At 37.5% G+C, this 60,948-nt stretch overlaps 5 protein-coding genes and 1 long non-coding RNA gene across 7 annotated transcripts in view; 2 read left to right on the plus strand and 4 right to left on the minus strand.

The window, feature by feature from the left end:
• LOC103148124 (keratin, type I cytoskeletal 18) overlaps positions 1-8,906 on the plus strand; it is a 12,415-nt gene extending 3,509 nt beyond the window's left edge. Inside the window, exons 5-10 of the mRNA XM_007566758.2 lie at positions 554-710; positions 2,145-2,309; positions 2,404-2,529; positions 4,726-4,943; positions 6,435-6,463; positions 8,311-8,906. Of these exons, the coding sequence (XP_007566820.1) occupies positions 554-710; positions 2,145-2,309; positions 2,404-2,529; positions 4,726-4,943; positions 6,435-6,463; positions 8,311-8,426 (811 nt within the window). The 3' untranslated portion in view covers positions 8,427-8,906. The remainder of the gene's footprint in view (positions 1-553; positions 711-2,144; positions 2,310-2,403; positions 2,530-4,725; positions 4,944-6,434; positions 6,464-8,310) is intronic.
• A 3,770-nt stretch (positions 8,907-12,676) lies between these two features.
• Positions 12,677-14,358, minus strand: rbp4l (retinol binding protein 4, like). The gene is made up of 5 exons (XM_007566769.2): positions 14,247-14,358; positions 13,844-13,961; positions 13,612-13,748; positions 13,147-13,259; positions 12,677-13,064 (listed from the first exon to the last, which is right to left on the minus strand). Exons 2-5 carry the CDS (start codon positions 13,958-13,960, stop codon positions 12,841-12,843), a joined length of 591 nt encoding a protein of 196 aa, XP_007566831.1. The 5' UTR covers position 13,961; positions 14,247-14,358; the 3' UTR covers positions 12,677-12,840.
• A 3,877-nt stretch (positions 14,359-18,235) lies between these two features.
• Positions 18,236-29,583, plus strand: LOC103148141 (rod cGMP-specific 3',5'-cyclic phosphodiesterase subunit beta-like). Its single transcript, XM_007566779.2, has 24 exons — positions 18,236-18,719; positions 18,806-19,055; positions 19,163-19,474; positions 20,535-20,687; positions 21,404-21,493; positions 21,577-21,717; positions 21,802-21,876; positions 21,983-22,047; positions 22,202-22,268; positions 22,352-22,399; positions 23,445-23,594; positions 23,722-23,865; positions 24,387-24,452; positions 24,612-24,761; positions 24,848-24,955; positions 25,123-25,232; positions 25,582-25,669; positions 25,759-25,859; positions 25,955-26,062; positions 26,134-26,197; positions 26,281-26,355; positions 26,936-27,019; positions 27,178-27,331; positions 27,742-29,583. Exons 2-24 carry the CDS (start codon positions 18,897-18,899, stop codon positions 27,792-27,794), a joined length of 2,565 nt encoding a protein of 854 aa, XP_007566841.1. The 5' UTR covers positions 18,236-18,719; positions 18,806-18,896; the 3' UTR covers positions 27,795-29,583.
• Positions 29,584-30,084: 501 nt separating this feature from the next.
• LOC103148148 (uncharacterized) lies at positions 30,085-31,714 on the minus strand. The gene is made up of 4 exons (XR_477322.2): positions 31,609-31,714; positions 31,024-31,078; positions 30,312-30,410; positions 30,085-30,164 (listed from the first exon to the last, which is right to left on the minus strand). It is a non-coding gene; the product is annotated as an uncharacterized LOC103148148 (long non-coding RNA).
• A 672-nt stretch (positions 31,715-32,386) lies between these two features.
• On the minus strand, positions 32,387-47,907 carry fyb1b (FYN binding protein 1 b). 2 transcript variants are annotated; one of them, XM_007566796.2, is made up of 19 exons: positions 47,631-47,907; positions 41,308-42,304; positions 39,250-39,364; positions 39,096-39,139; positions 38,786-38,808; positions 37,550-37,602; positions 37,235-37,346; positions 36,972-37,131; positions 36,585-36,705; positions 36,292-36,311; positions 36,102-36,174; positions 35,850-35,936; positions 35,356-35,396; positions 34,969-35,047; positions 34,773-34,872; positions 34,527-34,689; positions 33,651-33,681; positions 33,528-33,562; positions 32,387-33,440 (listed from the first exon to the last, which is right to left on the minus strand). In XM_007566796.2, exons 1-19 carry the CDS (start codon positions 47,631-47,633, stop codon positions 33,418-33,420), a joined length of 2,280 nt encoding a protein of 759 aa, XP_007566858.1. In that variant the 5' UTR covers positions 47,634-47,907; the 3' UTR covers positions 32,387-33,417. The 2 variants fall into 2 exon arrangements, with proteins under 2 accessions (XP_007566858.1, XP_007566864.1); XM_007566802.2 differs by lacking the exon at positions 35,850-35,936.
• Positions 47,908-52,307: 4,400 nt separating this feature from the next.
• ccdc80l2 (coiled-coil domain containing 80 like 2) lies at positions 52,308-60,343 on the minus strand. The gene is made up of 12 exons (XM_007566808.2): positions 59,649-60,343; positions 59,484-59,572; positions 58,059-58,232; positions 57,806-57,957; positions 56,508-56,819; positions 56,172-56,412; positions 55,936-56,092; positions 54,506-54,642; positions 54,014-54,165; positions 53,660-53,763; positions 52,999-53,079; positions 52,308-52,863 (listed from the first exon to the last, which is right to left on the minus strand). The coding sequence occupies exons 1-12, from the start codon at positions 59,926-59,928 to the stop codon at positions 52,526-52,528; spliced, it is 2,217 nt and encodes a 738-aa protein (XP_007566870.1). The 5' UTR covers positions 59,929-60,343; the 3' UTR covers positions 52,308-52,525.
• Positions 60,344-60,948: the final 605 nt, after the last annotated feature.

The raw sequence follows: 60,948 nt of genomic DNA on the forward strand, positions 1-60,948 counted from the left end.
ACACCAAGGTAGATATTTGCAATGATTACTTAGGTCAGGGCATGTCTAAAGGAAATGGGAGACTCACAATCCTTCAACACACAATTTGTTGCAGATATGTTGTAATAATATGTAATTATGTCACCTTGAGCGACCTGATGTTCTCTGACAACAGAGAGAAAATATGTGAGGAACCTGTACTGTTATTAGCAAAGCGCTTCTATGAAAAATACAATTTCATGCACTTTGTTTTTTTCCATTTGAAGATCTTGACCTCACTGTGTAAAGAGCTTTCTGGTAATTCAGGTTTCTGTTGCAACAATAACACACAACATAACCAAGGAAACTACATGCAAGAGCTCTAGCTGCAAGTTATAGATATTAGTTTTGTCAGTTTTGTAATATTAATTTCCAGAATATTAGACACAATCTCTGGTTGTCAGGAGAATCATTTATCCGACTTTGTGCAGCTTTTGCAATAACCTTCTGTTTCAAACAGTTGCGGTTTCTTTTTTGATTATTCAAAATTGATGTTCTGCTGACCATTTTTGTCCACTTTCCCAAATTCTGGAAGATGGGAAACCGAATTGGTGATGTGTCAGTCTGTGGAGAGAGACTGCGTTGCCCTGAAGAAGGCTAAGACCGACCACGAGCAGATCATTGCTTCTCTGAGAGGAGACTTGGACAGCCTCAAAGAGGAGCTTTATTTCCTCAAGAAAAACCACGAGGAGGTAAATAAGACGTCTTCGCCTGTTCTCCAGATTCACGTGAACTGCAGTTATTTCAGCCACCTGTTTGGCAGCATTTACCCCACATTTGTGCCATCCTGTTTTTCCCTTGCTATCTCTTTTATTGTGGCACCTGAACCCACAGGCAGCACATTGTTTGATACAAGCCTGACCCAATTTAGTGGTCTAAGTAGTTTCTGTGGAGCCCAAACTGAGGTGGAACTCTGGTTACTGTGGACAAAAGGCAAGCAGATCTGATTGCTCCAAAAACGCACTTTGGATGAAATCAGCTGATGCAAAGTGGCCTCAAAAGAAGATAAGCTTACCCTGCTCCCACTAAACGATACACTGATCTACAACCCAGACCCTGTTTGTAATCTCTACTTCATTTTACTTTGTTTTTAAAGAGTGTGAAGAACTTTCAATTGAACGTTCTCCACTTCCTTTTCCCTCAAGTTTAAATAGAATATAATAAGCAGTATGATATGGGTAACATACGTGACAAAGCAAGTCTAAATTTTTCACTCCATGCTTGACACAGAAAGGTGTCTGTGCCACTTTTCGGTTTCTCTAACAATGGATTTGTGCGTTTTGGCCAGAACATATTTCCTTTAGTGCCATTTTACCTTAGGAGAATGTTTCAGAACTATTTAAATAAGTTTCCACTTTGCAAAGCTGAGATTAAACGCCATGTTATTTATTTTTTTTTAGAGAGGATTGACTTTTGTCCTGGCAAACCTTCAACACTTACTAGAATTCATTTTAACTGTACAGTCATCAGCTTCAAATTAGCTTCTTAATTTTGCTAAAACCAGATGGGTGTACTTGGATTACAGTCATTGTTTCTACATTTTGACCATTTTTAAATTAATAATGACAAATTATTGCATTTCATGTCGTGTGCAGTTGTTTACCAGTTTAAAGGACAATTTCATCAGCTGTAAAACCTTTTAGTCCACAATATCTTAAAAAATATTTATACCCCTTCAATGCACACATGCACCATTCTATTCTGATTTTTTTTTTCAAACAGGTATCATCAAACTTGCACTTTACAATTATCCTCCATTTATTGTTGTTCTGTCACATAAAATCCTGAGAGAACATCTTTTATGACTGTAACGTCACATAATGTGAAGAGTTGAATACGTTTTCGAGGCATGGTACGCCTACATGTATGTGATGGAGTGGATTCACTGAGCAGGAATAAAAGAGGATCAGAAGAAAAGCCGGTGGTAAGATGAGCTCGGTCCCATCAAGTATTAATGAGGGACATCTAAATAATGAAAATCTACTCTGCAGCTTGGAGATTTTGTTTCACAGGAGCTGCTCTCAGTTTTACTAAACATGTTTGCACAGATGTTAAACATGTTTGAAACACATGCTCACAGTGTGACAGTGCAAACACAAAGTGTGCTAATATTTATGCCCCTGAAGGAACTGGAGCAGGTGAGGTCTCGCATCGCCAGGGACGAAGTGAACGTCGAGGTGGACTCTGCCCGCGGACCGGAGCTTGGTACCATTCTGTCCGAGCTGCGCTCCCAGTATGAGGGTATCGTTAAAAAAAACAAGGAGCAAGCAGAGCAGTGGTACCGCAAGAAGGTGTGGGAAAATTCAAAGCACTCTTCAGTTTATATCCACAATATATAGATTTAAAAAGGGCAAAAGTCACAATCAAAACACGTCACTTGTGCAGCTGGAGACGGTGCAGAATGAGGTGAAGGAGAGCAACGAGGCCTTGAGAGGAGCCCAGGGAGAGCTGACTGAGAGACAGCGCTTCCTGCAGACGCTGGAGGTGGAGCTGGACAGTCTGCACAAACAGGTGAGCTGCTGCTCCTGCTGCTGCTGCTGGAATGAAGAGGTCAGACAGAATGGACAATCCAACATGACGTGGAGTGTTTAGTTAGCAGCCTGCATCTCCTCAGAAGTCTTGAGGAGATGCAGATAAAAGAGAGAGAAAAAAGGAGCAAGTAAGTTGAAAATGATAATCGGAGTCAAATCTCCTCTTCTGGAGCTGTACAAACATCAACTTATGTAAATAAAGCAGTGCAAACACCGCAGCCTGGACTCTAAGACGACGGTTATATGTATTAACCTTGAACATAACCACACTGGGTTATTTAACAGCGTGAAAGAGAGGCTGGTTTCATGAGCGAGAGCAATTACAAAGAAAATCTTTAAAGGAATTAACCTTCAGTCTCAACCAGACAAGTTTTTTCTTTGTTGCGTCTTTCGTACCTTTCCAAGCTGTAGCGCTCTACAGTCGGGGAACTCTACATTTTATTTATTTTTTCCCCTTGTAATCCCATGTTGACAGTGAACATGTTCTCCCACGTTGATAAGACACGCAACAGCATGTGGGATTCAGTTGTTGAATGGTACGGGGTTACGTACAATGCTGAGACGGCTAATTGTTTTTGAGGTGGGCGTGTTTGCTTTGGGTATCAAAGTGTTATCAGTTCACAGGAATCTGCTGATAGTTGTCAGAGAAGCTATTTTAGGTGTAGGAGACATTCTTGTGGCTAAATTACCACAGCAAAACACCTTCTGATGCAACTGAAGCCGACGAGAGATCCTTAGCTTTCATCAGGCCCTCTAAAGTATCCAACTGCAAAACACTGTACCATGGTAATGATACTAAAGCTTTTTTATGTATGCAGTATTTTAAATACACTCCATTACCACAACATTATGTTTCAGTTAATTAATACTTTTGATATTTGGTGAAGTTAAACTGCATTAAATTTTAGATAGGGCAGTTCTTTGAATGAATTATCTTTATTAAACTAAAAAAAAAAACACATTGAGATCTCTGAATATTCCTCAGTATATAAAAACTATTTAATATCAGCATCAGTAAAAATGTAAAACTTAATAATGAGATCCACAAATCGCTAAAATTGCGAGTCAAATTTGTAATCAGCCAGTATAATCCAGTAAAAAAAAACACTCCAACCCCACGCTTTTGACACACTGTAGCATACATAATTTGATCCCCAGCTAAGCCAGAATGCTTGAAAAACATTTAGCCGCATGAAAACGATCTATCTAAGCATGCTGAGATGATCAAAGTTGACTCACCTCAGCATGTCTGAAAGTGAAAGTGATGGCTTGGCCTACTTTCTGATCATTTCAGACGACATTCGCCTGACTACTTGTACTTGGTATCACTCATAGCATTGAAATTTAATTCTCAGGCAGTTAGCTGATTTGTACATTTGAAAATGAGTCAATGAGGACTCAACCTTTTTCTGACGCAGCAGGGTTCTGTTAATTCCACACCTTGATTCCGAGACACATGCACTATTTGCATTGAAAGTGCATCGGTAGATACACTTTCAATTTGTTTAGATACATTTAATAGTATAGATGGTAAGGTAGGAAACCACTAACTCTCAGCAGATAAACTGACACTAAAAGAAACAAAAGAAAAACAAACCTAATCAATGTAGCTCTGAATCACTTTGGAAACAGATGCTAATGCAAAGACTAACACCACTTAAGTCATTCATAGAATTAAACTGAGAACATAGTCTTAAACTTTGCACAAACTGTACGGAAACAGATGAAACTCAATGTGAACCAACAGATTGTTTAACACAGCAGAATTAGAGTCTCAGCAATCAACCAAACTTCTCCTGGATTCGATGTGCAAACTTGCTGGGTCAATGGTTTCTTGGGTCCATTCTTAGAAGATTTCCCTTCCTGGGTGGACTCATGAGACCATTTAGAAGTGGACTTTGGGAAAATGTGGAAAATATGACTGTAGTTTTACCTACATGTGTTCCCTTTGTGCGTCAGAGGAACCCTTCTAAGCTCGAAGAATAACAACATCATATAAATGATTTCTGCATTTTTACATTCTCACAACAACTTATTCAATTTTAATAAATCTCATTCTTGGTGCGTTGTATATGACAAAAGCTTTCACTGGCATAAATAAGAGCTTGCTAAATCTACAATCTGTTTAAACTGACACCCAGGGTGCAATCTGTTATTTTCGCTTTTCTCCCCCCAGATAGCAGCTCTGGAGGGTAACCTGGCTGAGACGGGTCAGAAGTATTCCTCTGAGATGGAGCGGCTGCAGGTCACCCTGAGCCAGATGGAGGACGACCTGTCCCAGCTCAGGCTGGACATGCAGCGCACCAAGACCGACTACGAGCAGCTTCTCCGCATCAAGCAGAACCTGGAAATGGAGATTGCCACTTATAGGCGCCTGTTGGAGGGAGAGGAAACGTGAGTAATGATGCTAACAAAGCTTTTCAGGCTTACGAGAAAAGTTATATTATTGCTTAGATTGTTTTTTTTTTTCTTTTGCTAATTAATCAAGTCACAAACTCAGGCAGGAAAAGATGTTAATTTTGTTGTCTCCTTTTCTGGCTCAGCTGTGACCCACCTTGCAGTTGAGTTGCATGGTTGCACACATTGTTTTCTCATGGATTACGTCTTAGGCTGGGTATTTCTTGTTTTGCTTTGTCTGGTGCCGGTGCTGAAATAATACCTTAAAGTTGTATAGGTTCCTTAATGATGCGTGGACCAGTAAATCACTTTCCGATGTACAGACTCCATGTTTAAGCTGCAGGGATTCCTTTGGAGACATATTCCCATGTTTGCCATTTTATGTAAAGGCACGACACCGCTCCTTACTAACTGTCTGTGCATTCAGCCTTAGAGCAAACACTCATTCATGTAAGAACCCACCCCACCTGCACGTTTGAAAACAGTGTGGCTTTAAATAGAGTTTACATTAATAACATGGGAAGGTCAGCCGTCATCATGACAGATCAAGAAAACAGAATGCTTTGGTGTAATTTAAATGTAAAGTAGCGATGATTCACAGTACATCTATACTTCTTCATTTATTATCACGTCCTTCAGGTAAAAATATTGTTATCAAAATTGACCTGTTGCTCAAATGGCACCAATCTATGTTATTTCAAATAACATATTCTGCCTTTGAGTCAAATTGCTCCTTATCTATTTGTAACCCTGTTTTGTATTCCACATGTATTGCCATTGTTGTTCATGGGGATGAACTGTGTCTTCCAAGAGTTCATGCCCATTACTTTTTTAAATCTCATAGTTAAATATTTTTGATAAATTATGGAGATAAATAACATTTTAAAAGCTAAAAAAATCACAATTAGTTACAAGTAAATTTGATATTATTTTCTAATTAGTCCTAATGTCATTCTGATCCCTGTTTGAAATATGGCTTAACAGATTATAATGCATCTCACCAAAATAGCACTGAGCAGCCTCTTTTTTTGTGGTCATTATTCATTGAAGTCAACAAGCATTTTTATTTAGAAAATAATTTCCAAATTATTGATTGTCAAATTGAGACTGATTTTACACATGGTTGCCATTTTACAATGTACTAAATGAGACGGCACCTTTTCATTTCTAAAAACTCAGGCATGAAATAAGGAAAACTGAAAAACTGCAGTTTGCTGAGTGTGTGGAATGAAAATATTTCGAAAAGAGTTAGTCCTTAAAACCTAAAGAATTATTGTTAAAGTATGAATTTTAGCATGTAAATTTGCTTTCTTCAGTGTAAATCAGTGCTTGTTGATGTTAGATGCATGGAAGCTTTATCTTTAAGATTTAAATAGTTGAACGTTTTTCTCTTCAAATGGAAATAACCAAAAATAACTATAAATACCCACAAATGTCTTCTTTACGTTATTTTGTATGATCCTAACTAGTTTTATTTCTCCCCCTCAGAGTCAAAGAAGTTATTGTTCAACCAAAAAGTGAGTCCTTGGTTTCTTCCTTTTTTTTTTTTTCTTTTTTTTTTGCATGTTTGCTAGATTTATTTTCTTGCAGACCAAATCAGATCAATTTGATGAGAATGAGGTAAGAAATTCGAGATCGGATCAGCATGGACACAAATTACTGGCAAATGTTACCAAAAAGAAAAAGAGTTTGACATAAAGAGTCCAAAAGCTTAGCTAAAGAGAGGATCTTGGCTACAGTGTATATATTTACAGTGATTTTATGTTTGATATGTTGCAAATTTAAACTAGTAAAGGCAGTAGAGTAATCATTGGCTTGTGGACTTAAGACAACGAGTTTCTGGTGATAGCTTATAAAACTGATTCAGCAAATTTATCACAAGTGGAGAATGGAGAGAAGTAAAAAGGAAACTCCCTTGGGAAGATTCAGTAACAAAGACATCCACATGGATGGATGGATAGATAGATATTGTACCTGGGGCAGAACAGATAACACACCCAAGAGGCCCAGGAATAATTACAGTTCTATGAAACTGCGAACAAGTAAACACTGAGAACAGCTCAGCTCCTGAAGCAACAACTGTGGGTGGGACAGGATTTATCCCGTTGTTGTAACCCTGTTTTAATTTGACTTACTCATGCTGATGGGTTAGCAAATAGGAGGCTGCTTCAAAAATCATTTGACTGAGAAGCAAAACAAAAACACAGAGGTGTCTTTGGGGGTTAGCTGAATAGTCAAAATGCTACTGAAATACAGAGGATTAGAAGGGATTACGAATACTTAAGAGAGGTAATATTAAGTAGTCAAAATGTTTGATTTATTGTTCGGCATACTGTTCTCCTTGCGTCATATTGCTTTTTTTTATCGTCAATATTCTCATTTAGGTTGTATCAATAAATATATGCAACACATATGTGTCTAATGAAACAGTTGACATTAAACTCTCTTCATAAGTGGAATGACAAGGGAAATACATTGTAAAAGCATTCAATACGCTTTAGAAAAGCCTTTTGGAAAAGCCTGATACATCTCCTGTATCAGGAAATTTGCCCCATGTGTCACTCAGGTGGGATTTGGATCCAGTCCTCCAAACAAACTGTCTCCAAATCTAGAAGGTTATGGAAAGCTGTGATCTTCAGTTCTTACCATAGATTTTCAATGCAAGTTGGGTGATTGACCCTCATTTCGCCTATCACAGTACATTTCTCCACCTTGAACTATATGCTATTTGCTATAGACAGCTATTGTGATTATTCATATCAGAAAATCTGGTATGAAAAACTGATTGTGGCTACAAATCCTGAATACACGTCCAATTCTCGATTATGTCTGCGATCACTGCAACTTTTAGAAGTTTGATAACGCGTATGCCATCGGTATGTTTCGCCGTAAGGTTTGCAAAGAGTTTGAAGGAACTATTTACTTTTGCTTATCTTATCATGTAAGGGGAATTTTTTAATAAGCCATAAATCAAAACTTAACCAGCTGATAAGCTCTGCACTTTGACAACAGGTAATCATAGATATCAGCTTGTTAAATGGCTTCTTTTGACTTTTTACGTGTTTTTTCTTTATGTTTTACATTTTGTTCTGTGAATTATTACTTTTTCCCAAACATCTGTTGTAAGTTTCATATCAAAAGTCCCACTAGAAATATATCTCAGAAGCTGACATAAGCTCACACCATCATTCCCTCCATCTCATTCATTTCAGCTTGGAAATTCTGTTTCTCTCTGCCAGGAATGTTTTTCTTTTTGTTTAGTTGTCATTTAAATCTTTTTAGTGAATTTCTTTTAAAAAAAACAAAACAACAACAAAAACAAAGCAAAATTCACTGGATCGAATATAATCTCCTTTCTGTGCAGAGGAGCCAGATGTTCGCACCAGAAAGATTGTGAAGGTGGTGACTCAAACGATGATCAATGGCAAAGTGGTGGATGAGTCCAGCGAGGTGGAGCAGATTGAAGAAACAAAGAAATAGGAAAAAGGAAAAAGAGAGTTTATTGAAAGGTTAAGGCATTGCTTGCAAAAAAACACAGAGGAACGATAGAAAACAATATCACCATGTTAGCCTACATTTAATAGTGCACCGATGTTCAGTTTTACAAGAAAAAAAGTATTTTGAATGAGACATTTTTGGAGTATGCCTTATACATGTTCTTTTGTTTTAGAGAAATGTTTCCATACATTGGCTAATCTGAGATTCTTTGATTTTTGTTATCTTAATAACAATAGATAACTGCATCTAAACATGTATTTTCATTTTTAGTCAAATCTTTGAGTGAGAGTTGATTAACAAAAATGTTATGTTATACTTGGAAAAATCTGTGGAATTAGATATTTATTTCCTTGTGTTGTAAAGCTGACTTTAGAAAATGTGATGCATGGATTTACCTTTACATTTACATATCTTTGGTGGTTTTTGACTGTACTCGAAATAAAGAAGTACCTGTGTACCAGTGCAAGTCTGTCTCTGATTAATGTGATGATTTGCAAAGGATACAATTAAGCCTTGCATCATTGTCATCTAATCTAATATAAAAGAATAGTAATATATAAGTAAATGAAACATAGTTAAAAAGAAATTTAAAAATATATATCTAGCATTGCTGAAGAAATGTTAGTAATTCTAACTGACCTGAAACACGAATTATTTTGTCTGATTTAATGTCAGACAGTGAAGTAAAGCTTGTGTTTCGTTTTGGCAAACTTCCGGTTGGAACTGTATGTATACATAATATCAACTGTAAAAGTTTAGTTTTTTTTTTCAATCAAATCATCTTTCTGATTACTAATTAGTTGGCTATGACTGCTCTAAAATTAATTATGTGTTCATTTCAGAATAGATAGCCCACACCATAAGATATAGAAAACTTTTACCAGACACATCAATTCAAGTGACGTCAATGTCTTTTTAGTCTCTTTTCTCCTTTTGCCATAAACAGAAATAGAGACTCGATGAAAGCAGAGATGAGACAGTGATCTTTGGGTAAGGCGATGTTTTGAAAACAAGCAGACTCAAAGCGCAGACTGTGTGTTCAGAAGACATTTGAAAAGATATTGTAAAAATCAAAATACTTAAGTGAAAGGTTAGAAAACTACAACTGATCTCTTTATGGCTTACTGACCTCTTGGTGAATGAATATCATCCCTCCATTACTTTTTTCGTCAGGTTTCCTTTCTTTTCTCTTTTTGTTTGCACAGACTAAATGTTGATCATCACTTGAATGTCTTAAAAAAAGCAAAAGTAGTTTGACGACATTCAGTGGTCTGTCTGAGAATCCTCCTGTTTGCTTTGCTTCAATTATTGACACAGCAGCTGTTTGAACACAACGCAGCGACCAAAGTGCTAAGGCATCCTATTGTTTTTTAATTAACCTTAAAAAAGATACTGAAAATACTCATTGCGTTGTTTAGGATAGTAAAACATTTTTATTATAAAGCACAACCTTATTGTTACAGAGACGATTGTTTCACTTGTACTGAGAGAAATAGGGATAAAGTGCTTTTGGATATAACTGCGCTGCCCTCTGGTGGACTGAACTTAGTGTGACAAATCTCTTTTTAGAAACATTAATTAATATAAACTTTATTTTACCAATCCTATGTAGCCATACAGATTTTATAATGAAATTAATAAAAATAAAAATACTTGTATATGCTTGATCTTTAAGCCTGAAGAGCCCTCCATGACCCAAGTGCTGAGTTTGTACAGTTTGACCAAATACTCCTAAACCTCTGAACACCATTAAGCCCATTACTGCCCGAGGCATGTTGTGTTGGGTTTGGCTTCATTTCCTAGGACTAATAAGGGATTAAACACTTGAATGACCAAAGTGCAGCTTCTTATCGTGCTTTCAAACTTTAATTGCTGCTGTTGTTTGTGTTTGTGGTCCTGTGTGATTGTGATGAAGCACTTAAAACAAAACTGTAAACATGAATTTTATATTTTAAAATTTAGCACATTTCTTAGCATGCCTAATTTGGGTAATTTTTTTTTAAATAGCATAAATCTGACACCAAAAGGCCCACAGATTGATTTAACAAACATCTGTGAAAGACTGGGTCACTAGGGTGTCAGTGAATTTCAGCATTATATGTTTAATCTTTTTTAACACTTACACTAAAGCTTTCCTTTGCCTTCCCAGGCAGTTTTACAGCAATTCATACCTTTGAACATGTGACAAAATACTCATTTGGCATTATCCATGTTATATTTGGATTGTCAATCACAATGATTGAGATGTTGAACTGAATGGAGACCTGGGCCATGTGTCCTTAATTTTCCAAGTGGCCCATTTGGGTTCTTCTTCCAATTTTCAGCAGGGTTTCAAAGCTGGAGAAGTCTTTGGATGAAAGGTGAAGGCTTTTAAAGAAACAAGAAAATAAGTCGATTTGATTTCTAACCAAGCACTTTTGCTTTTCATGCCATGGACAGCTGATGATCTTCACCAGCTTGTCTTGACTATCTTCAGAACCAGCATTAATCTGTAAATTGGGGAGTTAGTGCTTCAAAAAATTTGTCTTTTTTTGTTCAGTACATCCTAGCCATCCTTCTGTGCAGCAACACTTTCCAGCTCACTTTTGTGAAATCCAGTGTGTTACCCGTCTATAGGAAATATAAGGTCTACTTGGGGTTGATTGGGGCCCAAGCAACACTTACAGGGATAAAACTCATATGGGGTAATTGTCAGATATTTGAATCACCACATTTTTACTCTTTGACGCAGAGTAACAGTAACTCTACTCCCAGCCAAATCCCTACCCTCCACCCCCACACTATTCCCAGCCTGATGGTTAAGCTTTGGCTTCACACAGAGCCAGGACAGAAAAAAAAAATCTCTAAACATGAACAAAAAAGCCTCTTACAAGTGGACCCAACACGTACAGAGTGGATAAACGAAGTTCGCTGCAACGTGAGCAAGGTGGAAAGTAAATTCAGGAACCACGCCGATTATCTGCGCCATAATCTGGCTGTGTGTGAAATGTGGAATGGCAGGTTGTGAATGAAAGAAAACCTAAACCAAAGCAACCGCTGCTGGTATAAAACACTACAGCTTCTTTTATTGTAGTCTACTTCCTCATCAAATTTTGGATTATAATGTCTCAGAAATCAAAAGCTGTAGAAGAAAAGCATATTTTAAAGAATGTATTGTGAGAGAATCTTGTTTAAAATAAAAGTTTTTGGGTGTCGTTGTGTAAACAAAGATGAGCTTCAGTGTCCAGGTGAACAGAAAAAGGAATAAAAATGTAAGCACATTATTTGATGCAAGACTAAATCTCACTAAGAACTTTTAACCCGAACATTGTTCATATTCTTATCCGATGTCAGATTAAAGTAATATTTTACTTACTTCTTACTGAAGGCAATGCCAATTTTTTGCAGGGACCAAAACAGTTTTGATACATCGATATGTGGAAGGAGCAAAAAATTAGGGGGATTGCAAAGAGTTCTTTCATCTTAATGGACTTGGAGTTCATCACAGAAGGTGAATATTCATAACGTTAATGAAAATATGCAAAAAAAACAAAAAAAACTAAACAAAAAAAAAAAAAAGCTAGTCAGCATTTATCAAACCCAAAGTGCTGTACTGCCAACATTTTTCCTCTGATGATTGAGAAGGGAATCAATATTGTTTTTATTCTTTTTTTCAGTGAAATGAAAATACATTTTCTTTTATTTTTATCAATAATAACCCTTCTTTTACATTCTTTTATTATCTTTTTGGAGATGCCCATCTCATTTCTTGTCAAAAATAAACATCTACATCTGACAGCAAAATGTATGTGGTTAATTATGAATAACAACCAAAACCAAAGGTCAAGTTCTATGAAACAGATTTGCACATATCCAAAAGTTGTTCTAAAACTATTTTTTATTTATTCATTTACATTTCTAATTAATAAATAAAATCTTGAAGCATTTTTGTGTAAAAAAGAATCTTTATTTTTTTTGTCACATTCACTCACAAACATTACTGCAAAGTAACATTTTTCTTTTGCATGTATGCATGTATGTATGTATGTGTGTATGTGTGTATGTAGCCTTTATTTAACCAGGAATGTCTCGTTGAGATTAAATCTCTGTTTCAAGAGAAATCTGGCCAAAATACTAATCATCATACAAATAATACATGGATATGTGAGGAGGAGGAGGATGAGATCGAAGAAAATTTCATAAAAGGCAGAAGAAGAGAAATATTCTTCTTCTGTCAATCTCTTTGCATTTTCCAACTCCACCACTGTCATAGATTAACCACACACACACAAACACACACACATACACACACACACACGCACACATGCTCTCAGGATTTTCCCTCTGCTTGCTCTCTATCCACAAAGTCAGCATCTGACTGGCACTTGCTTCTCCTTCCCCGTTTCTTTGATTCTGCTCAGCAGGCCCCAGACTGCAGGACGGGCTGGAACTGTCCGGCCATGCAGATTTCCTCCTGTTTCTGACGGACGACGCGCTGAATCGCTGGAGGCAGGCCCCGGGGGTTCCTGGAGAACACCAGGGCGTAGCCGTCCTCGCAGCTGCCGTCGTCTTTCAGGGAGCGGCAGGCGTAGGTGATGGCGTAGTTGTCATAGTCGGTGTCGATCACCCAGTAGTTGTCGCCTAGTTTGACAGAAAAGTACGATGTTTGTAGGAATGAAGTGTAAAAACACAAATGCGTGATGGGAAGTGGCGTTGAACGTACCTCCGCTTGAGAGGTAGCTGGCCAGGCCCTGGTAGTTCATGAACATCTTGCCGGGGGTGGTAGGGTCAGGTACAGAGTACTGAGCAGCCATGTCGGCGCAGACAACCCAGAAGCTGCAAGACCAAAAATCAGATCAATGACGCAAGAAAAGTTCTTTAGCTTCTCTTTTCTGAATGCTTACAACTATTTACTACAAATCTTCAAAACATGCAAAAAAAAAAAAACCTCTCATCACATCTCTTCCTAATCCTTTATTATTGAGTGAAAACTCTGCTTATAACTAACGCTTAGCACGTTTTTGCTCCTAAATCTTTCTGTCCTGAACACGTTTTTTTAAAACCTGGCTAAGAAAAAGAACATCTTTTCCTGCACTGGTCAGGTCATCATCGGTTCTTAAAGAAGGGGAAAAACATGTTAAAAAGCAGTATCTGATGCAGAACCTCTTATGAATACTCGGTTCCTTACCCAAACAGGGTGACCCGTCCCCTGGAAGAGGCAGTCATGGAGCCATCATCGTCAATGGTGTACTCGGCGGAGATGTTGTCCTGCAGGAACAGCCCCTCTGGGTCTTTCTTCTGCAGTGCATACCACTTCCCAGCATACTGTCATAAAAGGGAAGTCAGAAATATTTAGTCTTTTTTTTTTTCTTTTCTCCTGACATTCACGTCTCAATGCAGGTTTTGTTTTTTGTACTCACTCTCTTTGGATCAAAGTCTTCTTTGACTGAGAAACTATCTACAATGCAGGAGGCAGACAAACTGCGTTCAACGCAGGACACAAAGACCAGCAGCAGGGCCAGCTTAAAGGATCCCATTCTGTAATGAAACGTGTGTTTATGAAAAAAATTACTTTTTTTTTTTTTTTTACCATTTGGAGTAATTTTAAACAAAATACACAAAACCTCTAATGCAACATTTAAATCCAGTCTGAACTCTCTGTTCTAATATCAAATAAGGTTCAACATTCAGTGAGGACTGTCTTTGGTCTGCAACTTTCCCACAGTTTCTCGCTAGAGTGCAGAAGGCACAGATGCAACTCAAAAGCAACAATTTAACTAGTAAAGAGGCAACTAATGTTAAAATCCAAATCCAGCGTCTTACCTGTTTGGGTTAAGAGTAGCAGTCGAGATTAAAAATCAAAGTTCTGGGTGTGGATGTGTTCACTCTGCAGCAGATCGGGTCTCGGGCTGGTGGCTGCCTTTATATACGTGCCCAACAGACAAGCTTATGGCTGATTTTCATTGCTTGGAACTAAATAAGGTGCTTAAATCTAGAGGTAATCTCTTTGGGTTGAAATCCTTGTCGTAATCTTGCTTCTATGTCCAAGACTTACGATAAAAACAATTAGGCCATTATGTAACTGACTGGAAACACAGTAGAACAGGCACATGCGTAACACAGGCTGGCAAATTAGTTGTATTTAAACACAAGCTTTTAATTAATTGCTTCCGTGGGTTAGAATAAAAACACAGGATTCTTGTTTGGTCTTTTACAAACAGCTGAATTATGTTTGCCAATGCCGTACAACAGAATACGGTACCCAATATATGCTCTAAAATACAGATAAAATGATATTAATTCAATATTTATCGACGGTGTATTATGGTATTTAGGCAATAGAAATAATTTTGGTTATTCCACTGGAACAAACAGGAACATGTTTGAAGGTTTTTAGGAAAAAATATATTATCAGTTATCAATTTTAGTTCAGTTTGATTTCTGAGTGGTACCTGAAAACTTGGCACACGTTGTTCCACAACCCACATCAGAGTTTTCATATTAAGTGGTAAATAAGCTGAAGAAAATAATATTTGAATGGTTCTAGAAAAGCTGCAGCGAGTTTAATAAAAGTACATCTAAAAACAATAAAACAAAAAAAAACAACTAAACAACAGATCACATCTAAAAATTCCCATGTGAATGTCTCAAACTTAACCGTTTTAAAATTAGTCATGCCAATCGCTCTTAAACATCAGCCACTATCTGATCCTGATAAAGGAAAACAACTTATTACTTTTAATGAGAGGTATTCTGAGACACTTTGGGTGAAGAAGCCATGAAAAGGTCAGGGTAGATCCAGAAATACACACAAGTATATTTGGCACTTTGGACAGATGGCAGAGTTTAGTTAAAGGCACAACTTCACCTCACTCTCAGTAGACAGAATAAATAGAATAGGTCTGTCTGCCAACACTGTCATTGTGTTGAGCAACCAAGGTTTAATCTGTCAAGAGGTAGTCTGTAAACAAGCCCAAATAACACAGTCAGATAATTAGAAGAATAAAAGTTACTTAACTGCGGATGCTGCTATCAACCAAACTCGCTTTGTCAATTAAATAATTTCTCAATCTCTAATTATTGAAAGTATGAAACGTTGCTAACTCAATCCACATAGAGGGAGAAAGTAGACATTTGTTTATCTCTTTAAACAGACACTGGCTCTCATTCCCTGGTTTATCCCTAATCACCATCAGTCCAGTATATTGTGTAATTGCTGGCATTTAATAAGTTGTTATGCCGCTGTCTGTGTGCGGACAGAAAAGGTCAGTCATGTAGACTGACTATGACAGTAAAGGCTCTCCTCAGAGAGGAAGAGAACAGAGAAGTCAGCCAAGACTGCTGATCTACTTTTTTCCATCGACTCTATCAGGGACGTAATCCTACTTTTGCTGCTCAAAATAGATAGTTGACAAAACACTGATTTAACTGCTGAACAGAAACGTCAAGGGCACAATGAAAAATCAGTTAAATAAGTTATAGAAATTTCAATTTCTGTTTTGCAGCTAGCTAATAAGATCCAAAACGTAATGTTTTGTTGTGGACTGAACGCACAGCCTGGTGGAAACCCATTGCTAAGTTTTATTTAATTATTATTATTTTTTTCCAAAGAGAACAAATTCTACTTGCTTCACTAGAAAGTTTAGAATAAAAGATCAAAAACTGTTCGGGTCAAGATGGTGGATGCTGCATCCTGCTGCTGGGCTGCTGGGAAAACTGGTCTGGATCTAGTGATGCATTGAGGATCTAGTGATGCATATGTGGGTTAACAGGCTGTTTAAAATTGTGTTTTATCTTCTAAACAAAAGTGTGACAAGCTGACTGTCATTCACGGAGGATACGGCATATTTGTTTTGCTACTAATGTGATTGTGGCTTCAGGTTCACTGAAGGATTTGCTGAAGATGTAATCTGGAAAATTGTACTTCATCATCAAAAGGACTGAGGACACGTGGAGAAGAAGCAGGGTTTTTCCTTGTTGCTGAAGCCATTTATTGTATTCTGTAAGGTTAAGACTGGGGCTCAGGAGAAAAAGCTCCAGGAAAAAAAGCTCCCAAAAGTACAATATATCCCTAAGGATGATGTATGTCATCCCTTCAGCTCCGGGTTCTGGATCTACCCTGGTTCTACCCACTTTGCTTGGATAACGTCGATAGAGAATCATCCGGGGATCATCCTTATCAGAAGACTTCTGGCAAGAGAAATGTTGCAAGAACTTTATCATGAATATTTGGAGGATTCACTTTAACTCTCAAGTTGAAATATTACATTCATTTTCCCCCGAATGTCCCCAGTTATTTGAAGCTCAAAGTTGAAACTTAGAATTGTGTTTGCTGCCATCTACTGGGACTTGTCAGCAGTGCAACCAGTGCAGTGGATACGATTTTATTTATTTATTTTTTATAAAAAATAAATAAAAAAATCCAATTATGCCTATCTTTCTACTTACCACAAAAATAAAATACATTTCACAATATCAAATAAAGTTAAAGAAAGCACAATAACTGTAGAACATTGCATTAACATCTATTAATTTCAAGACCTGGTATCATTTGCTACAGAGGTTTTTCCAACTGTGCCACTGCAGGCTGCACAGTGGTGCTTTCAGTGAGAAGGTTCTGGGTTTTTCACACAAGTATCAGCTAATGAATTGATTTCAAGGGGACCCATCCTTATACAAGTTCAATTATGTGGCTTAATTTGTTTCTCTTACTGCTCACAACTTCATCCCAACAGCCAACTACTCTGTTTCAAGCAGAATTACGCTCCAGATATGATATTGTTACATCTTTACATTTTGTGGTGGCATTTACATTTATGTTAATTTCTCTATACTTATTCAGTAGGGGAAGAAATCCCACATTACTGTAACAAAGTCAACACTTCCACAATTATCACAAACCTGCTCTTTAACATTAGGCTCTTGATGTGCTGAATATCCTCTCTCCTCTGCAGTTCCCTCCATGGGTTCTTAAAAAAAACTCAGGTTAGAAGAATGATTCTGTCTGTCTGATAAACCATCTATAAAAGCTCTTGTAGAAATCTCTTGAATCATTACCTAGCAAAAAGATGCAATAATGACTCACGTTCAAGTTTACTATAAGAGGCACTTGGAACTGAACTTGAAATATCCTGGTAACAGTTCATGAGATTATTTTTTGGCAGAGAAATGGGCCCACAGCATTAAATGTCCTCCACCTTACTTTACAAAGGGCATGAAATGCTTTTCAACACATTCATCTTTCCTTACAAGTTTTTCACAGCCTGTTTTCCAAAATACCTTGAAACAATAAAAATGATGTTCCACATAACATACATTAGAGTGTTATGTATAACCATATCCATCTAATTTTATTCATAGGTCACACAAGAAAGTATTCTGTTATAAGCCCAAAATCACATTCACTGTCAGTTTGAGAACTAGCAGGGCAACAAACTTACATTCACACACATGCATGCATACACACCTGTCGTTATGCATTATAGTGGCAGCAGATTATCTATTTGACCTTTTGCTTAAGGTCTTTATGCAGCCTTATAATAGACGGGTCCTCCTAGCTCTGAATGAACGGATTAGTTTTCCTTTGGAGGCGCTTTACATCCCTTTTTATTCATGTCAATCTGCAGTAAAGATTGTTTGCAGAAAAAAAAAGAGTTTGGATGGTGAGACCATCAGTGTCCAAAGAAAACAGAGGATCAGACAAAGGAGGCCTTGTTGAAAAGAGTTAAGCAGCTTGTACAGGTCCAGAGAGGAATCATATTGAACATATCGATATAAAAGACGTTTGCTTAAAATGAATGTGATTTCTACGGATTTCTATGTCATTTCTGTTTTTTTTTTCAGTTGCAACTAATAGACTTGCTTCAACAATATTCAATTTTGATTTCATTAGAAGAATTAAAAGAGTGTCTCAGAAGATAAGCTTATCAAATCCTGCTGCTCGCCTGAATAAAAACATGTCACAGTCCATGTCTACACTCTTACTAAGACCGCAGTTATCAGGAGTGGAGTCATCCTGGTGTGAATGTACTGATGCAGAGTGAAGGCTGGGTCCTTTGGCCCACATATCTGTTACTACATGATCAGCTGATGAGTTTAGCATAGGTAGATCCCTGCTAACCTTCAGCACTATCTGCTGATGACAGAGGGATTGCTGGGATTCAGCCCTCTGCCTTCTCCTCAGGGCTCTCCCTCTTGCAGTCCACTCATCCAACTAAACAAGGGGATTATTAACTTTTTTTTTTTTTTTGCCTGCATTTGAATGTATAGATTTCCCCCAATCTGTACATCACCTGGGTAAGATTTGTTTCTTTTCCTGAGTCGATAAAATGGTATTTGGAGTGTGAGTCATTTCGCTTATTTGTGGTTTCTTGTTGGAGAAGCGGTTGCTCCATTGGAGCAGCACTGGAGCTTCATTGAGAGCAAAGGGAAGAGGACAAGGAATATCTGACAGAAGAAGAGGAAGGAGGAACAATGGGTGTGCAAAAAGAAGACGTGGAGAAGTTTCTTCGCGACAACCCTGCGTTTGCTGCAAAGTACTTTTGCAAAACATTGAGCCCTTCTTCCATATCGAAGATATCAGGACTCCCAGAAAAAGAGATCGACTTTGGAAAGCTGGAGGAACTTAGCCGGGTAAGTTACATATTTGATGATTTCTCAGTATAGAAACAAAATAATCTTTGTGAATTAAAAAACAACACAAAAACAAAAACAAGCTTATATTTCTCTAATTTCCAAAGGTTGAGGAAAGCCGAATAATGTTTGATTTGATCAAAGACATGCAAGAGAACATCAACATGGAAAAGGTGGTCTTCAAGATCCTGAAGCGGCTCGGAGCTCTCATTCACGCCGACCGCTGCAGCCTGTTCATGTACCGGCAGCGAAACGGCATCGGAGAGCTGGCGACGAGGCTCTTCAACGTCTCGACCAACTCAGTCCTGGAGGACTGTGTGGTTCCACCAGACTCTGAGATCGTCTACCCTCTGGACTTGGGGATAGTTGGCAATGTGGCCCTCACCAAGAAGAATGTCAACGTGAAAGATGTCAAAGAGGTAAAGTGGGGGCAGGGAGGCTGGACATCAGTTTGTGAGTCAGAGCAAAAAGATGAACCAGAGAGAATTACTCTTGATGATGATGCACACAGCCTGAGACAGAAGGGAACGCAGCCGGCTCAAACTTTTTCAGTCTCAAAACTTCATATTTGTTGTCAAGCATTTCCAAAACAAGCCTTCTTTCAGATTCACTCATAACATCTTCTGCAGAGTAAATATATAAGGAAGGTAATAATGTCAAAAAATGTCACAGTTCTTCAAATAATATGTGAACTGTGCTACTCTCTTGACAATTTAACTGATTGCTAACTAACCTAAACATATTGTCTTAAATGATCATTTCACAAAGCTGGAGCTTTAGTTAGCATTAGTGGTGGTGTTAATTATACTAAACTAAACTCCATCCAACCTCAAAGCAGCTCTGATCAAGAGTCTTGTGCTTCAGTATTTGGCTATTCTATCCAATATAACCCCCAATTTTAAACCTTAAACTTAAATTTAAAGATAATCTAAAACGCAAAGAATACAGATATTTGAAGTCCTGTGAATTATGTACAACATCATTTTAAATGTAACATTGAAATTAAATAGAAACAAATTATGTGCCTAATTTGTATTCACATGTGCATGTACAGGCTCCCTGCTGCAGACCTGAACAAAGTGTGGTTGTAAATCTCATTGTCAGACATAATCCATTTATTCTCAGATCGCATCATCCTCTGCTGTAGCCATGGATTAGACGCTGCTGACATTTAGTTGGCTGTCAGCAGGAATGTAAAACAGATCAAAACTAGTTCGAGTTATTTCCATTCAACCTATGTATTCAAATAAATTAATTGACTGCTTGTTTGTTGGGCAGCAATAATCACATTGGCCTATTTACTGAGATCTATTTAGTATTTTGAGATGTTTTTTAAATATTCAAAGTGCGAAGATCCAGAGTGCTTAAATCGGATTGACCACTTTTAAGAAGATACAATTTTTCCTCCTAAACTCTTAATGTAGCATAAAGAAAAATAAGACTTTCACACGTGTTTGTGAATATGTTGTACCTTTTCAGAGCCAGTATTTCAGTTCATTCGTTGATGAACTCACAGAATACGAGACCAGGAACGTGCTGGCAGCGCCCATCCTCAACGGCAAAGACCTGGTGGCCGTGATCATGGCCCTGAACAAAACCACAGGACCACATTTCACCAGCCAGGATGAAGATGTGAGTCCACAAGCTAATGGTGGCGATGCGCCCAGCACAGCTGATGACTGAGCAGCAGAACAGTTTGGATAAAATCTAATTCTTAAGAGAATTAGTGAAGTAAAGTAATCTAGTGCAGGTTCATGATGCACGGTTGAAACTATTAAAGCTAAACAGTTTAATATGTTATTTCAAGGTTAATTGCAAGATTTTTATCAGTCACATCCAAAAATGATTTTTGTTATAAAGTTTCATTATAATGAACATATTTTTAAGAGACTGAAAAGTATACTGAGCTTAGAATTTAATATATTTTATAATTCTATTGTTGCTTTATACATGTATCTGTTAATTATTCATGTAGATGCTTATTTTATTTTATTTTTCATCGATTTATTTAATTTTGAGCACTTCCCTATTTCATATCTTTGTAAGATGGGCATTTGAATGAGTAAGAGAAGAATGACCAATACTAGAAAACAACCAAAAGACATTCAAATGTTCTATCACAGTTACAAACTTCAATGTATTTTATTTTATGTGGTAAGCCAAGAAAAATAATAAGTAATGGTTAAGAGGGAGAGCGAGTTTTAAAATGTATTCTTTCTGTAAACTTTCTGTTTCATCATATAAAAGAGTCTTATGTTACATCACCTCTCGTGGTTGTATCGCGACAAAATGTGGAGTCATTTTGAAGAAATGTGACATATAAATCATGTTCCTGTTCGTGTCTGCAGCTCTTCCTGAAGTACCTGAAAATTGCCTCTCTGAACCTTAAGATCTTTCACCTAAGTTACCTCCACAACTGTGAGACACGCAAAGGACAGGTGCGGGCAAACGTTAAAACAAAAGTTTGTCATTTCTATGTCTGTATGCATGCCGCCTTTAAATCTTGTGTGTGTCCTTGTAGCTGCTGCTGTGGTCTGCCAACAAGGTGTTTGAAGAGCTGACAGACATCGAGCGACAGTTTCACAAAGCCTTGTACACAGTCCGGGCCTACCTCAACTGTGACCGATACTCTGTGGGGTTACTAGACATGACAAAGGAAAAGGTTTGGTGTCTATCTTTATTTTATGGCCGAATTATTTTGTGTGATTTACCATGAAGTTACTGACTTGCTCCCTTCTTCTTTTAGGAGTTCTTTGACATTTGGCCTGTGTTGATGGGAGAGCAGCCACCTTACAGTGGACCTGTAACTCCAGATGGCAGGGTGCATTGTTTTATTCAACTTTCTCATCACACGTGTATTCATTAAAAAGTCTCTACTTTAGTTTGGCTTTGGTCTCTATTGCTAATCTATTTAATTTACCCCTTAGGAAGTAATTTTCTACAAGGTGATTGATTACATACTCCATGGAAAAGAAGACATCAAAGTAATACCGTGAGTTTTTTTTTTAATGTTTGGTCAATAGCGGTCCTGGTCAGTGATGCTTTTACTTTAACACTTTTCAAATGAGTTTGAAGAAACTAATAATCACAGTTCAGTAACAGACTGATCATCTTCTGACTTGTCTTTTCTTCAATTTGTCACAAAGAAATCCACCTGCAGACCACTGGGCCTTGAGCAGCGGCCTTCCCACTTATGTTGCTGAGAGCGGCTTTGTGAGTTTTCTTTCCAACAACGGCAGCGAGCTGCTGAATTATCTGAAGCCAAATTAATTAGTCTGCTCCTTTCCGCCCTTCAGATCTGCAACATCATGAATGCGGCCGCTGATGAGACGTTTCAGTTCCAGGTGAGAAACTTTACGTGCCTCCAGGTGCTTCACCAAACACTTGTTTTTGTAAAACCTTCATGATTTACAGTTTATTGGATGATAATGGCTGGGTGGACGGTCAACCTCAATGGCAGTAAATGCAGCTTGAATCAAAGGTTAACATGCTGTTGGATCAGTTGATGCTGTTGGTGACTTAAAAAGCTCTAGCTGGTTTGCTGTAGTAGTAGAAGAGTTTTAGTATTAGAGAAAAAACACATTTATTAAAAGACTGATTTACTCAAATTTAGATGTAATATAAAAAAAACCTTCATTTCCTTATGATGATAATGTACATTATATTTCTCTGGTAAAGATTTGTAACAGCTTCCAAGTACATTGGAAAGGAAATCGATGAATTAGAAAAAAAAAAAAAAAACATGCCGTCACGCTATTACCATGATAATCTCATACATTATTTATGGTGGGGAAAGTATTTGGTCATGCAGGAAAAACCAACTCACCTGGTTTATAGATTACAAAAAGAAAGCTGCAGGAACTACACCTGGTTGAATTTATAATGATAAATTAACAACATTTAACTTTGTTCTATGCTAAGAAATTAGAAACCATACACAATCGTCCTTAAAAACTGTATTTTTTTTAGTTATTTAAAAAAGAACTGCATTTGAATGAATAAGAAAATAAGATATATTAACTAAAAAAATTTATAAAAATATTTATTTTAAACTATTGTTCCTATCTTTAAAGAATAGACATATATGGCATGATCATTAGTACTTTGTTGGACGTGATCTGTCCCAAATTAATATTTATTTTAAGTATTATATCACCGATCATGTTGTTTTCTTTTTTTTGTTTTGTTTTGTTATAAACAAATGTGATTGTATCTGTCTTAAACTAAGGCATCTATCTACATTTTGGTCCCTAAGTACTTTGTTTACTAATGCACGTAATTTCTACTCATTGACAAGTGTTTTGGAAATGTTTGGAAATTGCTGACTGACATAAATATGAAATCAAGTTATACAATTACAGACTTGATTGTGTTTTCTTGTCATCGCAGACAGAGCCGCTGGATGACAGTGGCTGGACCATAAAAAATGTTCTCTCGCTTCCAATTGTCAACAAGAAAGAAGAAATAGTCGGCGTGGCAACGTTTTACAACAGGAAAGATGGGAAGCCATTTGATGATCATGATGAAAATCTCATGGAGGTATATCTAATCTATCCTTGTGGCTGACTAAATGAGTTTGTACAATTTCATCTAATTACAAAGATCCATTATTTTTTTCCCCTATTATTCTTTGAAAGTATTTTATGTAAATTTTTCTGATTCCCAGGCTTTGACTCAGTTCCTGGGATGGTCAGCTCTGAACACGGACACGTACGACAAAATGAACAAGCTCGAGAACCGAAAGGACATCGCTCAAGATATGGTGCTCTACCACGTCAAATGTCGAAATGATGAAATTCAGAATATCCTGGTCAGTGGTACTTTTACTTAAAAAAAAAAAAAAAATACAACATTCTTACTTTCAAAGGCGCATTTTTACTTCAAGAATCCGTTAAGATTACATAAATAGAAATCTACTTAATTTCAGAGTAACTGGTGAAAAGGGATTGGCTGCAAAATAGATTAAAACTAATTTGGAGTGACTTGAAATAAAGTAAGTGACATAAAGCTGAAATTGTTGTCATCTGCAGTTTATTGTCCAGTTGTCGTTGGCAAAGGGGAGTCAAAAGACAGACTACAAACAGCCCACAAAGTTTTAAAGGTTCAGGGTTAATAATTGAAGTAATGAATCAGGGTTGTATAATTTAGACACACGTTAAACTAGACTAAATCGATGCATTAATGCTCCATTCTTCAAAAAGCACCATAAAATGTCTAGTGCCCTGATAGAAAAGTGTCAGTAATTTTGATTGCATTTTAAATGTTTGGATTTTTCATATTTTTTTTCGTCGATTTTTGATTGATTTAAGTATATAATGCCAACTTTTCTAGAACACAAGAGAGGTCTATGACTGTGAGCCCTGGGACTGTGAAGAAGAGGATCTTCTTGACATTCTGGTAATGCCTGAACTCGTCTATTTTGGGTTTCCAACTATAAAGGTTTCTTTTATTTAGGAAAAAAAAATCAGAGTGTGAGGCTATAGGCATATAAAATATTTCATGCAAACATGGTTTTTATTCTCACTCAGCTTTCGTTTTCTGGTGCCATCCTTTTAGAAAAAAGACCTGCCACCTCTTATCAAGAAATTTGAGATCTACGAGTTTCGCTTCTCAGATTTTAACTGCACAGAACTGGAGCTGGTGAAGTGCGGGATCCAGATGTACTACGAAGTCGGTGTAGTGAAGAAGTTCCAGATTCCTCAAGAAGTAATACAGTTGCACATGTAAACAACGTTTATTCTTCAGCGTGTCCGCAAAAAGTTTGAGATATTAACTCTTTAATTTCCTCTCAGGTGCTGGTTCGCTTCATGTACTCTGTCAGTAAAGGCTACAGAAAAATCACCTACCACAACTGGCGTCACGGCTTCAATGTGGGACAGACCATGTTCACATTGTTAACGGTATCCATTTGATTGTTGTTTTTAAGTATATTGCAGTGCCCATTTATAAAACACTAAAAGAAAATGAACCAGTTTAATTTTCATTTTAACTAGTTTAGTTGTAATTTATTCTTCAAAACATAAATATTTCTATTTTACACTGCATATCTATTTCTTTTTGTCCTCAGACAGGGCATCTGAAGCGATATTACACAGACCTAGAAGTCATGGCCATGATAACGGCAGGATTTCTGCATGACATTGATCACAGAGGAACAAACAACTTGTACCAGGTCAAGTAAGTGACTACACTCTCACAGGATATCTCTTTTCACCTTTAAATTGAATACTTTGTATTAAGAAGCTGTAACCTACTGTGAACTACAGGGAATCCAGCAAACTACTGTAAATTTCTTGTGCTTGTAAGCAAACTGGATCATAATTCCTTACTGAACCAGTTCATTAATTATGGTTTAAGTTTTGCAACAATTCACCAATTTAAGTTACTATTGCGGTGGCGAGCCTGAATGAAAGGCAATTTAAAAATACTTTTGAGTTAGACTTCTTAAGACTTGGCTTTTCAGTTGAGTCAGACGACTGTTAAGTTGTCAGATATTTAAGGATTTTTTTTTCGTTTAATCCAACAGATCGGGTAATCCTCTGGCCAAGTTACACGGCTCCTCCATCCTGGAACGACACCATCTAGAGTTTGGAAAGTTTCTCCTCTCCGACGAGGTAAAGAAATGTCATTTAACCTAACATGTGGGCTACGTGTCGTACAGTCTCTGAATATACCAACCTCACTCTTTGTTTTTCATCTGCAGTCACTGAACATCTACCAGAACCTGAACAGGCGGCAGGTAGATCACGTGATTCATCTTACCGACATTGCCATCATCGCCACCGACCTGGCTCTGTATTTCAAGTGAGTAGCGTCTCTAACTTTTCAGTCCGGTCTTGCCAGTACATTTTTCTCTTGGTTAAAAATGAGTCAAAGTGATTCATCTTCTATTGTCACAGGAAGCGAACAATGTTCCAAAAGATTGTGGACCTTTCAAAAACATATGAAGATGAAAAGAAATGGGTGGATTTCATGTCTCTAGAAACAACCAGAAAAGAGATCGTCATGTGAGTGAAATGAAAACAACTCAGGCGTCTACTGTCCAGTGGGTTTATAACCTGGATAATGTTTATTCCAGGGCAATGATGATGACAGCATGTGACTTGTCGGCCATCACAAAGCCCTGGGAAGTGCAGAGCAAGGTAAGAGTAATGAGAATAAAAGGTTTAAACAAAGAGGGGATGCTGGTTGTTGGCAGATGATGAACTGAGTGTGTAATTTTCAGGTTGCCTTGTCTGTGGCGGCAGAGTTTTGGGAGCAGGGTGATTTGGAGAGGACAGTGCTGGAACAGCAACCTATTGTGAGTTTGCAAGTTGCAATTATACCATAATTATGTTGCATAAATGGGTGTTATAACAAAAAAAAGTAGTACACTGCAGTGAGGATAAATTCAGCACCAAATACAAGAATCCTGCATAATTATCGGCACCCTGCAAAAATGTTTTAGAAAGATCGGAAAGAAATGTGCATTTGTTATACTATAGCATAATCTCGCACGGAAAAAAAGATTAGCTCAGCAGGAAGCTTTGGATCTCTCACTTCCTTTGCATCCTCCTCACTGGCAAGAAAAAATCGGGTTCTTGATTGGCTTTGTCACAGTCTCAGTAATTTAAAGCTTTTAAATGATTGCTCTGACTGTTAATGCAAGTTTATATGGACAAAAACTGTTTTGTTGTAGCTGTTCTCCGAGTTATAAAGACCAACGCTCAACTGCTTTTCTCAAATGTCCTATTTTGAAGACCATCTCAGAGAAATAGACCTTTGCATCACATCATATTTAAAACTATGGGAACCATGAAATTATAAATTACCATTTAAAATAAATTGCTTCCATCACTGAGTTTTCTCTAACAATGATTTGATTCTGTCTTTTCCACCAGCCCATGATGGACAGGAACAAAGCAGCAGAGCTTCCAAAGCTACAATGTGGCTTCATTGACTTCGTCTGCACATTCGTCTACAAGGTATTGCCTACAATAGGTTCTTAATCCATAAAAAAGCAATGTGAGCTATGTTTGTGTTGATTTCACAGCAAAACAATGGGTTTGATCAAAGCCCACCATCTGATGTAATTCTCATTTTGTTCCCCTTCAGCCATTTATTCTTGATTTTGTCTTCTCAGGAATTTTCTCGCTTCCACCCCCAAATCCAGCCTATGTTAGATGGCATCCTTAACAACAGGAAAGAATGGAATGCAAAAAAAGAGGAATATGAAGCTAAACTCAAAGCCATAGAGGAAGAGAAGGCTGCAAAAGAGGCTGCTCAGGCAGCAAAAGGTAAAGTGATCCCTTAAACTCACTGCTCTGTGGCAAAAGTTCATTGCCATCTGATATTTTGCTCTATCCTGTTTGACTAAGTCATAAAACAATGTACTATATAATGTCTGTAAGCCACTATGGATTATGCCAGTAATGCATGCTATAAGGCATGAATGTTATAAAAAGTGAAAACTCTCCTGACAATGGTTCCATGGTGTTGAAAGAACATCAGCCCTTAATTTTGTATAAGCGGTCAAGATTAGCTGTAGCTTTTAACTTCTCTACATAGGAAAAGTTGAAGGAAGAGCACTTGTAAGACCAACTTTACATAATTGAACATTTTAAATAGGAAGAAGCTCTGACTATAATGTGTAAATAGCTACACAAGCAAAAAGTAATTTATTTTTTTCTATTTATTCTTCATGTAGCCGCTGCAAACAACCCGAGTGGTGGAGGCTCCAAGACCTGCTCCGTTTGCTAAAAGACTCTACAGACAGTGGGAGCTCAGAATCATCTGAAAAGAAATATTTTGAATATTTTAGACTGACTGGCAAGAAAAATGCTCTAAAATGATGAAGTTGGATATGTTCGCAAAGCCCCAAAGTACTTATAAGCCTCCCACAGTCTTAACGCGCCGCCCAGGAGGAGCGCAGCAAATGTCACGGTCAGACAGTGGAGCATTAGGGGGGTTGTCCCATTGGACTGTCAATTATTGAAACCACACAAAAAACCTTGTAAAAGTGCGCATCAGGTCAGTGCTTCTCAGTTGGGCTGCGCACAGAATAAAAGAAGGTGTGGGGTTTAAATGATCCCATTTTTTAAGACCACAGAAGGGTTAAAGAGTAGGAGTTTCAGTCAGAGAAGAAAAAGCCTGAACAGAAAGAGCTCTGCACTTCAGCTAAAATAATGGGACATGGTAAAACATCAGTCATTACTGGGACATCACTGAATCAAATTTTGTTGTATTTAACTTTAAACTGCTTTGACAATATTGTTTTGCATTCTGATTTCACTTTTGTTTCAAACACATTGTTTATCTTTTGAGAATTACTTTTAGGTACTTGACAGGTACAGACTTAACATACTGTCGTTTCTGTACAGATGATACATTTTTGTATTTTTTTGTGTTTGTTTCAGCAGGTGTCACAAGATAATCATTGTAAATACATTACATAGCCACTGGTAGCCTTGCCATGTACCATATGTACTGCATTGCATGACAGAGAAAATATAGCTCTGTTACATTTTTATGGACAAGACCAGACTGTAAAAAGGCCTCTTAGAAAGTAGTACATCTACATCTTCCAGCAATTGTTTTCAATGTTCACTCTTTCCAGTCACTATTTACAAATGAGAGTGTGTTTACTTTGATTGCAGAGATCTACAACTACAATTTGCTACAATTAGTAAGGCAACTTACCATGTGGTAATCATGTGCAATAGCTATGCATGTTTCCAATCAACAAAATCCGTAGCTGCTTATCTGTGATGCCTTTATAATGTACATACGGAGTCTGTATGTGTGTGTGTGAGAGAGCGAGAGAGGTATAGCCTAGAAAACCTTGTATAAAGTGAGTAGATCAATGTATTTGGAAATAGATCTTGTTCAGAGACATTGGTGGGTCCAAGATGAAAACTGGGATTCAAATTCTTTTGCATTTTATCTATTTGGACTCGAATGCTTGTCTTAAAGTAAGAGCAAGAAGCTAAAAAAAAATGGATTTAAAAATAAGCCTGTACTACGTCACGCAGGCACTGCCTGCGTTGAGCATGAACAGAACGCAATCCACACATCGCAAAGAATGTGGAAACTTTACTCATTCATAAGATCAAGAAACTGAACCCAGGGCTGTGGTGCTGTAGGGCAGCAGTGCTACTAGCCATTCAGACTCCTGGGTGACAAAGCTGTTCCAGTCAACAGACTGAGCAACCCGACTTTGTGTAACGACATGTACACCTACACATCTACACTTGTAAATACAATATTTTTAAAGGTAAAATAGTAACGCTTACATAATTGTATTGCTCTTATTGAGCCGTGAGTTCATGCTTGTCTCAGTTTAGCTTTAACATTTTCCACTTATTAAAGTGATGTCTGAATGTATAAGATTAAAATATTAGGTATTAATGACACTTGTATGTGCTGTTGATACATCTGTAACACATTTGTTGTAGTTATTTTAATTTAAAGCCAGCGACTTAAAGCTTGCCTCATCGTCTGGTCCTTGTGTACAATGATGACTCAAATAAAGCAAATGTATTTTTATGTTGTCATGATGTGAGTTGATTCCTGCCATTCTAAAGTAAAACTTTAGAGGATGAAGCTGAATTTATTTAAAAGAAAAAAAAAACATTTATTTTGACCAGCAGAGGTATCAGTACAGCTGTATTAACCTAAATACTGAGAGATAAAAAAAAACCCAACAAAAACACGCTTCAGCGTTGAAACATGAAAATTTAACAGTCTGCCTATGTTTTGTAGTTTGTGCCAAACAATATTTCCATTCAGAGTACATAATGAAGGTTAGGATGTTATACAACACAAGAGTATTCTGTCCACACTGCACTTTTTACTACTGGTCCCCGACCCTAATCCCGGGATTAGAGCTAAACTAGGCTGGGATTACAGCAGTGCTTTTCCAAAGGCTCACCTCTCACTGAAGGGCGTGCATATGTGCTCACAGTTACCTGTTGTGAACCTGAAATGTGTTCACCAAAACATTTTGGTACAAAAAGGTCATTGTGTAATATAAAAGCAGACTAAAACAATGCCATGAAAAATATTGAAGATTTTTATTGAGTTCATGATTGGTCCATAGGTAAGTTCATTTGAGGATGGTGTCAGAATTTGCTGCAAAGGGAGAAAAAAAAGAATATATTAAATATATATATATATATATATATATATATATATATATATATTGTATAAATATGGCATTTAACAAAATATTAAGGAGACAAAAATGGAGAACATATTACAGAAAATCGTTTTTATCACCTTCAGACAGTTGTTTGTAGATGCGTTCCTGCTCCTCTCTGAGCTTCTTCTCTGCCTCCTCGACCCTCCTCTCCTCTTCAGCAATAGGCTTCAGGTAATCTTAATGAGAATAACAATGTAGTCAATTGGACGTGTATTTCAGTGACTGTAAAGGAGCCAACTCAAAGAGAGGAAAAAGAACTTTAAAGAAGGATATTTGCTGTGTAAGAGAGTGAGGTTTTAGTTTGAACATTTGTGTCAATGCCATTTAAGCATTTTTGAATTGATTTACTATGTAATTATTTCATTTAAAATATATTTCATTTTAAGAATTTACAGGTTATGATGATGTAAAAGCAAGATTTTAATATGGTGTGATTTTAATCATGCTTTCTGTTATAACTATTTTTTGCATGAAAGAAAAACAGCTACAGCCAAAGTTAATTTTTAATGGGCGCTTTCTTCTTTTATCTCCAATTTTGACTTCCAATGATTCACTTCCTGCTAAAGTGCCCCCTGGTGGTTGAAGAAAAATCCTCATATAAGCGGCTTATAGTACGGAAAATACGGTATATGGAAAAAAAAAAAATCTGAATGCTCTCTGGTATTGTTCAGGGGGCCGGACCAAATGTGGAGGCGGGCCGGATTCGGCCCGCGGGCCGTAGTTTGGGGACCACTGATATAAATCATTCAAAAGCTGACCCCGGAAAAACAGATTTAGATTCCCACTTACCGAACCTCTGCTTCCCATAGAGCACACCAAGCAGCAGGGCGGACCACCTGGCCGTCTATATTGCAAAAAAAAAGAGAAAAACTTAGAAAGAAAAACAGGAACAATGTTTTTCAATTAGCTGCATGTGAGCTAAAAAAAAAAAAGTTATTGATCATAAAAAGGTTCTCAGCAGGTTCCTAATAAATGTAACAGCTTCATTACCAACAAGATGTTTTTTTGTAATTAATTGATGGTTATTTATCATGGATTCTGTATTTTAGGAGACACAAAACAACGTAACAAATCAGTTTATCTTTTAAGGTGCCATAATACACATTTGGCAACATAAGTGACGCATTTTACATTATCCAAATGTGGAAAGAAAACAGTTACGAAATGTTCTGACAAGCAAAACATTCACCTGCATTTCAATGTCACAGCTAGCAGGTATCCGCTAGCATGCTGCCAAATAACAACCTTTAGAGGTCAGTTTGTTATGTTGTTAAATCCTAAACGGACCTGGAGCTTCAAGTAATTTATCTAATTTACCCAACAGGTACGACCCGACTCCATGCTTAAATATATTGTTTTGTGCTGTGTTTTTACCTTGATTAGCGGTGACACTGCGACTGGAGGAGCCATGATGGATGAGAACAGACCGAGACTTCCTGTCAGAGCGGAAGCAGTTTTTCCAAGTCAAAATTATGGCATACATGATGACCATAAGTTAAAATATAAAGGATAAAAAAGGTTATTTGGAATATCTAAAGAGAATTAGACTTAATTTCAATTAATTTAATTTAAATTGTATGGTTTCCTGCATTGTATGTGTCCACCATCTTCTGTAAAGTTGAGGTCAGTGCTTTTCAAACTTATTAGCATATATTCTTTTTTTTTTTTTTAACTACTTTTGATGTGTTTATAATCTCAGTCCTGTTGCATCCAAACAACACTAAAGTGTGTGTTTACATTTCAGGCTTTATCTATAACATAAGCATTTAATGATTTGAAAAATCCCAATACTTTTAAAGTTGTGCACTTATTGCTTTTAAAAGGAACTGAAGTTCCCCCCCTCCCCCCCTAAGAGTTAAACGATGAAGCACACAAATCTACAAATTTAAGATTCTTGTGGACGATGAGGTATGAGAACTTCTGACTTCCAAATGACTAAAAACGGTCCTTCCAACCATTCTTATATCCATGAAAAATATAATTTATTTCATTCATACCTCTAAAATATCTGTATATGTTCACCTGAGATTTATGCTATGGGAATGTACATTAACTGTAGTGTTTGCTAATTCATTTACACAGGTGACCTGATCTAGCGGATTGTATCTTCACCAACCAGAATGAGTAAAGCAAAATGTTCCGAACAAGTGTGGTCAAAAGACACATCTTCTTTATTCTAATTATAATTATTTTACATGCATGGCTGCAAAGATAAAGTGTGTAAGTCAGCAGATTTTTTTGCAACCAGAACAGGAAATGAGACGTCAATAAAAATACAGACACAACTAAGTGCTAAAATAATTTGGAAAACATGATAAAGGTTGTAGTTGCAGGTTTTTACCACTAGATGACACTAAGGTTCCACTGAGCACACGAAACTATCACCATGGGAACTGAATTAGTTCCCATGAACTAGTGGGAACTAATTCCCACTAGTTCATGTTCTTCATGAACTAATGATGTTCTTCATTAAATCATTGAATGTGCATCATTCTTAATGTTTCCATGTGTCATCAGCATATACAGGCATGACAGAGTCTAACCTGAGGTTCTATTTAGTTTGATAACAAAAGTGCTGTTTATTTCAGTGTGTACACAATAGGACAAACTCAAGCTGTGAGAAAATATATTCAGGACATGAAATGTTATTTGGCACCATAAACAGGACATTTTTACTGATGATCAAAGTTAGACTTACAGGTAGCTACAAAATGCTCAAATAATATATCAGCGCTGACAAAGAAAGAACAAATCCTCAAATGCTTAATATTTTTCTTGTATGCTGTTTCTATAATGTAGCAAGACAATGAAAATAAAATTCAGTGCTGTAGAGTTTTAAATGACAACCAAAAAAGAATACGTTAGGGGAAAAAAGGGAAATAATTAAATACTGTTGATCTACCTAACTTCATCTTCTGCTTTTCTTTTTTGTTTTGCTTTTGAAGCTGGAAACTTATAAAAAAACACAACAACATGGGATTGTTCAAATGACTTCAAGCTTGCCCTTCTTCCCATATCTGTTTCTCATATAATTATCATCTTTAAAGCATATTTATAAGTTAGAAAACTAAAGACTGTGCAACTAACTTACAGCATCTCCTAAAGTACCATCAGTGAGCATAATAAATAACACATAATGAAAAGTTAATAGTCTCAGTGTATTCAGCCAGTGAAGGATGTTTCTCAGTCATTGTCATAGATGCAGTCTGAAATGAGGAGAAAAAAAAAAAGTATTATAAAATAATTAATTGCAGAAATGTATTAATAAATTGATCAAAACTGATTTTATATACCATCTCCTCCAATGTCATCATAGATTTCTCCATCACTGTGGGAAAAACAAAACGATTAGATCATGTACTTTTTATTGGATGCCTTATTTTTGGTTTTTATATGTAAATATTTCCAGTACTTACTCCACCACATGGCTGGTTGAAACGTAACCAACTGTAAAATGGAGATTTTTGAGTTTAGACAAATAGAACACAATTGCAGAATTGCACTGATAATGCAAAATAAACATTAATCAACAAAAAGAATAATGTTTTGAGTCTGACCCAAACAGTCACCCTCAGACAATTTGGGTCTGTGGGTGACAGAGCCTCAGATAAAAGGAAATTAGTGAGGAGGGCCAATGTCAATCCAGGAGCCACTAATGCTTAAACCTGTTAATGACTGGAAGACCAGTCCACACTGTCTGACATTATCATGGACAGAGAGCTATAAAAGAAGTCACCACTCCAAAAGAGAATAGCATTATGCTGACTGTCAATTTATATTCGTAATAATAATAAAAAAAGAGGAAGACTACCACCATATTCTTCAACTTTTCGTTGAATCAACCGAAAGTTAAAATTTGGACATAATTGACGGGTTTCAACAAGGAAATGCTCCCAATCACACTTCACACCACTTTTGTATTAGATGAAGCAAGGCAACATTAGCATTTAGCCTTGACCAATGTCACGGTGAAAATTTGTGAACTGTGTGTTTCAAGCCAGATCCATACCAGGAAACCACCAAACGAAGTTTACTTTACCATTTTTTACAATAAGAGGGGTCTAACTACACCAGAGCCCAATTATTGATGGCAACAAAATGTGTTTTCAAGGCGCAACCTCATAAAATGCATCTAAGGTTGTACATATAAGATGACTATGTGGAGCACAATCAATAAGCTCACATTTCAAAATTCATTGAGGTTGTGTTGTATAATCATTGAACCCTGAAAAGGATGGTTAAAATGCATTCAAAGATGCAAACTTTCACTGGCACGGTGAGTAAATACTCACACTTTCCCTCCTCGTTCCGACAGACCATTTTGTCATCCTGAGCTTTGACAATCACGTCCAGTTTCTCTCCGGCTTTCAGTGGCAGGTCTTTCCCGCTCCACTTCTTGTTGTTGAGTGGGGAAATGATGGTCACCTGGTACAGGACCTGTATCTCCCCGTCATACTGAGACATAATCAAAACTGCAGTGTAAGCCGTGTTATTGTACAAAGTGTTTGACAAAAACAGTGGTTAAAATAGCAACAAACTTTGAACTTTTTCCTGAATTCCTTCTCCTCCTTCTCGAACTTTTTCTGTTTCTTTGGGTCCATGTCTTCAGCTTTGTTTTTGCCTTTCATGCCTGGGAGGCTTGACAGGTAAACACGTACAAGGAGGAGGATAAAACATGAATGGAAATTTAAACCTAGGTCCAACGGTTTTGTCATGAAACCAATGTAGTCGTACCTGCTGATGGGAGGAGGCGGAGGTGCATTTTGAGAGTCAACATCGTCGTATATCTCCTCATCAATTGGTGCTGCAGGCGCTGTGTAGCACAAGTAAAATGCTTAATTGATCTACAACAAACATGTGTTTTCAAGTTAAATAATACAGAGTGAAGGTGCAGTGCAATCTGAATAAATGAAGTAGTAATTAGCGTAAATATTAAATAGTGTAGTTCAGCAGAGGCTTTATTTAATACAGATAGGTTTCCACACACATAATCACCTTCAAATAATCAAAACAGATTAAATAAGACCTAATATTGATCTAACATCAGGCTCTATAAATCCAGCTAAAGCTTAAATGATAAAGACACGAATAACAAAGTGCTATTAATGAACTGAAGATTACCTGCATTCCCTGCTGCAGCAAACTGGTCAGGTGCTGGCAGTCTGGCTCAACAGAAATCATACGGTTAAAATTGTTAAAATGATATTAATAACTCAGTCAATCCAAAAAGAAGCACCATGCATCTATATTACATGTTAGTCAGGGCTCATGTTTAAGCTGTTATTAATGCCTCAGCCTGCCATGCTGTAATCAATCGCATGCAAACTTCTCGTGATGATTTTTAAATTTACAGATTATAAGACATGCACACCCCAAAAAAATTACTGTTAGATTAAAGCAGTCAGAACTGCAACTACCAGGCAACAAGTTAAAACGGTTTGGACTCATTCAGACCAAAGTGAAGTGGTTGATTTGATGCTGATCTGAGAAGGCGTGTTAAGATCTGAAGTGATTTCACGTGAGCTTTAAAGCAGCCAGTTAATGACTGAAATATTATAGATTAATGACAGTGGACAGAAGGTCTGTGATCAATCTTACTACGGAGCGCATTTTACACTTTAGAGCTGGGAGAACGTCTGTTTCGGTCAAAGATCCGCAGGATGCTGCGGGTCCTCGCCGGTGAGGGCTGGTTTTCAAGAGAACTGCAAAGCCACCCAAGAATAAAAAAAGATTGAAACTTCTTTTCCTGGTTTATTCCTGTCACTTTCCAGGATGCCTTTGTTTCTGCTCGGTTCTGGCTCCTTATAAAAGGAATTCAAAGATGTTAAAAGGTAAATACTTTCTTAAATTAAGAACTGAATTCCCACCTGACTTCGAGGTTTGGATCAACTACGTCATCATATATTTCTCCGTCTTCTCCTGGTGGTGGCGGTAGGACAACTACCATGAAATGAATCAGAATGAGTCAGAATGCTTATAAGCAGCAACCTTAAATTAGATAGAAAACATGTAATTCTATGTAAAGACATACTTTAACAATTAGTGTAAAAATTTTACCTGCTGGCCCTTTCACACCTCTGCAGAAAGAAAAATTGTGTTTTTTAAAAAGCATGTCTGTGACTGGCACAATAACAGCTTTTTAACCCATATAAAAACATCTTAAATGTTGTATTTTTTTTTTCTTAAAAAAGGAAAAATACAATAACTTGTGTAAAGGTCAGTCATGTTTTTGTTTCTAGAGTGAAGAACTAGTCTTGGGAAAGACGGCCTCTTGTTTCATCTGAAAAAGCTGCTTCTATGTGCAAACAGATTCTGAAAAATTTGGAAATATAATTTAACCTTCTTCTTACCCATTGTCTCCCGAGACTACGTCGATGTCGTCGTAGATTTCAGGTTCATATCCCAGCTGAGCAGGACGATTCTTCAAGGAGTTAAAATCAATTTCCACCAAGGTTGTCTTGACATAGCCAACTGCAGAAAGAAGAAACACTGATCATTTTGAGTCCTTGATTTTTAGTAAAGCTTTTAATGACAGCCAAAATGACTATTCATTGAAAGGATAAATATAATATTGGTTTAGAAGCAAAATAAGTCGCTCAAAATGCACGTTCCTGGTACCTGCTCCTGCCTTCCTAAACCAGAGACTCAATTGGATTTGGGAATAAGCATATCTGGAGCTCAAGGCCTGAACAAAGCTGGTAAAGGAAACATTGTGCAGATGATGACATGCCACATACTTGTTCCATCTGTTGTCCGTGCCAACCACTTCCCCTCTGGGTTGCCCTGGACGCGGACAATATCGAGCTGGTCTCCCTGCTTCAAAGCCAGGTCCATCTTGCCGCCTTTGCAGTCTGTAAGAGCTTTTCCTTTCTGAATGACCTCCAGGGGACCAGTCAACTATTAAACACAGACATACACAAGGACACTGTTTTCAAAAAACCTTCCCAATGTCATGGAAATGTCTGTTTAATTTTGAAAAGCTTGTGTCATTTTCACCTACTTTAAACTTTTTCCTGGCTTCTTGCTCCTTCTTTTCTCGCTCCTTCTGCTCCTTCTTTGATGCCTCCAGTCGCCTTTTCTCCTCTTTGTCATCTTTCTTTTTTTCTTGGTCCCTTTAGATACAACAAATTAGAGGAACTCGTCAAAGCGCAAACAGTAAATGTGAAAACAACATTATAAGTTGCATGTGGGATCTCTTTCCTAACTGATCTTTACCCTTGACTTACAATAAGACTGAAGTCAAGATGGTACATTATCAATCACCTTCAAGACAACAACCGTCACTAACAGGGACATGCTTCAGTCATTTGCTCACCATCGATCCTCGACATCTTCATACACTTCTTCGTCTTCATCATCATTTTCTTCCTGCGGAGAGGACGTGGATAAAAGAATACCAGAAAATATCAGAAATTTCCTTTTTGCCTTTGATTATTTGAAGCAAATCATTTTTACATGCCTTTTTAAACACATTGCCTGTACGTTTGCACAGTTTAGTGTTCCAAAAATGCAACAAAAAAGGCTGTACTGAAAAATTAGTAATTTTTGAAATTATTCAGACTTAGAAAGGCTTTAGAAGTGTTATTTTGTGGCAATTTTATCACCTAAACATTAATGGTTAAGCCTATCATCCACCAGACAGTCACTGGCACTCACCATAAGGTGCCAAGCTACGCCCTGAATTACTTCGCAATTTAAGGATTCCTGCACCCAAGAACATTATTGGAAAGTTGAGTGAAAAGAAAAAGTGTGGTCACAAAAGGTTCCTGCAAAAATTCCATGCAAAAAGGCCACAAAAGGCCATTTCAGAAGAATCTGGTTTTCCATTGAGTTCTGAGTCCAAGCATGAAAGATGAGTGAAAGAAAAAAGTATGCTAGATACTTTTGATAGATAGACAATTTTGGGACATGTGAAAATATCATATCAAAGAAATTCCGACTCAAGAGTTTTGGGGAGATTCACAAGGTGTAACTGGAGTAAGTGCATCAAGAGCCACCACACAAAGGCGTGTCTACAGCATTGCCTATGGTAAGCCACTTCTGAACCAGGAACGTCTCCCATTGGCTGTACGGTTGTTCAGTGGTCCAAAGGATGTTCAGCATTTTATTTGAAAATCAAGGTTCAAGAATCTAGAATGAATCGTGGAGAAGCAGTCCAGTGACTGCTTGGAGACTTTTGTCCATTTGGAAGAGGAAGATGGAGGCCTCTGACTCAACAACACAGATGACTTGAAAGCAACCAGGACTTTCTTCACATCTCCGCAGAGGCAAATGCTGATCGCCTCCATGCCATGCTGGATGGGTGTAGTAATTCATGCAAAATAGTTTCGGCCAAGTACCGAGTGCTCAAATTATAAGGTACATGGGCATAGTTTCCATTAGGCTGATACTGAAACATTATCCTCAGAAATATCAGAAATAAACAGATATAAACAGAGTGAGTCAGTTTAAAGAGTTTCACTGTTCAGATTGAAGTACTGAAGTAAATTATTATTTGAATTTATTTAAATCTACATCTGTAAGCAAATATAATAATGACAATATGTCTCACCTTTGCCCTCTGACTTGGGTGGCCTGTAAAACAGATGCAACATTAAAAGAGAAAATAAAATATATGGAGCAAGCAGTTTTACAATTGAAACGACTCTTCTCTGGCGACAAAACATTTTAGCTTCTGTTTTGTCAAAACATCAATTGAAAGGAAGTGACAAGAGCAGATATCACATGCAAATGACCAACTGAATGAGGTGTAAGGTTCATCAGCTTAAGTTTGTGTTATAGTTATTCACTCTCATGTGGAACAGAGTGAGAGCTCCGACACTTTGAATTACAATAAATGGATACTCAGTTAATGAACTTACTGAACACAGGAGGGGGTGGGGGAGGCGTATCATCTGACTGGTTCCTGGAGACCACAGTTAAGATTTAGCTGCTTTTCACTGCACATGTACTCAGATCACATAAAGCACAGTTTGTATCTTGTTTAGCAATGTGTTTGGGTTTTGCTGGACTTACATGGCGACATGTCTTGCAGGCAGAACTGGTGGTAGCGTTGGTGGGGCTTGAGTCTGTGGTGCATGGTTGGTCTGGTTGCTAGGTGCCACAGGAGTGGGTTTCTTAAAACCAGGACCTAATACAGATAGACGACAGAGTGTAAATTCATTCATTATAACGAACTTAGTCAACTGGAATGTTAACAAAAGTCTTTTCCAAAATTTTCAAAGGACAATAAATACATTAGAACTAATATGATGTAGAAGAATTCACAAATACTCAAGAAAACATCCAACTTTAAGGTTTTGTTAAAGGATTTTACTCCAAAAAGCCAGTACATATGCAGCTTTCCAAATCTTTCCCAGTTTATTGAAGTTTAAAATTTGACTAGAGGCTTGAAATATATAAATGTTTCGATTTAAACAAGGCTATGGTAGCCTTCACTTTATATTTAGTCCCTGTCCCTGCTGAAGGAAAGCATCTCCACACCATGATACAACCAACGCTCATAAAAATAAAATCTTCTACAACTTTGCTGTGTCCCTACACGGCTTGTGGCAAACTACAAACAGGACTTTTTATCTTTGTTTAACAACAGCTTTCTTCAGGCCACTCTGGTATGAGTAATGGTAAATGTGCATTGCTGCAGGAATAACATGTGCTATATTTCAGAATAATGCTCGACTTATTGCCTAACCATATCATGCAATATGGTTGCAACATAGAAACGGCACGTGCTGTGAGATGTGTTGCAGAAATGTTAGCTCCTTTCAGAGCCCCAGCTTAACAACCATGTACAGCAGCAAACATACACATAGTCGGTCCTCCGATAATTAGTCAAATTACTTCATCAAAAAGTAAATTCAAATGGAGTTTGCAGCTAGAAACAGAGTTTAGCGTGAAACGATCTATGTTTGCTGTAACTTACTTCCTCATGTGGTGAAACTAGCCCAGCTGTCAGAGGGGGGGAGTGGAGAAACTGGATGGGGAACTTGGCTGGGGAAAAATTGAGGAACCAAGTGTGTTTCTCTAATTTCTGCCTGTTTTTTGATGACTTTGGACGCAGAAGCATTTGTAAAACACAAGTTAGTTTTTGACAAACTGAAAACTTCCAATTAATGTTCTGTATTCACATTAATACAGAACAGGGGCCAAATGATTAATAGATAAAGTTGTCTACAACAATGGTGTTTTGGCGTCAACGTATTGTTAAAGAATCCAAACTTTACTTCTCTGCCAACTGACTTATAAATGTCAGTAAAACCACACAGACCCGTGAAGCAAGGCTTTTTCACACTTCTGACATGAACAAACTTTCACAACGCAACTATGTGCTTCTTGTGATATACAGGAAATGTCCTTGAGATAAAAATAAATAAATAATAAAATAAATAAGAGAGCTTTCTGCCTTTCAAGTGACAATGTACGCAAACATTTACTTTGTATTTTTAATTGACCAGTTTAATTGATCAGTTAAACTTTAAGAAACAGTTTTCATTATGTAGTGCGTTTCCTCAACAAAGACTAAAAACATCTTTGATTAGGAGAAAAAATATGAGAAATTCCTGCCTGTGGGACTATTCTAATGTCCTTGTTGCCTTCAAGAAGTTGCTTTTAAAACAATAAGCCTGTTAAAGTTATCTCTGATTTGTCTATGGTCAAATCAAGATATCTCTGATTTGAAGACATTGTAATAATAGTTATGTAATGTAATGTTATGTTATAGAAGAATAGTTATTCTTCGATAATTATGACCAGTTTTTAGTCTGGTAATTTCTGCTAATTCTGAGCTCCATTTAGATTGAGCTGTTTAAGGGACTCTTGTCACTTTAAATTCAAATAAGATGCTTCTAGCCACACCTCAGTGTTTACACTCGCATGTGAAAGTGGCTGCAAACAGATGTGCAATTATACAACTAAACATATTTGAAAAGCAGAAGTGGAGCCATATTGTCAATAAATGGCTGCGTGTTCTTTTAAGCTCTTGGGATGTGAGACCCAAATGGAAGTCTAAAAACTTGCAAAAAGTAAAGTTTACATTAAAAGTCCCTTTTAATTGTGCTTCTGAAATCAACTTACCATCTTCAGGGGCCTCTGCAGATCTTTTAATGTTATCTAGGTCTACTTTGGGAGGCCGATTTGGTTTAGCAGGAGGGGGACCCAAGGCCAAACTGTTGGGGAGAGGGTTGCGTTTTAAGCCTGGAGGAATGTCACCGTTAATACCGTTAGCCTGGGCAGTACCCTTCGATGGCTTCTTCAGGCTTGGCTTTTTGTGGGCAGGAGGTTTTTGGGGAGGAGTAGCGTTAACAGCAGTGAAGGGTGGTTTGTTGACCCCTCCACTCTCAGTCTGCTCAGATGGGTCCTTCTCCTTGTTGAACAAACTTTGAGCATTCTTGAAGTTGGTGGGGGGTTTTGGAGCAGTGAATGCTTGAGGTGACGGCTTGTTCACAGTGTCTGTCTTTGTTTCTGACTGCTCTTCATTCTGCTGCCACATTTTTAGAACGCTGCCGGGTGGCTTCTGATGCAAATTTGGTGTTTTGGGCGGCGTTGGGCCGGTGTTTGGCGTAGTACCCCCACCACTGTCTTCTTTCATCCAGCTGTGCTTGGTGTTAAGCGCTCCAGGGGGTTTTGGGAATACAGGTTTGGTTTCAGGCAAAGTGGAGTTGACTGGAGGTTTGTTGAAAGGAGTTTTCTGTATTGACCCTTTAGCTTCAGCAGCCTGTGAAAATTGTGACTTCAGTGGTGTTTGTACTTTATTAAAAACCGGAGGTCTGTTGGTGGCGGTGTCATCCAGGGAGTTGGCAAACTTGTTTGCCAGAGCCTTAGCTTTGTTTGGCTCATGTGCGTCTGAGTCACTTTTAATCAATGGTGTGCTTTTCGGAAAAGGTGGCTTGGGGGTACAGTTTATCGCACTGCCCGAGAGGCTCTCCAGAACCGGCTTCTTTTGTATGCCTGGGCCAGAGGACAGCGTCGGTTGCAGGGATGGCTTAGGACGTCCAACTGGAGTGGAGTCATCAACGCTTGCTCCGCCTGCTTGGAATCGAGCCATCATGGCCTTCACATCAGTCTTGTTTGCCTGAAACAAAAAAAGAACAAAAAAAACAAAAACATATGAACAATGTATGTTTGGAATATACAGTTGAAGTTCTTGAAAATGCACACATTATGCTGCTTTTCAAATACAACTTCCTGTTTCATTTAGCGGGAGTTTGACAGAGATGAAAAGATTCACAGAATTACGAAGCGGCGAGACTGAAGATGTGCAGAAATTTACAGCAGGATAAGGTTATAAAACATTCTTCAACTTTTGAACATCTCTCAGAGCACTTTTTATTAATATGTATAGTACGCTCAGGGATGTGTCTCTTCAGCAAGGAAAGGAAAGCTTGTCAGAGTTGCATGATAGATACATAAAGCTAACTGCGGATAAATACAAGAAGAAAGCCCATTAGAAGCTATAAAAGACAGCACTACAACAATTCAAAGACTCCCAACAGCCAGACTTACAATGGAAATCTTTATTTTAAGACTTGAAAATTGAAGGTCACAGTTGCTCTCTCTCTCTCTATGACTCAGCTTGAGCTATTTTCAAAGAGAAATGTGCTAAATTCCCTATCCCTGAGTGGGAAAAGCTGTTAGAAACATACTGCAGTAGCAGCCAAATGTGGTTCTGCATCATTCATGCAGATTTTTAATTCCAAAATAAAACTTAAAGCCATATGTCCGTCCACTTCACTGTAACATGCTACTTTACCAAATACTAATAAAAATACTGCTTTAACATCGACAGACATAAATAGAAACCAAAACTGCAGGTCAAAGAAAACGGGATATGCTGTGCAGACACATACCGACAGATAAAAGTTCAAAAAGGAACAGAAAGTTGCAAAACTGAGAAAAACACCCTGTTTCCTCCATGTCTCATCGTCAACTACTTTTAACATTGGATTTTGGGCTTTTTCTCTTGCCACTTGTTCCCACAGTCAGTTTCTTTTTTTCTGTGTTAGGTCAGCTACTCTAGATTCGAAATAAGTTCACAAAGACCATGCCACAACTTTGAACGAGTGCTTCAAACATGTTCAACTGCCAGTAGAGTTGAAGACGGCTGTTTGTAAAGGGGTCAAGAGAGTGGTATGAATTTCTCTTTCATTTCACATCTTTCACGTGGCCTGGTTAACTTTAAATGCTCACAGTATCATCCCTGCAGACAGATGTGATGCATGTCAGACCGTCTTAGGACTTAGTTTGCGAAGGTTAAAATCTAAAAGTAGAAGAAGTAAAGGTTTTTGCTTTGGAGTCGGTCATCTTTAACGTAGGAACTGTGACGTGTTCAGTTGCAAAAATGAAAGGATTAAAAGTAAAAGGTGATTCGAAAAACACTGCAGTGCAAAAAGTGGATGAGTGAAAGTATACTTTCATGACAAAAAAGGCCACCTAAAGGTAGAGGAGTGTGTTTATCTGCTTTGAGCTTTTCAAAGTATTCAGGCCCCTTGAATATTTTCACATTTTCTCAGGTCATAATCACAAGTACTTCTTTCAACTTTGTGTGATGGACCAGTATAAAGTAGAGCTTACCTGTGAATCAGAAAATAAATTATACATGTTTTTCATTACTACTATTACATTTTTACAAGTAAACATGCAACATAGAAACGTGTACCATTTCAAGGACATGAATACTTTTTCGAGGCATCGTGGAAAACAAAAGAACATTTACTTCTGGCTAGTTGGTCTTGACTAATACAGGTTTTCAATGCAGATACTTCTCAAACCACAGTTTGCACCAACTTCCTGGACTCTCTTTGTAAACACATGGTGTGAATTGCAGATGGACAGAAAAACCCCCCTCACCATTTTTTTAATGTTTAAGTTTCGGTCTGAAAGAAGATGTGATCGGATTTATAACAAGGTCCTGTTAGCCCTGGCAGGACAACGATTGTGCCACGTAAAATGATTTTTAAACATTTTTACACTAACCATGAACCTGATAAAGGGTCATTGTCCTATTATCCTGTTTTGAAAGAACCAGGTTGTAATTCAAATGTGCCATGTCCGTATCCATCACATTGCCGACAAAAGCACAACAGTTGTCTCTCCCTCGAGGGTCAGTCACACAGCTGTGCTTGCATATTTTTTTTAAATAGACTGGGTGACTGGCTGAGCAGCAGCAACAGAAGCCGCACCTATTTTAATGAGACTTGTTTGACTGGAGCCACAGTCACCTAACCAGGAAGCAGAGATAAGAGCCTGGAGATGCAGAATTGCCTCTGATCCAGCTGTAGTGCAACGAGAAATACGGAAAGCTCCACAGTGTACTCTGTCAGGGTGAACGGGAAGTCAGAGCAAGGTGAACTTCATGTGGAACATTGCATAAGATTTACATCTAAATTCTTTATTCATGGATATTAATGTTTGAATTGGCTATTTTTAACCAACTGTTTTTATGAAAACAAGAAAGGAACTCTCAGGTCTTTGATATAAAGAAAATAGTGTTTTTATTATTATTATTGTTATTTTGACTTCTAAAGTCAAAATAATTTACTTTTGACTATAACATTTAAATGCCCCTAAATTTAATCACCAAAATATTCTGAAAAAACAAAGTTTTTTTCAGAATTAATAATAATAATTAATAATATACTAAATTATTAATAATATACCTCAAATTATTAATTTTAACAAGAGTAATACAGCCTTTTCTACTAAAATGCCACCATACATGTCACCTAACAGCTTATGTATTCGGCTATCAAAAATATCTACAGTATAGGAAAAAGGTATTATTTTTCCACTTAAACTATTCATAGACATTTTGTCCTTCTGTTGTTTCTGATTGCTTTACGTCTGTGTGAAATGGTGCTTTATTATCCTGTTAAAATTGTACATGGCTGTCAGTTAGCTACATTTCATGTTACTGAGATTATGGCTCAGTAACTCAGTGGTTTAGTGCTAGAGGATTAAACAGCTATCATCATGCATTCGGGTTTCAAGCAATCAGTGTGTCTGTGGTTACCCGGGTGAAAGAATAAATGTAGAAGCTATATATTTAAAACTGCTCAAATTTTCACCTCCATGGCGTACATCAGCACGATGCCCGCTTCTCCACACTTCTGTGAACTGCAAGTCAACTGGCTGAGAAACGTCTACTACTCTGTCCCTTGCTTGAAAAGAAGAACAAATTCAGAAAAATTTCTGGTTGCAAAAACTATGGATAATCAGCAAGGACGGTAAAGGAGAACAACACATCAACTCCTTGCAGTGATGCAATCGGCAAAGAGTAGAATGGTCATGAGGTGAATAAAGGTGTAATCACATCAGCGCTGTTTAGTCCACTTTAATCAAACTGTAGTTCATTTTGCTAGAAAGTTTGATTCATTTGGGGAGGTGTGAACGGACAATCAAACCCTAATTCAAACCAAAAACGCAAACTGTGATCTAAAAACCTAGGTCTCGGTTCGGTTGAAGTGAACTCTGGCACCTATTCGCAGTTCAGCATTCGCAGATTCGCCTATCCACAGATTTTTCTGTCAAACATATCTCCAAGCTGTTCATGAAAAAATGCCTATTTGCTGATTTCTTTCACAAATATCATAAAAAAAAAATGTAGCCTGGCAAGCTGAAATACCAAAGCTGCCAATCCAGGAGCATTGCTCACTTTTCTTAGCACTGATTGACTATAACCCCAAAAGATAAGACTTTAGATGTTAGCTTCTGCAGTACAGTGCTATGATGGTTTCCACTGCGTGCAGTCGTATCCATAGACTTTACCTATTTCGCAGGCTGCTGCGAAATAGCTAATTTTGTGTATTTTTTGTGCCTGTTTGTTACTCAAATTATTAATCCACCAGTGGTAGTGCATGCCACTCAAGTTTCAGGGTCAATATCACTGCTCTGTTCTTGCCAGTAACATCTCTCAGCTTATAGAAGCATCTTCAGACCAGCATAAAGCAATATAAAATAAGAGGATGGTAAAAAAGAAGTTTCCTCCTGTAACTTCCTCTTCTCCACCACAGACATCTATAACTTGCTTAATGTATTCTGTGCCAAACTGTTGCACATGTCACTTCTCTTAAAATGTGTAAACTGCAGTTGCAATTTTGTAAAAACCTGAGGGCTTTGTGACATACTGGAAACCCCTCCCACTATACAGTGACAGTGAGCACTAGGTTATTAATAACTAAAATAATATTAGATGCATCATATGATTGGTTAGATATGTGTGTGGTTTGGATTGGAATTGATTTTTGACATGTTAAATGTGGTTTACTGCCCCAGGTACCGATTTGTCAGGGAGAAACACAAGTTCATGAAATAAAAAATGTAGCTGTCATTTACATTCTAAGATGCTTAGAATTGCTTTTTCTAATGTTCACTTAATGGGGGCAAGGGATTGTTGGAAATGATTGCCTTACAACATGGTTAGCTATTGATTCAAGATTACTTTTTTTAAAGCTTTTTTAGGGACATTTAGACCAGCCTATGTTGAGACCTGTGTGAAGACCTCGACCTTGTCAAACCTGGACTAGGTTAATCCGTAACGGACAACTCATTTTTAAAAACAAAGTTTTGTGAAACATGTTTGTAAAAAATAAAAACAAGATCGGTCCTTAGATTTCTCCAGAAATTTCTGTGGAAATCTAATGACCGATCTACCACATGGCTCAGTGGAAGGGCAGGTGGATCAAATAAAGAGGTTGCAGTTTTCAACGCAGTTGCCCCTCCTTCGATTCACAGCTCTGGGCTATTTGCAACATGTTTTTCCCTTCGCTCTCTGCCTTTCTTCCTGTTCAGCAAAAACCTTTTAAACTATTTATTTTGGAAGGAAGCCAGTATATTCTGGGTGTGGAATGAGAGGATTGCACTGAACGGCATTAACACAGGAACTGCCATAATAATTATAACTTCATAATTTTTTTTATGCAGAAAATACGGTTTAGGAGTCACAAAGAACCTCATAACTTCTTATAAGTCTTCTCAAAGCTGAGAAGACTTTGGAATATAACATGAGTTTTTGCTGTTTTTGCAGATAACAGTAAAAAGGCTGTGTCAATAGAAGCTCCGGTGGGAACTAATCTGTTGAGATCTTTCTAAATCTTTCTAAAGACCCATGATTTCTGTTTTAACACAGATGAAAACCAACCTGTAGGTCAAACTGAAAATAAAAGTATCAAATATTGACATAAATTGGGATAATCCATACTTCTCATTATGTTGTTTTAAAAGTAACAACTTTTTCCATTGCAGTCATATTTCTGTTAGCAAAATATGAAGTAATGTCCGATTAATTTGAATTGTGACTAATGAACTCTTATTTATAAAATTACCCCTTATCAAAACACACCAAGCTCCATCGGACGGTCAGGAGAAAAGGTATGATTGGTCAAAGATTAATTTCTACTCACCATCTTTACACCGACAGTCCCAGGCAGTTCAGCTCAGTTGAAGTCAGTGGACAAAAGTGTTTGGATCTGCGTCTCTCCGCGAGGTTCTGCTGGTGCTGAAGAGAAACAAAAGCACCGAAGTGCAAAGAGATACTGAGCAACAAACACAGAGGAACAAACTGCGTGACACTGAGGGTTTTTTTTTTTTTCTTCTAGTGGGTGGACGCGAGTTCTGGTCGTGACATAAGCATTTGTCTACAACAACTTCCTCTCTAAGTTGTACGTGTGTGCGTTGTGAGAATGTGAGTGTCGCAGAGACTCTGTTATCTTTGGGTTTTGATCTCATGGATTTGCCTACCAGTGGCGAACTCCCCGCACTTTCTCCACTGTGCTTTGTAACTGATGTTCACTCAGTCAAAGATAGGTAAATAGCCAAACAAAACAAAAATAGAGTTCAGTAAAATCAAGCACATGACACATTAAGGACACTGTATCCCTGCCAACCGTATTAAGTATTACAAAAATGATTCAATAATTCAGTAGCAAATCAATCTTTAGTGGGCGAAAAAGTGCAGATTTTTTTCAAAGTTAAGTTGTGGTTTTAGCTCTTTGAAGTTGTAGTGACAGAGTCATACACAGTGAGCCACTGCAAGAAAAGCCATTAAACTAAATGCATGCGTCCGCCTTGTGGTTGCTGATAGCAAAGTGAATTTAACAGTGCATTGTCAAGTTTACACCAACAAAAAAAAATAAATAAATAAAGCAGATACTAAAGTTACAACATATAAGAAAAATGTGGTGAGCCAAAGCACTGCTACAGGTCAAAGGTTATGATGCAATATGAAATCAAACCACCACTTGTTTATTAAAGCTAGCATTAGCAATGTAGGAGAGCTATCTGGTACAGGAAGCTGAAAATGGCTCCATTAAGCCATTTCTTCAAAAGTAATTAACTATAAATAAATGAGTATTGGTTTTTCCTTCATGTCGACTAGCGAATATACCAAGAAACACACATGTAATTCCTGTATGTACAGTCACTGGTATATCATCTGTAAATCCAGTCTGGGTAAAGTTCCTTGATTTTCCTTCTCAGCTGTTTTCAACATAAAGAAATAATAATCATTATCCAAAGTGCATTTTAATCAATTAATAACAGAAAAATGAAAGAGTGATATCCACAGTTACACAACAGCGAATAACAGACCAGATGACATGATTTAAAGAAGGGGTTACGTTTTATGTAACTGGTTACGTTTTTGTATATGTGCGACTTTTTATTAAGTCAGTCATCAACTGAAATTTGTTTGAATTCAAAAACTTTTTGTTATCATCTGAGGCTCACATAGTGGCCCAGACGATTCATCCAATTCACAGCAACTCTGACATAAACCCAACACTCGTTTTAGTATTAAATCAGTTATAAATTTTTTTTCCCACATTTGGGCTTTCAGTGTTGCTCTGCAGCTGATTCTCTTTTTCAAAATGCAAAATGTTTAACAAACAGTGTCAGTTTTGCAAGAAACCAAAGTGAGGACCAAAATATACTGTAGTTAATGATTAACTGAGTGTGTGAGCAATACAGAAGGGTGAACAAACATTGACAGCGTGGGAAAGCTAGTGGATGTGATACAATTACACGTTATTTTCAAGATATTAAAGTTCTATATATGCTCAGAAATACAATAAAACAGGCAAACATGGTCACAATGTTGTCAAAATGCTCCTGAAATTGTGCTATGTAGCAATATTATACAATACATGCTAAGAGATAGTTAACTTTCATTTTCTACTGTGGCATTTTTTTTTAGCTGAGAAAACCTATAAAATACTCTGAAGAACAATGAATGAGTTGTTTGGCAGATAATGAACTAAAAGAAATATCTTTATTTAAAAACAGCTTTGCTACATTTCATGCTTCCTCATTACAAAATTAAACTGTGGTGGGGCATATTTATTTTCTTCAGTTCAATATTAATTAATTATTTTTTTTTTAGGTCAGAACAGATGTTTGTCATGAGACGTTAGCATTCTCCAATTTTAGCCCAGTAAAGATTACAGTGAATTGTTATGTGCAGAATCTGGACAAAAAGGCATTTGGCTCTTTTGCTGCTCCTCGGGTCTTTTACCGTCTGAACACGTCTTCCTATTTATCTGGACCACAGAAGGTGAAATGTAACAAGATGTAAAATTAGCTGGAGCGGCTCAGAGTGGCTTTCTTTCTTGCTCACCCTTCTTACTTCTTCTTCTGCATTTTTTCATGGTTCACTTTTTGAGGGTTTTGTGTATGTTTTTTTTTATGTTTATTTAAAACCTACAATTTAGAGCAGAGTTTACTTTTCTCTCACAATTTCTCCCCCTTTTGTCTGGGTCTTAATTTCTCTCTTAACTGACTGCATTGTTTCTGTTGTATTTTAGTTTAATTAGATTACTGTCTGCGGTGTATCCTTTATTGCTTTTGTCTAACTCCATTGTTCAGTTAGTTTTCCCATGTTGATGCTTCCACTTATTCTGGTCTTCTTCACCTCTTGTTGTATTTCGTCTTCCATGGTTACTATTAGCTTTTTCACAAACCTTAAAGCATCTATTGGTTGGTTTTCTTTAGAGTTCCCTCCAGATGTATCCTGCCCAGTTGCTTTTTTCACTTTCGGATTACAGTAACTACTTCCATCCTCATTTATCTGTCACACTTGATGATGGACTTTTCCAAGATTTACACTGCACTAAATGTTTGTCAGCACCTCCAGTACAAAGGTGCAAAAGTTTTGAAAAAGATTAACACCTCCCGACTCAACATTTGACAGTAAACAGATGTGCAATTATACAACTGTATATCTTTGAAAAGCAGAAGAAGAGCATAACCATCAAGAATGCAGCAAGTGTACGGTGAACGGTAAGTCAACAGCACAACTCTTGTCTTTTCCAGTAGCCATTGTACAGCACATACATAGCTGACCAAACAAGCTGGAGCTCTGCTTGGGTTGCAAGGTGACAGTCTTGGCTTCAGTTTGCTAGTTGAGACCCAAATGGAAGTACAAAAGTGTGAAAAAAGTGGTTGATATTAGGGCATGGCACAAAAATATGGAATGTTATACTGCTGTGATGTAGAAACAGAAAACAGGTTTGTAAAGCCTTCATAGACTGCGGCCCCCTCAAGTACAGGAAAGCTTTAGCTTTCATATAGAGAAACTTGTGTTTGTGTTATTTTCCTGGGAGACAGCAGAGACCAGAAGCTTGATCTGGCACAGCTCTCAAAGATTTCCTTCAGAACAAAATAACTACGACTCTACGATAATCTAACCCAGCTTTCCAGATGAACCCTTCTTTATTGCTGTCATTTATTAATATTCCTGACCTGGCATAGGAAAGTCACCTTTTGTGAACCGTAGCTCAATTCAGCATTGCACTCCACATAGAGAGGCTTCCTACTGCCTGGCTTCATGAGGCTCTCTGCTTCCTCTGAGGGGGCTCAGTCCCAGATGGTTGCCACAGTATTCAATATTCATTTATATTTTTATTTTTTGGGTCAGAACAGATGTTTATCATGAGACGTTAGCATTCTCCAATTTTAGCCCAGTAAAGATTACAGTGAATTGTTATGTGCAGAATCTGGACAAAAAGGCATTTGGCTCTTTTCCTGCTCCTCGGGTCTTTTACCGTCTGAACACGTCTTCCTATTTATCTGGACCGCAGAAGGTGAAATGTAACAAGATGTAAAATTAGCTGGAGCGGCTCAGAGTGGCTTTCTTTTTTGCTCACCCTCCTTACTTCTTCTTCTGCATTTTTTCATGGTTCACTTTTTGAGGGTTTTGTGTATGTTTTTTTTTAAATGTTTATTTAAAACCTACACTTTAGAGCAGAGTTTACTTTTCTCACAATTTCTCCCCTTTTTGTCTGGGTCTTAATTTCTCTCTTAACTGACTGCATTGTTTCTGTTGTATTTTAGTTTAATTAGATTACTGTCTGTGGTAATCTAATTAAACGGTGCACCCTAATCTTTGCACAGTCTTTAAGCAGACCTTCACCAGTTATTGCCAGACTGTGAAGAGGTCTCAGCCGCCATGTTTCTCTCTTAAATCACTATCAGAGGTACCCTAACTGGAAAGACTTCAACGGGTTTTTTTTATGAGGTCCAGGTGGCTACTTCATCAGCTTCTCTGTGAGACAAGATGATGAGGTGCCTCTGTTTTTCTTCTCTTAGACAAGTTTTTACTGAACTCCTGTTTTTATACTTTAAATCAAAACAAACTCCGGATTTCCAAAGCAAAGTTGGAAGAGTTGCTGCCAGCCATAACTCCACATTTTGAGGACCAAAGTTGTTTGCAAGATTTGTTTTAAAAAAAAACACATTTTCAAGCAAAGCCTAACTTACATTTATAGAATTGCAACACTTCAACATGAGCCTCTTCTCTTCATTTACTTTATACAATGAATGTGCTTGAGACAAATTGGACAGAAGTGCTGCCAAAAATCACAGCCCCCTCCTCCGCCTTGAGTACTCCCTCTCTCCCCTGCTGGAAACAGCAGGTAAAATCAGAGCAAAAACAGTTTCACATACCAGAAGGAGGTCAAGAATCTGTTCGTCATTTCTTTTGTCAACAAAACACTCCTTTTCTTTTTCTGTATCAAGTTTTTATTTTAAAATTTCTTACATATTTCTTACAGATTGTAAAATTTTCTTTTTACTTAATTCTTAGCATTTTTTTTCCCCTGTGGTTTCTATCATGTCCAATTATAGTTTCATGATGCTGTTAATGAGACCTGAAGAAGTCTATTTGTAGTTGTAGGTTGAGGATCAGTTGGTCTTTTTGGCATGAGTCCTCATATATTCATCAAACAAATAGCATTATCCATCATAATCTATTAGGAATACATATGATGCTTTTCATGAATCCTCTAGGTTAAATGAAATCTCATTAGTTCTCTGATTGGTGATATAAGTACGTTTCCTCAGCTCTGTCACTATCCTCATGTCCAGGATAGTGTTCTGCTTCACCGCCTCCTCTTCCTTCGTCCTCGGGACAGTGGATCCCCACGCTCATCTGGAGGTTTGCTTCCTGGATACGAAGCTCCATAGAGTCCACCAGGTCGTAGATGTTGTCCAGGGACCACATCGGTGACGGGAACCATGCCTTGACATCGCTGTCCTTCCCCACAATCAGCATGCTGAAGTAGTCTTTACTGATTTTCAGCTGTTCTCTCAGGTTGTTGACCACATCACGAGATAATGGCTCCACCTCACTCTGACTGCGACCTGGAGGAAAAATTATGGAGTGAAAGCCTTTACGGTAAAAATGGTAATGGAATAAGGAACCAACACTTTTTCTTTTACCTTGTACAGTTAATTTTTTAATATTATTTATGGTCCAGCAAAATTAAAAGTTATTACCATTTATAGGATATAGCTCAACAGTCCCTGAAGCTTTTGGTCCGTTTCCAGTCAATTTCAACAGAGCAAAGTGTCGGATACCTGTGAAGAGAAGAAAGATCTCAGATTTAGCACTTTAGAGATTAGTAATCCATCCATCCATTTGTAGTTTTTTAAAGGTTCATATTTAATGCTTTTTACTTTTTCAAACTGCCAAAAAAGTCATATCAAAGACTTGTAGAGCTTTGGAAATGAAATGAAGATTGTTGAAACTCAGGATATGCAGAAGTTGTCTATGCAAAAAAAAAAAAAAATCAGTATCGTTCTTTGTATATTTTATGAAGGTCGCCTTTAGATTGTAGATGCACAGTTAAAGCAACCGCAAGTCCAGCGTTACACATCGCTTTACACAATGTCCCACCTGAAACATAAAGCTCACAGGACTTTGTGGAACCAAAGGGACCTGGCCTACAACTCAACTAGGTGTTTCAACATCATAAATTTCAATTTATTTCAAATATTTTGGATGTGCTCGGTGAAGAAATCCACAAATAGACTAACTGAATTTATTAATTTAACTATTAGTTACATTCCACAGAAAGATCCTTAAATGGGTAAAATTACAACTGCTAATCACTCAAAGTGAAAGCACAACTCAACCAAAATATTTCTGTTCTATTACCCAGTTGACACTCTTGACCACTTAGAGCAGAAATCTGCTGCTGGAAAGAGTAATCGTCTTCTGAGGGAGCAGAAATCAGTAGCAGCCTCCGCTTAGACATAAATCTGTACAGAAATTAAAAAGTGCTGTATTAAACAATAACATCCACTGCTCTAATGTACAACTTATAGCATTTATTAATCTTCTTTGGAACAAAAACAAATGATCAAACTAGAATTAGTCCATTTTTCATATTTAGATTGGATGAAATAAATAAACGCACAACAAAATCTATGCAATCTATTTAAAACTGCATGTGCAGACTTTAAAAAAAAAACGTCTGCAGATGCGTCCTTTGCATGACTGAATGACTACCTGAGCAGTGAGTTCTCAACCTCAGGTGCTTGTATGTCTTTGGAGCAAACAGCAGGGCTTTTCCTTTCTTTCTCTTTCTCAGAGTGCCTGGAGGGAAAGTTGTCAATGTACTCGAACAGATCTGGGCTTGATGGAGGAGCCTCAAAGACTCTCTGAAGCAAAGATGAGTTAAAGAAGAAAACGAGAATAGGCAACAAGAAAGTCCTGTTTAGTTCATTTGAATTTCATTAACACTGACTTTTATGTTCGTGTTGCTTAATGTGACACGATCCAAAATCCCAAAACACAGATTGAAAAAAAATTAACTGTAAAGCATTTTAGACTTTAATGAGCTTAAAGGTTTTCACACAAATAAAAGAAATGCAAACATTATAGATTCCTGATCTTACCCTTGCCCCAAGTGTCAACACACCTCAATCTTAATATTTGTGAAAACAAGAAAACATAGCTGCCAAACAGGAAGCCACAAAGATGAGTGAGACATTTTCCTACTTTAGGTTTGACGTCGTAATCTGTGACAGTCATCGAGAAGAGGTCGGAGGAGGACAAGCCGAGCTCTGCTCTTAGCAGAGGGATCAGACGAGAGTCAAAGTCTTGCTCTGATTGATCCTGAAGAGGACGCTCAGACTCTGAATCACACATAGATAAGACAAAATATCACGGGCAAACACTGAAACGGAAAGTCCCAAATCCACACAACACATCTTAAAATCTTCTCCACAGATCATGTCACTCTGTTGAGACAGTTAATCATGACACTGTTGAGTTCTTCTGAAAGATGTAAACTGAAGTGTTGAGTTCAAGGTAGCTGTCATTTTTTAAAACTCTAATTACTAGATTCAAACTAAGGATAGACATGTGCTATAAAGCGTATATATTGGACTACTGCTTTTATTTTTAATATGATTTGTTCTTTGTAGGTCAACTAAAATCAAGCCAACGCTAAGCTAAAGCTAAAGCTAAAGCTAAAGCTAAAGCTAAACACTGGTTTGCAAATATTTGCCAGATTTCACTGTCAAGCCAAAGAAAATAGGTTTAGGGTCTCAAAGATGAACATATTTTAGTACAAAGTAAAACAACAAAGGACTTTGTGTCCCAGGAGAGACTGAGGGTTGGTTAAATGTTTGAATCCTGAGTGACGGTGTTTGTGCCTCACCACCTCTGTCACATTCCCCATTATCCAATCGTGACATCTGCCTCGCTCTTTCCAAGTACCGAGCTAGGACTGCGAGAGAATTAAAAGTCTTTTTTGTGCCACAAGTAGAACAAAGTACTGATATATCCCAAACTCTGTTTTAAATATTCAGTTTTCAAGACATGATCAAGAGGAATTCCTTGATAAACGTTGAAGGGCTGTGGTGTTTGGCCATATTTTCCATGAGTCCATACACTGTGCACAACACAGGGAATCCACTGTCCTTTGAATATACATGCAAATAAAGCAGTATTAACCCATTCGGGATGTATTTGACACATAACTTTACCTGAGTTCCCCTAGCTGTCGGAGATGAACAGTGCCATCTGGATTACCACTGGACAGATCTTTAGTATCCTGGTAGAATTTTAAATTGGGCTCATTTTAAAGTAGCTCTGACAAAAGTCTTTCAATATTAGCTTGATAAATTGAGTGTTGTTTTTCCCACCAAACAGTGAATGTTTCTACTCTAAATTTTAATTAACTTTCACTATTTTGGGCTAAAGACGCCATAACAGATGGTAAAGGCACTCTTTGTTAGTGCTGTACAAAAACACCATAGTTCCTCCATGTCATGGTTTTCTAAAACATATGCAACACTCCCCTGTTAACTGAAGTTATTAATGGCGGGGGTTTTTCACATCTTTAAAATATCTTCAGAGAACTTGAGTTAAAAGGAACTATAACCAAATGATTTAAAAGCAAATGTTCAGAATATTTTCCCCACCGAGCTGCTGGTGCTGCACAGAGATCGTGGCGTCACTTCCTTCTCCCACCATGGTCGCCACGGTTATCTTCCTGATGGCGAGTTCACAGTGCTGCTTGTTGTTCTCCTCGGTCTGCTGGATGTACAGAGTTGTGTCCCTGCTGGGCGTCGAGATCAGCTGGTGACCAAAAACAGAAACATTTGTTGGCAAAGGGATCAAATAAAGGGGCAAAATTGTTCTAATACAAGTTTCTCACCATCAGCCTTCTGGACCCTCGGATACCGTCCAAAAATATTCTCAGGGCTGTTTTGTCCTCTTCACTCACTTCTCTGCTGGATTTTTTCCCTCTTCCCTTTCTTTTCTTTCCTTTCTTCCCTTTGCCCTTTTTCTTTGTGCCCTGTTTCTTCTCTGTCTCCGTCTTTATATTTCGTTCTTCTTTGTTTTTCGTGTTTTGTCCTCCATTTGTTTCCTTTCCTTTGTCAGTGGAAGAAGGAGGCCTGTAAAGACAAGAGAAAAACTCTACCAAAGCCATGTGCATCTAGCATTTTAATGTTCACTTCTTAGAAAATCGTGAAAATTGAACAAACATTACTTGTCTTTCTCCACTTTCTCATCAGTTTGTGGAACAGACTGGACTCCACTGGACACTTTGGAGGTTTCCAAGTTATCGGTGTTTGACGCCTTTCCTCTTGCGGATCCAGCAGGCGTCTTACGAATCACAAACCTCGACCTGCCGTTGAGTATATCCTGAATCTTACTCCTCAGCGCAGCCTTCTTGTCCAAGGGTTGTCTTTGTGAAGCCACGACTGAAGTCACATCTCCCGCTCTCTGAGGGCTCAGCACCATCTTCTTCATCATCTTCTTTTTTCTTCTCATTACAACCTTCTTTTTTGTGGTTTTGCACCTACGACAAAATCATAGTTAGAAATATAAAAATGAGATGTCACAGATGACTAAATGCTTAATTGATAAAAGGAATGTATGGAAGTTTATTTTTTATAGAGTAATTACAAGAAAAATAATTTATAGTTACAAAACAAATAATAAATTATTGATATTTTACAATTACAAATAAATAAGCATGCCCATTGTTCATAATTCAATTCAGTAAGAAACTGAAAAGAAATTCACAAAACTACAGTGTATTTCAAAATTATTATTATTTTTTTCTAATCTTTCTAAAAGCATATAATAAAATAGAAAGTTATTACAAAATAACAATGCTATGTTATTAGCTGAAATGGAAGGATGGAGACATTTACACTGATTTATGTTTATATTGCTAATCAGTGAGCCATTTTATAAACTAATCAGTCTTATAGCTTCAGCATAGACTTATTGTTTCAATATTTTATTAGTTCACAATTCCTGTGATGCACTGAGCCATAAAATATATTGACTAAAGTTATGTTGACACATACGAGTCATTAAAATAATTAGATAGTAAAGTGATATTATATATAATTATATTACACACCATCTGTCATCTGTGTGATATATTATCAACGCAAATGTAGTATAGTTAATTTAATTAACTATATAGTTAATTAAATTTTAAATGAGCTTGTAGACATTTTTGATTTTCATTCTATAAGTCATGTATTTTGTCTTTAGTGGGTTTTTGTCTTTATTTGTGTTTCTACCATGCAAAATAGTCTCCAGTTATAATTCTTTACATGTTAACAGTATGTAAAAGAAAAAGCGTTGAGATCATCTTTTTACAGCAGCTGGTGAAAAGAAACTTTCTTGAGTTGTGATGCTTAAATGTCTCTACTAAGCTTTGCTACAATAGCACCAATTTGTCTGCATGACAGATTTTTATGTCTGATTTACAAAACCTTTAACATATTTTACGTTTCTCACTAAACCAGTGTTTTCCACTGACAAAACCTTAAGTTTGATCCTTTTCTGGTCATCTTCTCCATTTTCCTCACTGGGAACTGATCAATGAGCTCCAAAATTGCCTCAACACGAACTGGATAAGGAAAACGTTCGCTGACCTGGAGGTTCTTCTTCATGACCAGCATGGTGAAGGTTTGCTCCTGAAATGTTTCACATAAAGCACAACATGCAGTAAGCTAGAGGCAAGTGAAACTGATACAGGAGCAAAAACAGCATAAAGACGGTCTGTTGGAAGTCTTACTTGGCTGGAAAGCTCCAGGTAATGAAGCAGTTTGGTGACGGTGTCAGGATCCAGGTTCTCCACCGTTGCATCTCCGTGAAAAGTTGTTTTCTGGATGCGACCTTCCATCATGGCATTCTGGATGATGGTTATGATGAAAGTGTCTCTTTCTGCTAAACGGCAGTTCAGCCCTTTCTGAAAACGACACAGGAGGAAAAACAGGCAAAAGCTATTTGAAAGGTTTCCATTCACTCTTATCATTTACGTTCAAAGAATTCATTTTTACAGTTTCTTTGATAAGTAAGTTCTTGAGGCTTTCTGAAGTCAAAATATGCCCTGGGAGCTTTGCTTTCACTTATTTTCTCTCTAGTCTTTGAAGGCAGCACATGTGCAGTCTGCTGTAAAAAGTGAGGAATGCTGGAGTACTAGAGCAGATGTATCAGGCCTTTATGAAAAACTAACTCAAGGAAATGAACAGCGTCTTAATATTGTGTTTGTAAAAATAGAGAAAGCACCCCACCCAGGAGATGAGCGAAGCGTCATTCTTTAGTTGACCGTCAACGGCAGACCACATGATTTTTTTTAAATGAATTAAATAAATAAGATAAATAAGGTGTAAGTTGTGTCCATGAAACTATGCTCACAGGCTTTATGACGCTTTGAAGAAAAATGGCACAAGATAACTTGAAAATATTATGAGAAGGACCTCCTCCTTAGAAGAAAAATATGAAGAAACAAGAAACGGTTTCAGCAAAAACTGTATAAATAATTCAGTAAGAAGACTGAAAATGTCAAAATGTCCAAATGAATATATTTTGGACACTTAGAATGGTCACTACACAAAAAAACCAAGCAATTTCAATAAGCTCACAACAGGAACCTTTTTCTGCTATTAGTCTGTAACTGGTCCAAGTTACAGACTAATAGATTAGGCAATCATCAGTAACTCCTGTTTCACCCTCATCCAGTTCAGTAATTTTCAGGAGTTCTCAAAATATTGTTCACTGTATTTTTATTTTGAGGAAGACTTGTTCAAAAACCTGTCCCTGAACAACAGATTTTATTTAGCTGTTTGTGCTTTTGTTAATCAAACTTAATTTATGATTTAAAAGGGGGCCAGTCAGTTTATTTAGATGTTCTGTTTTATTATTATTATTATTTATTTATTTATTTTATTTTTTTTTTACTTCTTTAAACACTTTAAACCATCATTTCAATATTGCATTTTGTCTTTAGTCAGTTTATAATATCAGAATTTGTTTCCTGGTCTAACAAAAGAGGAGAAACCTATAAGGGATCAAGCCTCTTTTCACACCACTGTATATTATGTTTCGGCTTACAGATGGATTTAACTTGTGAGATTTTTACGAGATCACTCAAGCACCAGAAGTATTGCTTGTACCACAGTTTGAAAACCCTGGTGTAATGAACACATCAGCAAATTACCTGCTCCATGTCTTCAAGCTGTTTTTCCATCATCCGTAGGTAGTTATCATTGTGTGATGGAGCAGTTATCACCCACAGTCGCTTCTTACCTGGAGGGAACATTGGAGTTGAATAAAGTGTAAATAGGCAAATGGATGCATCAGCTGATTAGCTAGTTTCTCCTGCCTGCAAAGTCAGCCAGGAAATCCAGCTCAGGAGCCAAGTTGGATGATGGTTCCCTGACTCCTCTGTTTTCCTCCTGTTCTCTGTCCTCTTCCAGTCCAAGTCCGTGTTCAATTCCAGCTGAGAGATCTGAGTAATCCCCCCAGTCTCTCACATTTGGGTCCAAATCAGACTTTGGCTTACTTCCAGGAATGCCTGGCCAGGCTGTGGTCAAACCTGTGTAGCTGAGGCTCCACAAACAAAGTAGCGACACAAGGAGGTGCGAAGTACACAAATGCAACATCTTTACTGATATGGCTGAAAGCGAGTTTGATCATGTGTCAGAGCGCCGCTGCTGCTTAAAAATGTCATCTGGGATAAAAAAAAAAAAAAAAAAATCTGCAGTTCTTATGTTTTCTCCACTGCTCGCTCTCGGAAAACAGAGCAGCATCCAAAATACAGTGGAAGGACCTCCCAGTCACACAAATGATTTAAAAAGAAAGAAAATTCACAAAAACCTTGAGTTAATAAGTTTCCAAACTTTGCATCCTGAACCTCAAAGCCCCTCTGAGCATTGCAAAACTTTGCATTCTGAAAAAGGAAAGACAGAGAAGCGAATCAAATGTGGAATCTGGAAAGGACAGCAAAGACTGCTGGGATCCTAACTCCTCTCGCCAGCCAAGAGACTGATTCTCATTCACAGACACACTCCTGGTTCACATTATAGCCCAGGCTTGTTAACAGGAAACTCCTGGAATTTTCTGCAACTTCAAAGACTTTTCTTGAGGAGTAGAAAGAAAATATTCTCTCACTGCCTCTCTTCCACTCTCTCACTCTTGTGTTCATGCATGTGCACACATTATCTGTGTCTGAACAAGATACTTTTTTGTTTATTGGCAATCCAACAATCGTCACAAATGCAGATGCACTCTAACCAGTGCTCCAATAAATGCACATGTGCACATTTGCACTCAACACTAATTCAGAACGCTGCTGCTGGCGTTCTCACCAAAACCAGGAAAATGCAGCACATCAACCCAGTTTCAAGGTCTTTGAAAGCACTTTTGAACTACATTGCTGTATGTGCAAACAAACATGAACTTGTATATGTCAAAGAAGCTTGTTGTTAGACAATTTAAGTCAGAAAGTTGGTCAGAGTGAAGGTAACCAGGCTGCGACACCTTTAATCAAGAGAACAGATCTTCACATGCAGCGTGTTCCCCGGAAACAAATGCAGAGCTAGGAAAATATTAGATTAAAAAACGAGTATCACTTGTGAAAGATGAAAGTGACGCAACTTGTTTGACATGTTTAGGGATTTTAA

The sequence above is a fragment of the Poecilia formosa genome, unplaced genomic scaffold (genome assembly GCF_000485575.1).
Source record: "Poecilia formosa unplaced genomic scaffold, Poecilia_formosa-5.1.2 Scaffold6, whole genome shotgun sequence".
Taxonomy (NCBI): domain Eukaryota; kingdom Metazoa; phylum Chordata; class Actinopteri; order Cyprinodontiformes; family Poeciliidae; genus Poecilia; species Poecilia formosa.

Excerpts from the sequence above, each read along its gene's own strand:
- rbp4l (XM_007566769.2), bottom strand. The coding sequence starts at position 13,960 with ATGGGATCCTTTAAGCTGGCCCTGCTGCTGGTCTTTGTGTCCTGCGTT. Across the intron at positions 13,749-13,843 it reads AAGACTTTGATCCAAAGAGA|TATGCTGGGAAGTGGTATGC; the intron begins GTGAGTACAAAA and ends CTTTTATGACAG. Across the intron at positions 13,065-13,146 it reads CAGCTACCTCTCAAGCGGAG|GCGACAACTACTGGGTGATC; the intron begins GTACGTTCAACG and ends CTGTCAAACTAG.
- LOC103148141 (XM_007566779.2), top strand. The coding sequence starts at position 18,897 with ATGGGTGTGCAAAAAGAAGACGTGGAGAAGTTTCTTCGCGACAACCCT. Across the intron at positions 25,233-25,581 it reads AACAACTTGTACCAGGTCAA|ATCGGGTAATCCTCTGGCCA; the intron begins GTAAGTGACTAC and ends TTAATCCAACAG. Across the intron at positions 26,063-26,133 it reads ACCAGAAAAGAGATCGTCAT|GGCAATGATGATGACAGCAT; the intron begins GTGAGTGAAATG and ends TGTTTATTCCAG.
- fyb1b (XM_007566796.2), bottom strand. Across the intron at positions 39,140-39,249 it reads CCTGCAAGACATGTCGCCAT|GAACCAGTCAGATGATACGC; the intron begins GTAAGTCCAGCA and ends TGTGGTCTCCAG. Across the intron at positions 33,682-34,526 it reads TCGGAACGAGGAGGGAAAGT|TTGGTTACGTTTCAACCAGC; the intron begins GTGAGTATTTAC and ends TCCATTTTACAG.
- ccdc80l2 (XM_007566808.2), bottom strand. The coding sequence starts at position 59,928 with ATGTTGCATTTGTGTACTTCGCACCTCCTTGTGTCGCTACTTTGTTTG. Across the intron at positions 54,643-55,935 it reads TGTGCAGCACCAGCAGCTCG|AGTCTGAGCGTCCTCTTCAG; the intron begins GTGGGGAAAATA and ends TGTGTGATTCAG. Across the intron at positions 53,764-54,013 it reads GTTGAGAACTCACTGCTCAG|ATTTATGTCTAAGCGGAGGC; the intron begins GTAGTCATTCAG and ends ATTTCTGTACAG.